The sequence below is a fragment of the Drosophila persimilis genome, unplaced genomic scaffold, assembly GCF_003286085.1.
Source record: "Drosophila persimilis strain 14011-0111.01,24,50 unplaced genomic scaffold, DperRS2 tig00000000-arrow-pilon, whole genome shotgun sequence".
In the NCBI taxonomy this organism is placed as follows: domain Eukaryota; kingdom Metazoa; phylum Arthropoda; class Insecta; order Diptera; family Drosophilidae; genus Drosophila; species Drosophila persimilis.
The window spans coordinates 3,838,092-3,900,260 of NW_020825288.1; the positions used below are offsets into that span (position 1 = coordinate 3,838,092).

The 62,169-nt window shown below is 45.7% G+C and overlaps 4 protein-coding genes across 4 annotated transcripts; 3 read left to right on the forward strand and 1 right to left on the reverse strand.

Annotated features, from left to right (window-relative positions):
• The first annotated feature begins 21,693 nt into the window (after nt 1-21,693).
• LOC6595264 lies at nt 21,694-22,929 on the forward strand. Its single transcript, XM_026995276.1, has 3 exons — nt 21,694-21,742; nt 21,808-22,200; nt 22,265-22,929. Exons 1-3 carry the CDS (start codon nt 21,700-21,702, stop codon nt 22,867-22,869), a joined length of 1,041 nt encoding a protein of 346 aa, XP_026851077.1. The 5' UTR covers nt 21,694-21,699; the 3' UTR covers nt 22,870-22,929.
• Nucleotides 22,930-25,657: 2,728 nt separating this feature from the next.
• LOC6595262 lies at nt 25,658-28,684 on the forward strand. Its single transcript, XM_002020042.2, has 3 exons — nt 25,658-25,666; nt 27,403-27,795; nt 27,863-28,684. Exons 2-3 carry the CDS (start codon nt 27,441-27,443, stop codon nt 28,516-28,518), a joined length of 1,011 nt encoding a protein of 336 aa, XP_002020078.2. The 5' UTR covers nt 25,658-25,666; nt 27,403-27,440; the 3' UTR covers nt 28,519-28,684.
• Nucleotides 25,724-26,807, forward strand: LOC6595263. Its single transcript, XM_026995329.1, has 2 exons — nt 25,724-26,123; nt 26,191-26,807. Exons 1-2 carry the CDS (start codon nt 25,724-25,726, stop codon nt 26,805-26,807), a joined length of 1,017 nt encoding a protein of 338 aa, XP_026851130.1.
• A 3,625-nt stretch (nt 28,685-32,309) lies between the features above and the next one.
• On the reverse strand, nt 32,310-34,670 carry LOC113567331. Its single transcript, XM_026994785.1, has 3 exons — nt 34,212-34,670; nt 33,862-34,156; nt 32,310-33,812 (listed from the first exon to the last, which is right to left on the reverse strand). The coding sequence occupies exons 1-3, from the start codon at nt 34,409-34,411 to the stop codon at nt 32,550-32,552; spliced, it is 1,758 nt and encodes a 585-aa protein (XP_026850586.1). The 5' UTR covers nt 34,412-34,670; the 3' UTR covers nt 32,310-32,549.
• Between the last annotated feature and the right edge of the window lie 27,499 nt (nt 34,671-62,169).

Here is a 62,169-nt window from a genome sequence, read left to right on the forward strand (position 1 = left end):
TTTACATGCCGGCTCGTAAAGCGGGGAGCAAGTTTAATTGGAAAATCAAATTAAATTTCGAGTCTTAAGCACATTACGTATACGCCACGTTGGTCGCACATAAAACTTGGCTCTCTCCGCGCACCGCTCTCTGCGAAAGTTAGGGAATTTTTAACAGCTCCAGCTCCAGCTCCATCTACAGCTACTTCTGTTTGCTATCGGCTGTTGCTCCTCTAAAAGCTTTGCCCCATTTGCAACAACAAGAAGTACAATAATGGCAAACCCAGGAGATAAAAAGATAATATCCATTTGTCTGTTTGTCTGTTTGTCTGTTGGTTGGTTGTTTGCAATGCCAAAAGCAACACAAACACAAACAACAACAACGGCAGCAAGGAGAGCCAAACAGTAACAACATTTAAGCGGATTTCGTCCTGGCTGGCTGTCAACTTTTGGTCAGCATCGACCGCTCCGCTCCGCTCCGTCCATTTTAATTGATTTGCATGGAACCGTTCTGAAGGCATCTGGTTCGGCTGGCTGCGGGCGTGGGACGACTGTGGGCTGTGTGGCACTGTGGCCTCTGTGGTGCGGCTCTGTGGCATTGGTTTTTAGTTTGAAGCTAGCTTCCCGTCCCATCCCCCAATCTGAATTTGCGATGGCTGTGCATTTTCGCTGATTTGCTGAATGTGCAAACCTCAAAATGAGAGCGAGCCGAAAAGTTGAGCTGATGGCATTGTTCTAATCAATCGCGTAACTGGTGCATAACGAGCTCGACATCTAATTGGAATGGATTGGCCGGAAGGCACGGTAATGCACCGTATGAGGATTAGATGGGATCCTCCCCAAAAGCCTTTCAACATTTTAACTTCTCTGCTGGCATTAAACCACACGGCACCACCCATCCTCGTGCAAATTGGCAAACAGATTTGTCATCTGCGGAATTTTTTGAAATCGCTTTATTATAATGTCATCATGGTTGAGAGTGTCAGCCATTAAAACCGAACATCATCGCTTCTGTTTAGAATGCTTTTATTTATTTATTTGCTATGCTATGGAGGGCGAAAAAATTCACATCGTTAAAAATTTGCGCAACACCACGCAATCGCTGGCTACGAGCACGGTGACGAAACGACATATTGGCTAAAGTATTTCATCAAATTGAATTCAATCACGTGCCAATGATCAATCGATACTGTCAACGCAGAATACAATGCGGCTGCCAGTGAAACCATGAATGAAACATGGACTAACACTCGGCTCCTTTTACTCCTGTTACTGCTGCTAGTCCTCTCCTACGCCCAAGTGAACTCGAGTCGACTTGGGCTTACTCTCTTGGTTTGTTCTGGTTTGTTGGCATCAGGCTGATTGAATGACTTTTGACATTAGTGCACAATGTCGTTAATCAAAATGGTTTCGGGTCTGGCCCAGATTCAGGTCCAAGCGAGCCATGCCTGGCTGGCATGTGCCTAATGTCAATGTGTGTGTTTGTGTGTGTTTTTGGGGCGGGGTTAGGCGACATACGCCGGCTCCCACTTGGAAGCTGGCACACAGTGTACTTTGCACCCACACCGATTCAACGGAATAGCTGTGGCCCACACCAGACAGCTCTGGCAATATGACAGGGTACAGGAATGGAATCCCATTTAAGCGACCTTGAAGTGATTTTTGGCCAAGTCAAAAGGTTTGCCGTTTGCCGCTTGCCGCTTGGCCGTTTTGCAGAGCAGTTCATTGAAATTTGTCTGTGCGTGTTCCCAAGTTAATTTAAGCGCAATAAAAATCTGTTTTATGGGTTCCAAAACGGTTGTGCCTATGTGTGTGCTCATTAAGCTTCTTCCGCTAGCAAACAGCTGGCCATGTGTGAGCGTATGGTGTGTGTGTGCGTGTGCGTGTGTGGGGAGGAAGGGCGCACACTTATGTAAATGTAGCCAGGCACGAACCAAGGGGTTTTCCTGTTGCCCTGCTGCTGTTTGTACCCCGTAATTATGGAGTATGGTATGTTATGGCTGCATTTAGCCTGATGTATGGAGTATACGCATACCAGTTTAGGTCCTATAGAGGACCCATTGAAGTAACTTTTGATTAAAATCAACAGCCTATTGATAGGAAGAAAAATCCACAATTTAGAAAAATACTCTCATCTTCTCGACACTCTCGTCAGTGAAGACGTTGCCTATTTCAGATGATTCAATGGTCTTTTTTGAATACTGGGTATCTCATTGTCGTGTCACTCAATGTTGCGGTTGCTTCTCTCTTGTTATTTCCTGCTCTTGATGTTGCTGTTGCTGTTGCTGCGTGCCTCGTTTACCCCACTGACTGTTTGTCTATTTGTCTGGCCGACTGTCTGCACGTTCTGGGCTCTGGGTTTTGCGTGGTGCATGCATTTCGTAGTAAATGTGTAAACAGGACTCCAACGATGGCAAAAGCACTCAACAGACACTCCCAAGCGGCCATATGCCTGCCCGCCCCAGCTCCTGCCTTTGCCTTTGCCTTTGCCTTCACTTCACTTCACCTCCTCTAGGCTCTTACGTTGTGTTGTGCCTCCTTAGTCAAACGCATAATTATGTCACGTAAGTTTAGAGCAGTTAACTCTGATGTTGCAATTTAGTAGCAATTCTCGCTCAAGTTTGCAAGGAGAGTCGACTCGGAGCAGCGGAGCAACAGCAACAACCCCACAAGTGGCCTTTAGTGTTTTATGGTTGACAGCCTGTCAGACTGTCAGATTGTCAGCCTCTAAGTCCTCGCCCGTCCCGGCCCAGAGTACTAGGGGTGGTGTACGAGTTAGAGTATGTTAATATGACAGAACTTTGTTTGACGGTCAACGGTAAGAGTGCACATACGCCCCATTGGACAAGCTCTGCTCTTTGTTAATTGAGCTGAAAATCACTTAACCCACTTGAAAATACACAGCAACCGACCAAACGAGAAAGGAAATCTGCAGGTAAACACAGTTGATACTCTTTTAGATCCATAGTTCCCCCCTATGTGGAGTCATAAATGGTACTAATAGTCCGTTTAGTTTCTCAAGAATATCTTAGGAACAGAGGAAGATGGCTGTCCGTCGGACACTTATTTTGGTTACCTTTTCCTCGCCTCCTTTCTGTGTCTCCATTCTTTTTATTGCACCCTCTGAAAGGGTATAAGCCAGGAAGCAACAAAGTAGCAAAGCATGCCAGACATAAGTGCAAAATGGGGGAGCGGACACTATCAGGGAAAAATGTGGGGGAACAAAGTGGCGAAGCAGACCCTAACCCAGGTGTGGGCTTTGGCAGGTACGTGTAACACCCATTATTGTGGTCATTATGCACCATATGGGATGAGCTATGTTTGCGATTGAGTGAGTCCCCGAATGCACTCCTTCGGTTAGCAAGGTGTGCACAATGAGATTCCTTGAATAAGTACGAGTGGACAAGGCATCAAGTCCAGAAAGGGACTCGAAACTGGAATACAAATGGATAAATGCTATATTTACGTGATTGCATTCAGAATTTATATAGAATTTATAAGATGCATTTGTCCACAAAGAACAGCAGGAATTCCGCCGAATGGAGTGTCTCCGTGTTTCGCGCGCTCTTTTGTACGCCATCTTTTTAGCTGGTCGTAATAAAACATGCTCAACTATTTGCATTTACGAGTGTTCGTATTCCGACTGTAGATGGAAGTCCTTTTGTCCTTTTGAATAATTTATGAAAAAGTAAAGCAGAAATACTCGTAGTTGCACAACGTCTCTACCGACTTGCCGCCATTGTCTTGTCCCGAGCTGGCTAATAGCTCAAATATTCAGCTACGACAGACACGACACCATCTCGGATCTCTCAAAGCATTGTGTGAGCCTGATAAATTGAAAGTTTTCCCCTCCTCGTCCCCGTCCCAGCGGCAACTAATTTCATCTACAAGTGGAACGGCAGTAGGTTCCAATGCTTATCGCAGAGAAGTCCTCCAAATTCTTCAAGTCCTCCTCCATTGTGTCTTTGATCTATTCAGAACAACAGTCAAAAACAGTTTAAGGGAACACAGAAAAAAGGAAGCGGAAATTGTGATAGAGAGATGGAGAACTGGAGCAGTGGAGCACTGGATAGAGGAGGCAGCCACAGACTGGGGAACATTTTTGCAAACTGCCTTCGGGCCAATGACTTCTATGCTAAAGTTTGGCTATTGTTTGCCAGATTATACAAGCTCTGTACTACACCCCTTAGTTCTGGTTGCATGTAAGATAAAGGCCACATATGAACCACACCACACACAGCCCTCGGGCCGGGAACAGGAACGGAACAGGAACAAGACCCAACAAGGGGACCACACTTGCCCAGAGTGCCAATTAAATGCAAAGCGTTCGGCATTTTCCTAATAATTTCGTCAATGAATTATGACAACAAATTGGTACGTATGGTTGCAAGAAAAACGACTCGTGGCACATGGCCCATAAATCCTGGGCTCCAAATTATATGGCACGTGTAAATAGGAGGGCTGAAGAGAAATTTATGAGAGCCACTCAACCAGAGTTTCAAAGGGTTTTCGGCACAAAAGTCAAACAGAAGCAGTTGCTCTACCGGGCACGCCTTCTGGGTCGGAAATCCGCAAATGTACAAGTTAAATATTGAAAAGTATTCGTTGATTGTACGCCATAAACGAAACACTTTACGGTACGAATACTGGCATCGAGGGATGGCAGCAAAGTGAAATCAGAAGTCGATTGGTATACGGAAACAACAAGCTCAAAAGTGGATTACCAAATCGTAGCAATGCCCAAGAGGTGCCGATGCTAAAAGGATATGGGGGGGCACACGTGTGTAGCTGCCACAAGAACAAGGATCCCAGAAACACTGGACATGCGGAAGGCAGACAGCGGACAAATGGTGAACGTAACTGAACGGAATTCCTGCCTTCTAATCGAATTTAAATATTCAAATACTGACCGAAAAAGTTGAAGCCAGTTCCTTGGGAATCTTGAATAGAATGGCACAAGAATTTTTGTAATTCAGCTTGCTTTGAGCCGAGCTACGGTATGGGATATGCATATGAAAAATATACAAACTGATTGCATTTCATTTGCATCAGCTCCAGCTCCAGTTGCAGCTGCAGCTGCCAGAGTATATTCATTTGCATTTCGCAATTCGCATTTCGCATTGTTTGCTACCCAAGAAAGCAGCTCCAGAAGCAGCTCTCTCCTCCGACTGTAAGTAAGTTCTGTCAAATGTGAAATATAAATTTTAGTGCGTGCCAGCCAGCTGCGCCTCAACTAATTTGTCAGAAATTGTTTGACATTTGTGGGGTTCCGATTACGAGTATGTGGAGGGAGCCCCATGTTTGTCTAATGAGAATGGGGAGCAACAACTGGCAAGGACAGACAAAGACAGAAGCGCATTCAACTGCGAGATGAGCCAAAAGTTGGTCATATTTGTAAATGTTTTACATGAAAGAGATTTCGCATCGATTAAGTCAACCAGAATGCATTTTTGCAACGTAAAAATCATTTATTCTGTGGGGGTTTCGCAACACAAATGCAACAGCAAAAGCCTTTTTAATTCTATCAAATTGAAATACTGGCATTTTAATTGCCGGCAAAAAATATGGTTCGTTTGTGTGTGAAGAACTTTTTATCTCCTTTTATTGAGTTCGGGCTCCCCCAACCAAACCGAATCGATAATGGAAATGTTGGGAAGCCTTTGGCCCTCGAAAAAATGGTCGCACTCTCCCTTTGAAAAGCATTCGGTTCGGTCCGGGCCGTGTAACTGCTGCAAATCAGTGTCAATGGCTTGCCGCAATAGACACGTCAGTGGAATTCGCATCGCAGATGACAGGAGCGGGACAGGTCCTGGCAGGCTGTCTGTCACTTATGTCGCTGTCCTTGTCGTTGCCATGGCAATGCGAGGTTTTTAATATCGCATTCGCAAATGTGACAGATTCACGGAGATCCGAGAGATGCTTATTAAGGGTATTATGGTGGAAAAGGAAGCCAATCCGCAGACCCAGCCCCAGCCCGGTTCTTGCCTGTTGACAGATCTGAAACAACAGAGAGTTTAACAGTTTTCAAACTGTAGTTTGGCATCAGATAACAGATAAGAAGCCGGAAAACTGGCAGCGTTCCAGGGTGTAATTATCGATATCTGCTTTAAGGGCCACTTAAATATTTCAAGTAAAGAAATCACTTTGCCCATCAAAACGAATTGAATTCAGCTGCAAATTGCCGCTGGCAGTAAACTGTAAAGCGAGGGCCCTAACCGAAACGCAGATAATCTGATGGAGGAGCTCTTCTATTGACTGGCTGGCTTTTGTTTCCTTCGATAGCAATTATCCTGGCCTGGCCTGGCCTGGCCTGGTCTGGTCTGGTCTGGCCCATTTGCAGGCAGGACACGTGTACCGATTAAACGATTGCCGTCGAGCATAAAGTATGCTAAAGTTGTTATCCACCTCAACATCGATAGCATTGGTAGTGGTGCAGATGGGTAGGATACATTGTCTCCTTCTGTTTCGGGCGGCGCTCCTCTCGTTGAGTATTTTATGGCCCCGCGGCGTATGCGCAATATTGCTCACTATATCAGCTGAAAAATATTTAGTGCATTTTACAACCGACAGCAGCAGCAACAGCAGCAGCAACAAATGGAAGGCAATATATATAAAAGAGAGTGGACTGAATCGTGTGTAAAAAAAAGAGCTCTCTGGAAAGTGTGGGTGCGAATTGGAAACAAGGAACAAACAACTCTCGACAGAGCTCTGGCTTTAATGCAGTTTACGGGGAACATGGCAGAAGTTTCATTAACTTTGGACGCGTCCATTACTGGAAAATTACCAACTGGCATACAAACCGAACACGAACACGGCCATCGCATCGCATCGCAGTCGAAGTGCGACGAGCCACAGGACAAGAACAAAAAGCCCTGTCTAACCAATCAACTGTGGCTAACTTTTGGCCACAGAACTCGAATTACAACACACACTCGCAATGCGACACGTAAGAGCCAAGAATAAGAAAACATAGGAGCCGTAGCAGGAATCAGAGAAAGAGAACAAGAACGAGAACGAGGATGAAGCAAAAGAGTGAGAATAGAGAGAAAGAATAGTCGTCTGGCAGACACAAATGAGAAATCAAATAAATACTCAATCGAGCGTAAAGCATTCAAAGTGACAGCGTGCCAAAGAGCAGCAGCAACAAATGGGCCATGCCAAACCATTTCGAAGCCGTCGGTTCGTCGGTTTGTAGGTGGCGTTGCCAATGGGTTAAGTGGGGGGTACGGGGCCGGGAGCACAGACTGGGGGTTAAGTATACGACATGTAGTGCGGCTCACCTTTTCGACGTGTGCATTTCGCACAAAATGTTAAGCGCATCAATTTAAGAACCACTCTCCCGCTCTCTCTCTCTCTCGTCCTCGATTCCATGCAATTGTTTCCCATTTCCGTTTACGACATAATACAAAGCATTTCAAGTGTTTATAGGAAGTCGAAACTTTCTTCAGTGCAGAACGTGATTGGGTTTTGAAATGTTTTGAAACAGTCTTCAGCATTCCGCAGAGATTTACGAGCACCCGCTAGAAATTAAGCCACTGAACACATGGCCACTGTGCTCTTGGGAGGAAGCTTAACTAGCCAGAGGCAACGGCAGCCATAAGGGCCACAAGGACACGCAGCGCAGGACTCTCTTTGCCAGGGGGATGCTTTAACTAATTTCCAATAAACAGCTCGAAAGTTTTTTGTGACGCGCGTGCAGAACAGCGGACAAAATTGCTCAACATTCGCCTCAATATACACACATATACAACATTCCCAAGAATTCTATATATGTATGTATCTGTGTGTGCACTTGGATGTGTGCGTGTATGTGCTGCTCAGTGGCGCGTGTGTTTGCGTGCTTGAAATTCATTTAGAGGATTTATATGAAAGCATTGTCTTGCATATTTAATATAATTTACAATACAAAATGGCATCTGCCGCCTTTCGCTCATCCACTCCCCGACTCCCCCAGATCCCCGGATCCCTGGATCCCAACCCCGACAACAAGAGGAGCACAATCTGGAGGCATGGCATACAATTTATTATACTAAATGTCAATTTGGCATATCGACAATCGACTTTGCCTCGACAAACACCAAACAGCAAACAGAAAACAGCTTTGCTCTCCGCCTTGGCATATCGTGTATGCAAATGATCCCTGGCACGACCTATTCCACACGATACTCCACAGGGTAACAAAGGTCCATTACGAACACCAATTTGTTACTCATCTGTAGATTGAATCTGTGGAGTTTTTGAAGGAAAATATATATTGGAATTGTTTGAGTTGGAGATAGTTGTGCATGTGCGGAGGATTAAAGAGTAATTGAATATGGTTAGATATCTGTGATTTAAGATTGATCTTTTTAATGCAATCAATAGGATAGGAGAGGTATGTGAATAATGATGGTTTGATGAAGGAAAGTTCTGATTTAAAGTATACATGGCCAGTGTTTCCATTTGTGGATTTACTTCGTTCAAGAAAGCTTGTATCTGTCTTTAAACTGTGGAATCTTGATCAAATAATTGTCTGCTCTTTAATCCCCTATTATTTACATCAGCTAATCTTCAATTCAAAGCAAAATATAAATTTCGATGCTTAAGATGCTTAAGGGAATCCAGGAGGTTTACTTTGAAATGAAAACCCTTTACTGGGTATCAGCCTTGTCGATGTCTTTCCTATTTGCACTCTAAATTATATGCATATGCGATGTATGTATTGTGTGGTATATAAGTGGCAGCGGCTTATCCGCTTGTTTACAGCACACAATTCTCTCTTCTCTTCTTTTTTTTGCCAGCATGTTTATATTCCAAACAAGACGACGAACCGAAGTCAGGGATGAATTTCATTTCGCACTTGTTGAACTCCGGGCTTATGACATCGTCCTGTCGCGGGGCACCGTACGGGTATCACGCGTCTGGCTGGGTCAATTAGGGGATTTGCCTTTATAAATTATTCAAGTGAAATTGAAATGCCACTTACAGCAAACCGAACTACCTACAGCTGTACAACAAATTAATTTCGTCGCCCTGACATCTATTTATGGCCTGGCTAATGATACGTCACGCATACGCCACCGCTGCCGGAGCGCAGCCCAAGACATATTACTAATCCGTGCAGACGTAGCAGAGAGTGTGATTCGGCTGTTAATTAAACGAAGCAAACGGGGTCACAATTAGCAGTCCCAGCAGTCTGGGACGGTGTATGTCGCCGGTCACTCTGCCACTAGACTGATGCATTCATTACGGGCTTTCAGTCTATTGGCGCCGTCATTTCGACTGTCCCGAAACTTTGCGGGGAAAATCATTAATTTATAAGTACCAGACAGCAACTCACTAAATTCCCTAGCAAAACCAATGACAAAGTTAAAACTTTCGCAATTTGCCGAATGCATTTCGGCGCTGCGGCTCCCACTCCGGCTCCTGCTCCGGCTCCAGCGTTTTCGAACAATTGATCTCGATTCGCATCTTAATTCATTACTTAATAGAGTCAACGTCAGGATGGGCTGGGCTGTCGGTCCGTTCGTCCGTCTGTGGACAGACTGTCTGTCTGTTGAGGGAGCAAAACTTTGCATTGGTTTTGGTCTCTCGTTGATTACATTTGAGATGCATGGGCAATAGCACAACCGGCGGGAATGCGAACGGGGAATGGGAATAGCAACGGGAACCAGAACGTGGATAACTTTGCAGTGTGTCATTTGCATGCGGTTCTGTTGTATGCAAATTGCGAGTAATTGGTGTGAAACGTCTGCCATGAACGTGACCCCTTCTGTGCAGACACAGATACCGCCAGGAGCCGTACCGTATCCCCCTCCCCAACCGCCCGGAATCGTGAGAGATAGAGATTGAGAGATATGCTGAAGGTGGAGCAGTACAGTGCAGTATGCATTCATTATTTATAAGCAAAATATCACAAAACTTAACGAGGAAGGAAAACAATTGGGGGCAGCGCGTAGTGGCAACATTTTGTCACGTGTCAGGAATAAAAACAGTCCATCTCTGGGGGCGAAACTGGCAACTGGGGACCAAACAGTTGTACGAGTGGTTGCAGCTGACAAGATGGATGGATATCAACAGCTGAAGCAGCACCAGTACCAGCACCAGCTACATGGGGAATCTGCGCTTGGCCCAGAGGCCATGCCCAACTAATAAACTACATAGTTTACGCATTAAGTCCTGGCATAATTTCCTAGAAACGTTCAAGAACAAACCACCAAACTGGGGGCAACTGAACTGTCGTTGGCCTAGGGTTTCTTCGTGGCATCGACAGGACGACCCACGAACGAGAGCATAACTTCGGCCAGCACCAAAGAGAAGAGCACGAAGAGAAGAGAGAGCGAGCTTTTATGTGTACTAAAAGCGGTTAAGAGAGCCACCCCTAAGAGAACCACGGCCAGGATTCCACTTACGATATTCGCACGGCTTGGCATGGCATGGAATGGCAGGATGCGCCCTTCCCCCAGAGTGCGAGTGCCTCCTTATGCATGCATGCATGTAGAATGTAAAACCGAAATTGTTATTTGTGCAGTCCGCTTGTTTAGTGCACTTCATGTTCTACAGCAATGGAACTACAATTGCAACTACAATGACAGCACGGCTAAACACGACTGCGAATTGCTGAACAAGCCTCCTCGCAATTTCCATTTAACCATTCAAGTTTCGCATTAACCAACCGCTTGAGCTAATTGTGCAGACAGCCGGCCCCAAACAATTTGGCTCCCCGTTTTCCTCGTACTTTTTTACGTTTCGACTACGTTCAACTAATTAGCCCGGAAAACAGCGAAGGGGCGTTACCACCGGGCATATAAATTACGCCATCAACTCAATAACTTTTACACCTATCGAGACGAGAGACTCGCAATGTATGGCAATGCAAATTTGAGGTGTGCTGCTGCCAATTTTAAAATGATTTATGCACAAGCACCCACCCACACACTCATGGCACCACACACACACACATACACTGCGTATACGTATTAATATTTTGGGGCATATCTCCAAAGCAAGACCAGACCCGAGACCCGAGAACCGAGAGCAGAGGCTCCTCTTCTCTGTTAATTAATGGTGCGGTCAACAAAGGTTTTTGTGGTTTCCAGCTGCTTGGAGGCAGATATATCTCTCCCTCTCTCTCTCTCTATCTCCTGCTCTGAGTGTCCGTATCTTGAAATTAATGTTGCAAACATTATTGTTTCTGTTGCCTGCTGTAGGAGGAAGCATATACATTTCTGGGGCAAGTGCATATCATTTAATAAGAATTTGAATGCGAATGCAGAGCCCAGAGTGCAGGAAATTGAATTCCAGACTCATTTCATGATGAATTTATGTCTTGCGGTTGAATTAAATAAGACATTATTAAGAAGAGGTGCTTTATGGAAGCATCCGAGATAGGCAGCTTTTGGTAAACCAAATATAGAAAGCCAGGAACTTGAGGGCAAGGCAGGCTCTTCTATTTTCATTAGCATTCCAAGGTGCCAAGTGGCGTCAGGGCCTGCTTATGCCCCAAGTCCCGCCCACGTCGGCCGCCAGGCAATTAACAAGAACAACTACGACACCACTGTGACAGGGGCGGCCAGAAACATGACAAAACAACAAGAAACCAGCTTATTTGCTTAGCAATGGTCAGTGGAATTAGCACAGAGGGCCCCAGCGACTAATTAAAATGTATTGCTTTGCTGTTTCGAGCACAATCCTGCGGGGTAAATTAAGTCAGAGCTCTCTTTAAAAGAGACTTACTTGATGGGTGTGACTGTGGGTGTGAGGTTGGGTGTGGGGTGGCGTGTCAGCATCATTATTCAAGAGCGAGACATTGGAAAAAGTCCGCTGCGAGCGCTAACGATCTGCCATAGCCCTGAAACACTGAAACCGAGCGGAGCTAAGCTGAGACCATGCACCATTAACGATAACATCATCAAAGAAAATCCTTTACGACCATGTGTCACGTCAATACACCCACGCACACAGACACATACACATACATACATACACATACAGAGACAGAGACAGAGACAGAGAGAGAAAGAATGGCAATAGAAGCCTACGCTTCCTGTCACAGGCCCAAACGCACAGCACAGAACAGCCTAGGAGCAAATTGGCAGGAGCGACAGCAATTGCCACAAAAGGGACTCCCGAGCATCCGAGTAGCCTCTGCCAGTGTCCCAGCATCCGAGCATCCTTCAACGCTGGAGTCGCACGTCGCCAAAGCTCAACTGCACACACATCAAAAATACTAAACCATCGAAGAGAAGAGAAAAAAAAGAAACAGATCCGAGCAGAACGGAACAGAGGAGAACACGCTCCTCTGTGGCAACAAAAAACGACGACATATCAACATTAGTCAATGTCGTGTAACGGAGTACCCGTGTCTATCGCACCCCCCTATCGCAGCCCCAATCTCCCTACAGTCCTCTGCCCGATGCTTTCCGTTTTGAATAATTGAGCTACGCTCTGTTTGTGGATTGTCTAAAGTATGAAAAATATGCGTCTCTTATGGAGATATGTAAGCGCTGGCCGAGAGTCAGAGGCCTAATGAAGTGTTCAGCTCAGGCGAAAGGATCTATGAGCAGTGTCCTTCGATGGCTGCATGGCGAGAAGGTAATAATTAAAACTCGTCGAGAAGTTGCTCTCAATTTACAGACACCTTTTGTGCCATTTTTCTCACATAAAAGCTTCAATCGTTATGTGACTTCCTGCATCCCTCCGGTGGTGGTGCAACATGCATTTGCACGAGCTTGTCATTTATCAGTGGCCACAGCTCTTGAATTTCAATGCAATTTATGCAATTTGGCGCACTTTGCATAAAAGCAAATGCCTCACACTCTGTAGTCTCTACTCAAACCATCCTCGAAACTTTTGCAAAGCGTATACGTACTTATGTGTGCAGCAGCAGCAAATGTTTGCTTAGTCGTAGAAAATTCTCAGCAGCGCAAGGGGCTGCGGCAGCGGCACGCACGAACCGCATCCTCGATTGCCAGGCAATGGATTGAGAGGAGCTGCTATTGGGAATGGCAACATCTGAATCGGCATCTGCCCCTGCCGCACCAACTGGCACTTTGTGGCGCTTTGCGGGATGCCGTGGCCATGGCGCATACGAAATGCCTGCAAGACAATACGCCAAAGCCATCTAACCGCCAAAAAGAAAGGCAACTTGTGCCCCAAGAAACAATTTTCACTTGTGGTTCGTCAGGTTCGGATCGGGGGTTTTTCCTCGCCTGTCAGTCACAGGCGTGGCTTGCCTTTGACTGATTCCCGGGTAAAGGAAAGGCACCCTGCAGTTATTAAAAAATATGTGCCCCATGCGGCGTATACGCAATGTAACAGCGAGACAACCAAATGTGACATGTATGTAACAGGTGATTTGACCCCAAAAAGAGAGGCAGGGCACACAGCCACAAAAGCCAACAATAACCCACAGAACAGAACACACAGAACCGATAAGGATAACTTTATCTCAAGATCTTTTGACATGAGCAAACAAATAAAGGACGAAGCCACGCAGCAGCAGGGAAAATCGAGGAAAAAACGTGGAAAAACACAAAGTGCTGTCATTCATTGTGCTCAGCTATTTCCCACCCCTCTCCCCCGTCCCCCACCATGCCCACCACCCGTTTCGTATCGTTTTTCTCCCTGATTTCCGTCCGTTATTTCTTTCTTTTACGCATTGCAAGAAAGCAAACGGAAAGCGGAAAACAGAGAAGAGAGAGCAGTGAGCAGTGGCATATATGAGTCGAGTATCTGTGTATCTGTGTGTTGTATCGGTGGCTGATGTGTGCGTGTGGGTTTGTGCGTGTGACATTTTATCTCTGTCACTAAATTGACACTTTAGTTAATGGATTTTGTATGTGTGAGTGCGCTATTTGTGGCGCTTACTTTTTATCTTTGCTTTGCTTGCCACTGTTGCTCGTTGCTCCTTGCCTCAGACACAGCAAACAACACAACAGCAGGACACGCACTTGCCCGGCAGAGTCGAGCACCAGTGTAAGTACTTTGAATAATAAGAATGCTCACTTTGATGGATGCGCAACAAATCTCTTTAGATTTATCAGCGAAACGCTGACGATGACAACGCCGTGAATGGGAATGTGTCCTATACCTTCCACCTCTCTCCAGACAGACAGTCCTAATCCCCGACAACAGCCGAGGGATTAGCCGCTTGTTTGTTTTATTCGAAATACGAGTACCCATATACACACGATTTGTTACGAGTTACATGCCAGACATACAAAAATACTCGTACACATTAGCTCAATAATTTTCCTGATTTCGGTTAAATATAATGAAACGACGGGCTTCACAGACCGCCCATGTGCGACCATGTGCCAAGAGGCTGTACCTTGGCGAGCGCCTTGGAGCTGTAAACCAACCAACTGCAGTGAAAAAATTGCGACGCAATGGACTGGAGACACCGCCGGAGACACCTGTTGACTCTTCCTCTGAGTACGCTATTGTGGTGCACTGGACTCGCGCTCAACGCAACAAATTTCCATCTATCACACTGGAGACGCCCTGGTAGAGAGTTCGAATATACATATATCATAGGCGAATATAAAATTATGTAAAAATAAACCAGATGAAATTCTCCACTTCCTATAATGCCATCCCCCTTGCTTTTTCCGCTGTCACTCAATAATGAAAAGCTCAACAAATTTGGAGACGTCACAGCTATTCATCGGATTTGACGAAGGCACAGCGTAGGTGGAAGGCCAAAAGGTCCTTGATTCGGATTACTACTCGTAGTTGTGGCTCATTGCTTACAGACCAGACTTTTGAATGGAATGGATGGGATGGGATGGGATGGAATTGTGTGGAAAGGATGCCGTTGCTAGCATCAACCAGCATCTAGCTCCGAGTGGGTTCTGGCGAAGACTTAAAAAATAAAATATTTAATGCTGTCAGCTTTGCTGTTGGCCGCGTGTGATAAATACACATGTATACACTCGTCTCGTGGCATATACTCGCTTCTGTTAAGTTTTAAATCGGCTTTTGGCCCGAATCGACCAGAGGCATCAATTTGACGGCGATAATTTATATGTGATTTGGTCGCATTGCGGCGGCTTGTCAGGGATCTGTCCGCTTTGTTCCGCTGGGGATTCAGTCCCGTTCTGTTCCGTTAAGTTCTGTTGACAAAATAAGCAAAATAATAAATTGCAAAAGTTGTGGCACGCTTCTCTGCTGGGATTTGCTTAATCGAATATGCACACAGCTCTGATCTGACTATAAATAAGCCCGGTCCAGCCCAGTCCAGCCCAGCCCTGACCTTACCAATCAGCCTGCCAACGGACCGCACCCATCATCGCGTTCATCGCATCATCGCAAGGGTGGCCCTTGACACATTAATTGGCCAAGAATACGGCAGTGTTGAAGCGCTTTATAACAACCTGAATTCCCAGCACTCGCCTCGCAGTATTCTCGGTATTATAAATATAAATTCCGTGGGGGACGGGACGCAGGTGCTGGAGTGCTGGGGTGCTCCCATGCTGGCAAAGCCGAAGTGGTAAACTTTTCTCTTCTCTGAATGTGGCCGGCACATGCACGCTGCAACTTTCTGCCGTGCCGCGAACTTGTGTCCAAGCGAACTTTTCCCGCTGGGTGGACGAAGGAGGGACGAGGAACGAGGAAGGAAGGGTCAGCCAGAGTCTGGATCCCGTGGATGTCCGTGCCGTGTCCGGGTGCTCATTATGCCCCCAATGTTCGCCAAGTGGCCCTGCATTGGGGAATGGAAACTAAATGAATGGGCCGAGCCGCTTGAAATGCCTGAAAGCCCAAAGGATTAAATGCTCTCGGTGCACACACAAAGGCGGCAGGGCAGGTCGCCACCGCATTATAAAAACAACTCATTTATCATAAGCGTGCTGCAGTGGGTGGCAGCACGGGGAGTTGGGTAGGGTAGGGTCGGAGTGCGGCTTACGACAAAAGTAACTGACAACTGCAGATGAAATGTTGAAAGCGCGAACTGAATACACAGCGCAACAATTAATTGTCTCCGCATTCAGGCTCCCCATCGCCAAGATGCCACAAGGAGACGCCACGGAAGGGGTGCGACAGGTCGGAGGAGGTCACGGGTGCGGGTCCGGGCCCGGGTGCGGGTGCGGCACAACACGCAATAATCGCCCAGCATTTGTCCTTAATTAATGGTTGAGCACAAAGTAATAAACGATATTTAAACAGAAATTGCTTTGTTTTCCCTTTTGTTCTGCTTTTGCAATTGAAAGCAGACGGAATTCATATTTTACGCGACTGTCGTAAAACTCTACAACTACTTTCCCATTTCCCCCAATAGTAATAATAATAAAAACAACAACAAAAAAATACTATTTTAATTAACTGAAAAGCTTTAGCATTTTCGGAGCATGCAAGAAAGGCATTGGCCAATAATTACTTTCCTTTAATTAAAATATTTTTGCGAGTAAAGAAGCCTGGAAAAAGAACAATGAAGAGCAACAACACATTAGATCCAGAGATGATAAATTATTTTAATGATGACAGACGAGGCAGGCGCGTGTCCAGACAAAAGCCAAGCAAAGCCGGGCCAAGGCTGGGTCACAGGCATAACCCTATGTCCTGCAAAGACATATGTATGGAGAGAACAGACAGCAGAAAGGAGCTACTCAATTGTAAAATACCACCAAAATACCGCACATCAATCAGTGTCGTCGCAATTTGAGCTCGAAAGCCGCCAACGAGTAGCCAACTCGTACAAATTGAATAAACATTTGCCGACTTTCCACAGACATTTACTGGCCACAGCATGACCATTCACTTGCCTTTTCACCACCGGCCACAATCTAATTAATTTGCTTGCAAAATAATTTATTAATTAGCTTGTCAGTGTCAGGGATTTTCGGGCAATGCTTATCATTAAACAAAAGAAAGGCATCGGTGAGCGGCAGGATAACGTCCAAATAGGCCATTAATCTGGATCAACTGCGGACAGGTGTGCGCGTAAATCCCGCATAGGAAACCAACGAATAAAGTGATATTGTTTGCAGCGTAAAAATGGATGCGAAAAATACAGCGAGAGGCAGATTGAACGAACAATTATTTATTAATTTAACAGACACGCAATGCACATGAAGTTGTCTCGATGTGATTCCTGACATCCGCTGTGATTGCAAGCAATTCGAATTGGATTCCGCATTGCACTGCAGCCTCTGCCGATGCAGCTGCAGCTGCAGTTGAAACCGAATGCCATCCAAGGATGCGTGTATGACCATTAAGAATTTATGATGTGCACGTCAGCAGCGGCAATGGTATCCCGAGCCAGGTTGAGCCGGAGCCAGAGCCGGAGCCGGAGCCCCAGGCAGGCACAGGGCACACACCGTTGCACTGATTTCCCACGTGAACCCTGCCATGGACATGGGGCACAGGCACAGGGAGAATCACTGCCTCCTTTTAAAACAGGAAATCTGTGCCGGCTTTAATTCGACAGATGGCTGGCTCAAGACTTTTTAAGACAATTAATCAATTGGCAGATGGGACGCATCCAAGCGGATAGTCCTCAATCCTCGTACCATTTTCCATTTTATATTTTCCCGCCAATCATTGCCACTGATTATTTCTAGAGGAAAAGCCAGATGCATCACCAGAAGTCACGTGGTGAGCGCCACTCGAATCTTATGGAGGCTGCTTGGGCGGCGAGCGGTTTGGGTTTTGGCTTACTTTATATATCGCCTGAGGGCAGGGCAGGGTTTTAGCAAATTGCAGGAACCGAACCTAAACCTAAACCGAAACCGAAACTGAAATGAAAGCTAAAACTAAAACGTCGCAGTCGCATTTGCACTCAGCTGCATTCGAGTCTGGGTCAGCCATTCGTGAGTGTGTTGGTTGGACTGCTGTAAGTTTTGTGGAAAGTGAAAATGAAAGCCCTTTTACCGGCCCCCACCCCACCGGCCACTCGGTGTATCTGTGTCTGTGTGTGCAGCGGAAGTGGGTAAATAGTGCAAAGAGGAAATGTACAAATAAATATTTGCAAATGAAAATGAACAAGGAAATGGAAGCGCCATGTGGCAGCGACAAGCGCTAAAACGCTTTATATATGTATGTATCTAGTATGTGTCCGAAACGATAATAAATGTGGCAACAATTTCCACTGGCCTTGAGCCCAAAATGACTTGCAACAAATACTCTGCCTCTGCCTCTAGTTTTTGTGTAGCTATTTTTTAGGTACATAGATCGATCAAATTTTCAAGTCTCAAAGAGTTTGCTTCCATTTGATTGACCTCAAAACCAGATTCTAATATGAAATGCATAAATTTAAAGCCAGATATTATCGCTAGTAAATCAGATTAGTTTGAATGCTCCCCCCTCTGCCATTCCTCCCCAGGAAAAAATGAGAGCAAAAAATGCTAACCAACTGAATTATTTTCAAATCATTCTAGGCAAAAACCAATTTGCATTTCAATTGGTGCTCAAAAATCGAGAGGTGGGAGTCGAGTGGAGGATGATAAAAACGTTGTGGCTGTGGCATGCCACAAAGCGGCAATCAGTAACAGTTATAGCGGAAAATGGCCATAATATGTATAGGGCTGATATGAATATCTAACCCAAAACAGGCAGAAAATTGCAAAAGTGCCTAGAAAGAATTTTCGGTGGGTCACGGGGGCATGGGGCATGGGGCATGAGGCATGAGGCAAAGGCGGCTGCACACATGACTGAAATTAAAATAGCAACAGCAAGAACAGATACAGCAACAGGAGGGGGGCGGAAGAGGGGCGGGAGAGGGGCGGGTAAGGGCAACCAGCAACCACACAAAAGCAATTTCGATCAGGCACAAAGATAAGAAGCGGATTCAAAGCAGAGAGCCAACGCAGCACATCAGTTACAAAAATGTAGGCTACAACACCACCCACAGCCACCCTCCTCCACAAGCACCCTAGAACTACCCGAAACCACCTTCTCTGCCTGTGCCTCTGCTCCCCACACCTCAACAAAGGCCCGTAAAGGCAAAGCAGATAAAGAAGAGCCGAAAAAACAGGCAAGAAAAAAAGCGACCAGAAAGAGGGCTCACAAGGATGCGCTGGAGGATTCACTTGGCAAGTGGCAAGGATCCTTTCTTCACCCTCACTCCTCCCAGCCCCCTCGTGGTTTAGGCCTCATTTTGCGGCTGCTGTAGGTGCGCTAAAATTATGCAAATCATCGTAATACTTTCACAGAGAAAGCAAAGCGGAAGGAAATTGTGTAAAAGCGGCAAGCGACAGGCGGCGGCAGGCGGCTGGCGGATGAGCTGCTGAGAAGAAGCGTGCCTGAACAGCAGCCGTGGCCGTGTCTGTCCCGCCTGCTGGTGGTGGTAGCCTTTTTGGCAGTCTACAAAGCAAATAATTGCCCCAAAAATTGGGGCCATGCAAACTGTAATGTAATGGAGCCGTTTCGCTTTGAACGTCGTCGCATGTGTAGTCCTAATGATGATATTCCCCATCCCAACCAAAAAAAAAAGAAAAAGAAGTGAATCAAATAAAGACAGAGAGAGAGAAGGAGAGTGAGAGCTGAGAGCGGAAAGCGAACGGAGTGGAAAACAGTAAAATGAAGTAAAATACATGGAAAATGTTTACTCAAGCGGCCAGAGTCAATATAAGAGGTAGAGGCTCCTCTTAAAGACTCTCGCTGTTAAGGAGTTTAAGGCTGCCACGCAGTGAAGCATAAAGTGCACTTCCCTCCCCACTTCCCCTCTACCAGTTTCCGTTTCCTGCTCGACCATCCTCTGCGTGGTTGTGGAAAAATTTAATAAACGTCAAGCTGCGGAAGAGAGAGCTGGCGTGGAGTGGCTTGCAGCATTGCACCTGCCGTTGACCGCAATTGGGGTCCGAAATTCATGCTCATATCGTCTACATGAGGAGCCAAAGAGCCGAGCAGTCGAGCAGCCGAGGAGCCGAACAATGGCCAAACAAATGCTGAAAATATGCAATATAACGTATACGACCCATGACACATTCGGGACATAAAAGCAAGGCATGGCGAGCAGAACACACTTCCAAATGCCACCGCAGGCAGACATCTCTGATCCCTGATATCTGCAAACTTCATAAGTCTCCACCGAGATTGCCGGCCATATTTCAGAGTGCCCCACTTAAGACCCATCTCTGATTTATGGTCTCAAAGTTGCCCAACTTTCCATCGCTCATATGTCGCCCGGTGGCCTTATAATTGCAGCTCGAAACGGGGAACCATTTAGTACAAGTCCTAGGCCCAGGTCGTGGGCCAAGTTCCGGGGCATGGAAAACTTTTCCCATTTCGCTGATCATTTCGCGCAACATTAACATGCTTATTAATAGTTGCAACAACCCAGAGACAGACACATCAAAACACGCTTGAACACGTCTCATGTTCCTAATGGCTTTGGCCGCTGTCTAAGCCGCGTGAAATTGTCAAAGTGTTGGCCACATTTCATCCTTGCTCAACCGGAGATGGCGGGTGCGGGGCGGAGCTTAGCAATTTTATTGCTCCCCAAGCCGGGAAGGGCTCGGGCTGGTACCTTTTTTGAATAGCGCGACACATTAACTTAATAATTTAGTGAGTGTCGAGTGGGCTGTTATAAATATTTATAAGCAACGGCAAAGGCAATGGCAGTGGCGATGGCAGTGGGTGTGGGATGTATTGCGGCTTGAGTGCGCCGTATCTGGCAGTCCTAGGTCTGCAGCTAAGAGCTACTCCAGCTACAGTTTGCGCAACTATTCCGGATCCCGAGTTCTGAAGCTCAATTGCGCGTAAAAGTCAAATGTCTCTGGCTCTCCTTTCGCCGTCCACACTCGCACACAGATTCCGATATCGAGAGCAGGAGCAGGATACCGGCTTCCCGACTCGCTCACATGCAAAGTTTGCACGTTTCGCCTTTAGCCTTGAGACTTGAGCCCTAAGTCGGTGTTATATATGCGCATGTATTAGTTGTGCCGCCATTTTGTATGCCATATAAACGGGCAAACGCTTACAGTCGTTAAGGGATTTAGCAGGCAAATATAAATTTATGAAATATTCGACGAGACCACAATGGAACAACAGTGGAGCCCAGAAATATATACTTTACGTGGCACACTTTTTATTGCACCTTTCCCTTTGCCCCCACAGAAAGCCAAAAAGTCACCTCAACCGTCTGTAATCTGTAATCGACTAGGGGCAGGAAGCACAGCACACAACACGACCATCAGCAGCCGCAACATGGCCAAAATCAATGCTAAAACCAACCCAAAGCCCGAACTAATGTTATTTGAGGAGCAAACAATGATAATGAAATCATGGGGCAGAGGGCAAATGCCAAATGCCAAATGAAGAGTGATTCGGTTTGGTCGGGCTGTGGCATCGGGCCAATAACTAATTTCATTTGCTCTGCAAATGCGGATACGTATACGAGTACACGGCAACAGATGCACAAAAGTTGACATTATTCCACAGGGGGAGCTACAGCCACTACTACAGCATGTTTTGGGGGCTTTTCCTCGCCCGAAATTGAATGTAATTAAACCCAAAATTGAGTTGTTAAGCAAGCTGCACTCGGGCAGAACATGAATGAAAGTTCATTAGAGTCCATTTTTTGTGTACTCTTTATGTAAGCCTGCAATCATTTAAAGGCTAGTGGGTCGCACACGCCAGTCAGAACACCTATACGGGAAACCATTCAAAAGCTACAACAAAAGAGCCCCATTTAGTGGGGAAACAGCTGTACAAACGCTGGGTATAGCCACAGCCTTGGCCCGAGATCGCTATAAATAGGCCCGAAGACTAAGGACTGCAGCGACGCTGAGAGTTTTGGATATGCTGAAACGTCTTCTACCATTGCTGGCCCTCTGCGCCTTGGGTAAGCGCACAAATATTTACAACCCAACCTGAGTTAAACACTGAGAGGGTTTCTGCCCCACACAGCTCAGAGCCAGTGCCCCTTCACCAGGCCCATCGTCGAGGGAACGAATCGCATTGTCATGGTTCGTCTTCGCAATCGCCAGCTGATGCTGAAGCGGACGGCCAGCTCCGCTGTGGGAGAATCGCTCCAGCTGTGGTGCAGCCCGAGGGATGTTCGGCCGGTGACTTGCCAGCGGGGCCAGAGGCCATCATTTGTGCCCCCATTACCAATGACATGCCAGAGGCCGCCAGTGACAGTGACAATCCCGGTGACAGATCGCCGCTGCAGAGCCTCCATGTTCCGTGTGGGCTATAACATTGGCAGGGGTCAGTTCCTGGAGCTCTACCGAAGCTGCTTCGACAGGAGGGCCGTGCGAACCCTCTGGGTGGAGCATCAGGTTTATGCCAAGCCTTTCTGTGAGTAGAGAAACAAGAGAACAACCAGACTCTGATCTAACGTTGCTCAAAACGAATCCTGCAGATGCCACACGCCCTTGTGTGCGATTCAGCTCCGATGGGGTCATCTCGGGGGCGGACGAGGCCAGCTACACGGTGCGCAACATTCATGCCACCTTCCGGCGCCTCTTCGGCAACAACCAGAACTTCATACCCAACAATCGGGACGTGATCATCAACCGCGGCCACCTAGCCGCCTCCGCGGACTTCCTCTTCGGCGATCAGATGTGCGCCACCTTCAAGTACGTGAACGTGGTGCCACAGTTCCTGACCATCAACGATCGCAACTGGGAGGCCATCGAGCGCTGGGTGCGCAGCTCGGTGCGGGGCAATCAGTTCGTGAATGTGCGGACAGGTGCCAACGGCATCCTCACGCTGCCCGCTGCCAGCGGTCAGAGGCAGGTCTTCCTGAGCGGCAACCGCAATCCGGTGCCTCTCTGGATGTACAAGATCGTCCGCGACTCCAATAATCGGCCCATAGTGGCTTTCCTCACCTACAACAACATCTACGCCCGACAGCGACCCGCAGCACCCGCCTTCTGTCAGGTCGTCAATTGTCCCCTGCAATTGGGAGGCACTGCCGCAGATGGCTTCACCTTCTGTTGCAACCCAGCCACTTTTAATCCCTAACTGATGGACAATCCCAAATACTTACTTAAAGAACCAACCATATGAAAAATATAGCGATAGAGCAACAAAAGGAGTTTTGGCTATTGCCTGAAATCTTTTTCAGAGGTATTTCTTTTTGTATGATAGACCAAAGATAAACCAACTAGATTGAGATACAAATTTGGAATGAAACGAGCGGGAATGTACTTTTATACACGTTACCCAGTAAGAAAGGAGGAAAGACCGTATATTTTCCGGACTCGATTCTACATTTTGTTGACCATCGCTTCCTGTGCACTTCATTTGATTATCCTCTTCGCTTAAATTCGAATTAAATATATGTTCTTACGACTGAATGCCGCAAATCAATTTTCATAAATCGTAAAAGTTCGCGTGGCAGTTCAAAAAGCAACTAAACGCTTTGGATTCATTCATGCCTCATTCAAAATTGACTCTTGCTGCCAGTTTTAATGGTCATTCGGTGGCTTCTCATAAATTGCCGACAACCAACCCCCCATTTCGCTTTTGGGCCATTTAAATTCAAGCTGCGATTGTGGGGGCGGTGGAGGCTGTGGGGGGCTGTGGGGTCTGTGGGGGAGTGTGCCACTTTTCAATGCGTGCGAGTGCAATAAAGCCCAAGCCCGTGGCGATTTTGCCTTTTGGCCGTGTTGTGGGCTGCGCCTAAAAGTAGACATTAAATAAATTATTCAGAGGGGCATGGCTGTGCTGCTTTTAAATACACACGCCTGCGAAATTGTTTTGTGCGTGTGGAACTGATGGAATACCCAAGGAAGTGAAGTCGAAGCGGAGCAAGGGGTTGGGTGTCTGGGGGGCCACTGGGAGCTCATAAAAGTGCAGCATAAATTTAGCAGCCCGGACATGAGCTGGGCTCTCATAAAATCTAACAGTTGTAATTGTGCTGTAAACACGCAACTCAATGGCATTGTAAATGGGGCCCAGCACTTGCAGCCCATCAGCCATCACCCATACTTACACCCATTCACCGCCCTATCTATGAGTCTATCCCATCGGGAACCCCGTCTCCGACATCACCATCAACCGTCTGCAGTGCGGCACAATTTAATTTATGTTTCGGTTTGTGGTCGGCTTGTTGATTTCGCCGCTTTTGCCCCTTTTATTTTTATTGACCATTACATTCCCTAAACACAGAACCACACCACACCGCACCACACCATACGATTCGAGTCGCAAATTTTATATGGCATAATTTGGTTCGCTTCTGTGAGCATACATTAAAAGTGCCCAAATAGCGCCAAATTGCTCGTAAGTTGCGGAAATTGCGTTACGCCTCCATCAGGACAGGACCATTCTACGAGCGGAAGGCAGACAAAAGCCTAGAATACTTTGCCGCGCATTAAACATTTCACAAAATGCACATTAAAATCCATGGCCACTTAGATCCAACGACAAATACTACAATGGCCAGACAATGGCAGACATTAGAAGACAATCATTCAGTCACTGTCTGGCTCTGTTACTGTCACTGGCCCTGGCGATTCCGATGATTCTGGTTCTGATTCTGGCATAATTGTGCCATTATGTGATCTAGAAACAGGACTCGAACAGGTACATCAGAGTGAATTCGGGTTGGGTCAACCACAGCTCAAGGAGTGCCTTCCATTGAGAATTTACATGCCCATTAAGTGCAGCAGTACATCGTAAATATATGTACTCGAATAAATGTAAAGGCTGATATACAGTTGCGGTTAAGATAATAGTGAAGCTTTCGAAATGAAGAGCGCAGCAATGTGATAAAATTGAAGGACATTGCCGGTACACGAGATTTTCTAAGGTTTCATATATCTTTGAAGTATGTTCTAAAGATTATCGAATACTAAAAAGCCTATCCTTATATCCTCCCACTCTCTCTGGGGAGCGATGCGAGCGCCACGAATAGAATTGAATAGAATTTATGCCTGTAATACGAAATTTTAGAATGTTCTGTAATATTTGCTCTCCGTAGATCGTAGCTAAAATTGTGAATACCAAGGAATACCAAATTAGATCGATCCAACTTGTATATTCGATAATCTTGATCGCATGTTTCCTAATAAGTTGTTTGGATAATTTGTAAAGTAACCTTTTATGATGCCCGCAATTGTATCTGCTTTCCTTAGATTTTGCCATACGTGCACCACTCGGATTGGGGCTTGCAACGCACTCAACTGTGCCACAAAAAATATGCTTTCCAATGTGCATTTGCATGTGAGAGCACAGAATGCAGCGAAATAGTTTTGGCTAAATATTCGGGAAAATAAAATTTCATTTGGCTGCCGGAAAGCGGCTGTAAGAAAGCGAAACCGAAACCCTAAAAGAAGTGCACACACTTTCATGTTGACCCAGAGAGAGAGAGAGAGAGAGGAGAGGAGAGGAGAGGAGAGGAAAGGAAATGTTGCCAATGTCAGAGCCGGAAAATGGAAGTACAAATTACTGTGCATATCCGAGTGTGAAATATTTTTAGGGCCAGGCTAGGGCTAGCCGCACATCAAGTGCGGAGCACAATGAAAAATAATAAAACGCCTCTTCAGCACTTTAGGCCCGGCCTCCATGTATCCATGTATGCGGTCAGAATGTGTTGCCAAAAATAGTCTGTTCTGTTGTTTCTTCTGTTGCTTCTGGGACTGAATGTAGACACGTGCCCGCGAGCGGGGCCCGGTAACAATAAAGTAGGAACCGCCCGATAGCTCCGAGAGTCGTATAAATGCCAGTGGCAGAGCCTAGCAATCAACAATCACCATGGAAGCCCAACCGGTTCTACGATATCTGCTGGTTTGCATCGCCGTTGCACTGGGATTGGGTGAGTACCATTAAGAACTCTTAAGGGCTGTGCGATTTGACACATTGTTTCCTCGACATGATAGTCCTTCAGGCGAAGGCCGACTGCCCGTTGTCGCGGGCCATGATTGAGGGCACCAATCGGATATTTGCCAACCGCGATCGCAGGGGAAATTACGCGTTGAAACGTGTCCAGAGAGTGCAAACTGGCGAGGTGCTCCACATGATCTGCCAGCCGAACGACATCGTACAGACCACCTGCCAACAGAACACCAACTTCACCCGACCGCTGCCGTTGCGTTGCAATAACCCCATGCCCGCCACTGCAACAATCGTCACCGATGCATCCTGTCGGGGTACAATGTACTCCATTGGGTACACGATCAACAACCGACGACTGGAGCTGTATCGCGCCTGCTACGATCGCACCAATGTAAGGGCCCTCTTCACGACCCACACGGTGTACGGCAAAACCTTCTGTGAGTACTCAATGATCTCTCCCAGCTCCTTCGACTTAACAGGCTAGGCTGTTCTCCCACCCCACAGTTCCAGCGCGCCCCTGCACCGATTTCAGCCGAGATAACGCCCTGAGTGCGGCGGATGCCAGGACCTTCACTGTCCGCAGTATTTACGATGCCTTCAGGCGTGTCTTCGGCAACAACCAGAGATACATTCCCAACAACCGGGATGTGGTCATCAATCGCGGACATCTGACTCCCTCGGCAGATTATCTGTACGGGGACCAGATGTGCGCCACCTTCAAGTACGTGAATGTGGTGCCCCAGTTCAAGACCATCAACGACCGCAACTGGGAGACCATCGAGCGCTGGGTGCGCAATCGCATCCGCGGAGGTGGTTCGCTGAGGATCAAGACGGGTGCTGTTGGCACTCTCATCCTGCCGAATACTGCCCGGCCCCCCGTCCCTCATCGCGCGATCCTGGGAGCTGGCACAAAGAACCCCGTGCCTGAGTGGATGTACAAGGTGGTGCGAACCTCAACCAACCGGCCTCTGGCCGTCTTCCTCACGTACAACAACATATATGCTCCACGCCGTCCCAGTGCCCCACGATTTTGCACTAGCGTCCCCTGCCCCATGGCCCTGGTCAACAATGCAGCCGCTGGCTTTACCTACTGCTGCAATGCCACCATTTTCAACATCTGATGATCAACGAAAGTTCATTGAATGAAAGCTGTCAAATTTACTCGAAAATATCCCAAATATAATATATTCCATTGAAGAAACCAAAATGATCTGTCCAGTAGTATTCAAACATTTGAATAATCTTTTATTACTCCAAAATAAAATAGGTTTTGGGTCGTCATAAATGTATAAGGTCTAATTTTATTATAAACAGTTTGAGTCATAGGTGTTTGTGTCGTATACGTAATAGTTAGTACCACAGCCATGTTTGGGGATTTCCAGGGTGTTCTATTATATTTTATTTACTTAATTAATTTGTTTCATAATTGTAGGTCATAACATTTGTCTAATTAGAGATTTATTAAAACTAGCTTTAAGCCGATTGCTACTGAGATACTGAGAAGACTGATAAGAACATGTATTGATAGAACACATTCGTCCGATCCGATCGTATAAATGTCAGAGGCAGAGCCTAGCATTCAACAATCATAATGAAAGCCTCACGGGTTCTACAATATCTGCTGGTTTGCATCGCCGTTGCACTGGGATTGGGTGAGTACCATTAAGAACTCTTAAGGACTGTTCGATTTGACACATTGTTTCCTCGACATGATAGTCCTTGAGGCGAACGCCGACTGCCCATTGACGCGGCCCATGATTGAGGGCACCAATCGGATATTTGCCAACCGTGATCTTAGCGGAAATTACGTGCCGAAGCTGATCCAGAGAGTGCAAACTGGCGAGGTGCTCCACATGATCTGCCAGCCGGACGACATCGTACAGACCACCTGCCAGCCGGACAACAACTTCAACCCACCGCTGCCGATGAGTTGCATGAACCCCATGCCCGCCACTGCCATAAACGTCACCGATGAATCCTGTCCGGCCACAATGTACTCCATTGGCTACACGATCAACAACCGACGACTGGAGCTGTATCGCGCCTGCTACGATCGCACCAATGTAAGGGCCCTCTACACGACCCACACGGTGTACGGCAAACCCTTTTGTGAGTACTCAATGATCTCTCCCAGCTCCATTGACTTAACAGGCTAGGCTGTTCTCCCATCCCACAGATCCAACGCGTCCCCACGTCGAGTTTAGCCTAGATAACGTCCTGAGTCCGGCGGATGCCAGTACCTTCATGCCCAGCAGTATTTACGGTGCCTTCAGGCGTATCTTCGGCGAAAACCAGACATACGTTCCCTTTAGCCGGGATGTGGTCATCAATCGCGGACATTTGACTCCCTCGGCAGATTATCTGTACAAGGACCAGATGGGCGCCACCTTCAAGTACGTGAATGTGGTGCCCCAGTTCAAGACCATCAACGACGGGAACTGGGAGGCCATCGAGCGCTGGGTGCGCGGTATTATCCGCTGCGGTGGTTCGCTGAGGATCAAGACGGGTGCAGTTGGCACTCTCATCCTGCCGGATACTGCCCGGCCCCCCGTCCCTCATTGCGCGATTCTGGGAGGTGAGACAAAGAACCCCGTGCCTGAGTGGATGTACAAGGTGGTGAGAACTTCAACCAACGAGCTGGTGGCCATCTTTCTCACGTACAACAACATATACGCGACTGAACGTCCAAGTGCTCTAAAATTTTGCGAACCTGTGCCCTGCCCCATATTCTTGCCCAACACGGCTGTCGCTGGCTTCACATACTGCTGCAACGGTACAAATAACTTTGAATCAGATTTAATGTACGCTACCATGTACGCGCTCCTTACATAATTGCACACACATACATATGTAACCTTATTACTTATATATTGCTTACATGTATTGCATTCTCAGTCAATTCAATTCACAGTCAAAATATTCGCCAGTCCGTCGATCGGCATTGCTCGGAGTTCACGGCCAATGTAACCTTCTAAATTAAAAATTTGAACAAGATCAAGATGTTCGCTTTTTTTGGTACGACAGGACACAGGATATATGTACATATAGTCACAATGAGACGATGGTGTATCTGTATCTCGAGCCGCCAAATTATTTCCCCCTGCCAATGTGAATGCCTGTCGGTGCCTGCAACTGTCTAGTAGCTGAGACCTGCAAGTAGGGCCACCAAAGATTTCCTCCTACTGTATCTAGATGCCTTGCCCCCTGGAACTGACTGCTGCTACCCGTTCGCTTGGCCGCTAGACCGTCTGCTGTTATCCGTCCTGCTCCTCCTACTAATAAATGTTGGGACGAATAGACGAGTGGTTTCAAGTGCGACCTTTTATTTGATTTTTTTGCTGCACCTTAGATTTAATTTTAGATAGGTTTTTATGAGTGCTGATGACAAAATGCAAGCCACATAAAGTTCATTGGATGCAGCTTGAAAAGAATGAAAAGACAAGCCCTTTGTTATTATACGTGCCCCGGCAAAGTAAACACCACAGCCGGAAAACCACTTGGCGATGCCTGATAATAACCGCAGATAAGAAAGGGTGGGAGGAGGCAGCCCACCTACTCGGCCCGGGGCAAGGACTATCTTGAACTGCATGTGCACGGCTATCAGCGATGACCTGAGAAATGGAAGAAGGGGTGCGGTGAAAGTTGCAATTTCTGAGCTGGCGCCACACGCACGTTGTCATCTGTTGGATTCTTGAAACCAAAAGGTATACGCAGTAGAATATAAGATGCAATATGGAAAAGGCCACATACGAAACGCCTAAATAAATATAAGTCTACTAAATCATCTCTCAAGCCATGTGGCCCCCATAAAGGTTTCGTTCATCAGAATATCCCATATACTATACTTTACGAGTCTGCTCTTCCTTCAGGCATAGTCATCGTATTGTTGCTCCCCAGTTCAGCTTGGGTAGGCGCTCTATAGAAAAACATCAGAAAGATAACGCATGAGGCATCAGAGTGATAAAGAAAATCCCTAGAGTGTAGACAATCTCTCGAACGATCATCAGTTGTCACTCTATGCTTAAGCTGTGAAGATGATCTACGAGCGGGACCCATTCTCATGCTATCTCTACATCGCACACTCTTCGTCGTGCAGTGTGCGTTTGCTGGCGGAGAGGAGCGGAGAGGAGTGAGAAGCGAAAGACAGAGACATAAGAGTAGAGGAAAGAGCAAGAATGCCTGTCGTGGTTATTCTCTTTCTCTCTATATTTTTCCCACAAGGCGAGCAAAATTCAAAGAGGTCGTGTAGAGATCTCCCATTTCCCGCATGAACCAATAAATCAGACAGAAAAATTGAGAGAGCATGTGGCCGTCATAGGCTCTGATACAAACTCTCGCGCTTGCGCATAAAATATACTGCATATTGTATAAGAAATGTAACATTAATTATTATTAATACGTATCCCCAATGTTATTACTGTAGTTTTATAATAGAACTTTATGCAAAAAAAAACGTGTGTCAGTGCCAGTGCCCTGCTTGAACCTTCGGTTCACCGAACCCACGTAAAGAAAATAATATGCAAATAAATGCACTGATTTCAGAAATTTCATGAAATGTAGGTTATCATTAGGTTCGTTCTTAAACTCAAGAAATTAAGTATGATGCTGATTGCGTGCTGAGCAGACTAATCGGGCTTGTGCCACACACGATGGTTTGAGTTATCATCTCCAGCGTAAGGCTCCTTAGGTTAGGTTCTAAGGTTCCTTAAAATGCAAGAGTATGTTCGATTCGCGAAGCCTTTTCCTACATGTACTGCAAATGCCTTCAAACCAGCAACCACAGATGGTTGTGCTCAATTTAGTCAAAGTTGAAGCGAATTTTACCATTTACATGGCCCACACAAGCAACTTGGCCTGTCCCTCTGCCACCTTCCCTTGATTTTGATACCACACCTCGGTACAACCAACCGCGGAAACGAGAACTGGGTACGCCGACAGCTATCTGATGGACACTTCGCTGCTCTAAGAGTCTGCACAGGTGCATTGGGGGTGCTCGAATACTCATCGCGCTGGCATTCCAATGTTTCTGTTGGACAACAACCAGAATCCCATTCCCAAGTGGATATCCAAAATTGTAAGCCACAGGCGCCCGCTTCGTTTTCCTCACCTACAACAACGCACATGCAACCTCACGGCCGACTGGAAAAGCCGTGTCAAACATTTGCAGAGAATTACCATGCCGAAACTTAGGACTTAATTTTATTACTAGAAATAGTACTACTCCCACGATTAACGGTCGTTTGCTGAAGCCTGGCAGCGTGAAAGCTTTTGTTGCGAAAATCAAGTGAAGTTTGTAACTGTGTTTGGAACATGGCTAAAAAGCTGCGAAAGCCGCCGGAGGAAAATAAAGCGTTTAATTCTTAGAATAAAGCATCTCCGACCACCACATAGGAATATTCGATACAAAAAAAGAAGCTACTGTGAGGAAATCTATGTTGTTTCTTAAGGTAATCTATATGTTTTTACATAACCCAAAAAGATTTGACCAATATATAGCTGCCATAGTATAATACCGATAGTATGATCCCAAGGCTCTGTGAATGTAGAGGAACTGTGGCAACCTTGGGGTAGGACGAATTAAATGACGCACGGTAGACGGTATTCCCCAGAACATTGTTGTGCTCTGATCTGGCACTACAGGGAGCTAGTTAATCAGTTAATTACAATAGATGATTATTGAAGTACCCAGAGAAGGCATCTATAGGATCTGCTGATAACACAAAGTTTGTTTCCCAGTCAGAGCTCAAGTGATTATCAGTTGCATGGCGGAAGATGAACTGGCAACGGAGTCTTGTCCTCACTTCTAGTCTATCTCTCTGGTCTATACTATGGACACCAAATGCGTTCTGGGTTGTCAACTGCAGTAACTGTAAAATCACTGAAGGCTATATGTCCGATGGCTAGCCAACACAAGATTCGATGTTCTGAAAGTCTGCACCGGTGCAATGGCTGTCCGATACCAGGAATGGAAACATGCAATCAGTTTACCTATGGGCCCCGACATAAATTCCGTTATCAAGGTGATGTGCACAATCTTTAGCCATCGCTGAGGCATCTGCTTCGTTTTCCTCACCTACAACACCGGATGGGCCTGTGTGCCAAGAACTCTTCAACGAAGGATGCACATTCTGCTGCGATCCATGGTATATTGTCTGAACTAATCATCCGAATTTCAAAGGAATTTGTTAAAATAAAACAGATTTGTTTGCCATTTGTTTAATGGCAACGTAATTGTGATACAATTCAGATACAATACTCCAAATTAGGCTTTGTCTATATTTATCCGTTCCCCTTGGTAAAAATGTTTTATATTTCTTCAGTACGTCGTCAGCATTCATACAGAAGACATTATACAGCTCAACAAAAACTGTAAACTTAAACAAGCATTTTTGCATCTTTTTTTTTGGCAGATATAGTAGATTTTTTAAAAAGGCCTTTCAATATAATTCTCGTATATGGTACAAAAAAAACTGTGAGTTGTTTATAAAACAAACATTTATCCGAAGACGGCATGTAACTCAATTATATAGTCATTCGATTTGGATGACAAAACTTAAGCTTAGGTAAAAAAAAAATAGTTTATAAAAAAAAGCTCAAGCTAGGTTCCTTGGTAATGCTTTCAATTCAATGCTAATGCATTAATTAATCACTTATTAAATTTGCGACTTGCGTTGATCATGTTATATATCAAAATAGTCGATGTATATGTATGTATGTACATATGTATATACATATGTCACCTTCCTGTAGTTCTAGTAGTCATAAAAATATGAGATAATATCTGATTTTCAATTAGTTAATTATTTTGTTAACGACAGGAAACAACACTTGTAGAACAATAATGTGCCTAGAAGGTATGTGGGCTACTCTTTGAGATTGCTCAGGCAAATGCAGTACAATTTGTCGGTTTTGTCGTCGATGCAGGTGGCATCGTTCTCATAGGAATCGAGGCGACTTATAGACGTAACATTGACCTCCAAAGCTTCTGTAACATTATTGAAGACGACTGTGGCCCGGAAATCGGCACTGTTCTGTTTTACCTTGAACATAGTGCGATATACGGCAGTCTCGGAGACCGACATATCATCGTGGAAGTTCTGATCGAGGGGGATCAGAATTTCGGTTTCGTGTACATAAGACAGTGATAAATTGGCACAAATTGCACTGAGATTCCTGCCGCTGAGGTATTCGTTGATGCGGTCAATGACCCTAGGAGCGATGCGTAGGGGCCAGTCGCCGGAAAGCCTCTTGTAGGGCAGACAGGTGCAATAGTGCTCCGGTATGCCAGCATCTTCGCATGACCGATGCTCGTCCATGGGATAGAAGACCGAGTGACATTTGGGGCAATCGTGGGACTTGGGCAGCTCCGGTTTCCGGCCATCGGTATCTCTATCTCCGCCTATCTCTATGATGTGCTTCAGAGTGTTGTGCAGATCATAGTTGGAGGTCAACCGATGCTGATTCAGTTCCAGGGCCTGGGCATATTCGGGGTAATGGGCGCGGAACCAGGGCGGCAGGTAGATGAACATTGAGGGAAGTCGCGACTCCAGAAAGCCACTTTCCAAGTACATTAAATCCCCCCAGCGTGTACCGTGATCGGAGAGAAATATCACAATGCTCTGCTCGAACACGCCATCAGCCTCGAAGTCCAGCATGTACTGCAGGACGTAGTCCTCCATTTTCGATGGCATTCGGTAGCTGTCATGGCTGAAACTGTTCGACCAGAACAGGCCCCAAATGGGTCGCTCATCCACGTACCGCCTGGCGAACTCCTTGCACAGATCGTAGGCATAACTGCTCGTTTCCCGGCGACCAATGCAATATCTCATCGAGCACTCGGCACACTTCCATGTGTCCAAATCCGACTCGACTGCCTTCTGGAGAGGCCTGACGTAGTAGTCCGTTGGCTGCTCCTTGAAGCCAGGCTTAAAATAGTTGAAGGTGTTCATCCCAGACTCGTCCTCGGCAAACGCCGTCAGGTAGCTGGCGTTCCTGAAATATTTCCAGATGAAGGGGATCTGGTCCAGACAGCCTTGGGTTTCCCAGTCACAGACATTTTCCCTGGCCGACTCGGGACTATAGCCGGCCAGAAGAGCCATCAGATTGGGAAACGTGTTGTCGCCTATCTGGAGGGCCAATTAGTTGCTGTCACGGCCATGGTCCTTAGTCACTCACCTTGTTGTATCCCTGAAGCTCGTACCATCCACTGCGCGTGAGAAAGTTGTATACTTTGGGCATGGTGCGCCTCAGATTGATTCTCGATAGACTGTCGATGCCGAACATGATGACGGACGGCTTCCGCTTCGATGGCTCTAGGAAGAGTCCTGGCGGCGGGGCCTTGTACTGGACGAGCGTGTAGGCATCGCTCTGCAGGATGTGCGACGTATTGTCTATCCGATGGCAGCCCAATATCAAGCCCTGAACATGCACCGGCACCACATAGTCCTGGGAGAAGTACTTGCGATCCACGCTAAAGACAAGAATTAGGTTCCGAGGCAAACCAAATATCCCTTCACGTATAGTACCTGTCGTAGCCGTCAGACGAACTACCTTTTATCTCCTGGTAATAGCAATTGTACTCAATCTCGCTCGATTTGAGCAGCAGGGAGGCAAGAGTCTCATTGATGTGCAGCACATAGCGCCGTCTGATCACATCGTAGATCGGGGTCACCAGGGCGGTGTCGTTAGAGCAGGGCTCGTACACCATAGGCTTGTAAATGGCCATTGCGTCCGCCCCAAAGGGGTCCACATACGGAATCTTGCATTTTGAGCTCTCCACAAAGTACAACGGCAATGCAGTTACATCGCTCACATCGGTCCCATCGGTCCCATCGCTTTGAAAGCCATTTGAATCATTCGTGTCCTCGGAGTCGTCTAGGATTGTTGTCACTGGTTGAAGTGCTCTAAATTTCGGTGACGGACCATCGCTCTTTTGCTGTGGCAAAAACAGTAGACAAATCGCAAAGAAACAACAGAATACGATCCATTTATATATTGGACGGAACCCGGAGCCCATGTTGCGCAGAGCAAGAAACTCGAAAGCCGACTGACTATTGTACCAACACCACACCTTTAAAACATTTACTGATAGACTTGCCGAGCTAGTACATAGGTATCGCTGTTGTCAACTCATTGACTGTTGAACTCCTTCCCACCTGTTTAATATCTTGGGGCTCCCGATTTTTTGAATCTATCAGAAGTAAATTGACATATTACCAATTGACAAACGAGATTACATACCAATCAATATCTTATCAGCCCCAGCCCAACCACAACCCCCGCATGCTGACATCGCGAAGTGTAAAGGTTATCAATCGGAACCCACTGCGTATGCTTTTCTGCCGAAGAGCATCATTATCCGTGAACCTTGCAGAGTTATTTCCAAAGAACTTGTCCCATAATCGCTGACAGTGAATGATTGATTAACTGGAAATTATTATCTCATTCATATGCCCTTCGTTATACCTTAGCCAAGGGTTATTTGAGTATTGAATAGATTCTCCGTAGAACTAGGGCATCAAATGACAAATATTTATCGCATATTTTCCTTACAACTTCAGTTGTCTTCCACCAGAAACGATAGCAGCATATCGCAATTTTATTTTGCGCGCCGTGTTTCTATTTGATCGAAATGATTACGGTCAATACCTTCTACATTCTTCAACTTGATCCCACCCTCCGACAAAGAAACAGTTTTGGATAGATATTTATCCTGCCCAACACGACTTAATAGACGAAGAAGGCCAACTAAGCATCACAGAGCTGTTTAATAGTGTCAAAGTCGACTTTGCTTATATAATGGGTTCGGAAATTCGGGTAATCGACTTGACTCGACTAAGATAACACTTTAGTGTGATTTTTTAAAGTTTTACATTGCTTTTGGGTGTAGGTTTTGCTTTGGTTGTTATTTACTTGAACAGGGATCTCAATTACACTCTAAATCAACGTATCCATTTTAGCGAGAATTTAAATTTGATAAGTTGCTTACAAATGTAAATTTTCAAAAGTTCGCGCCAAAATCGTGGACTGCGTTGGTATTTCTCAGTATTTTTAAAATACTATGAACGGTCACACTCGCCGTACGTTCCTTGGGATGGGAGATTTTGTCATTTAATTATCGATAAGTAGATAGGTTAGCTATCTACCCGCCAAATTCAAATCGATTGTACATATTTTCGGTATATTTCGGTATATAATGGTATATTTTACCGATTTAATCAATCTATTCAATTTCATGTTCAACGTTCTATAGAAATCCAATAAAAGCAAGTATTTAGAATAAGCCAGTTAAGTAGAAAATTGATTCATTAAACGGATAAAATGATGTGAGCTAGGCAAAATGTTCCATATAGCTTGTTATATTCCACGGAAGATCAAAAACGAGGAATATGTAAAATATACGGTATATTTTTGAAATGAGACGGTATATTTCGGTGCCGTTCTGAGGGTCACACTGGTCTTGACCAAAATTTTTTTTCGCCGCAGTTCGCTTTTGCAACAATGAGTCCCATTCCATACACAAACATGTTGCTAATTCCATACACAAATGTTGCAGCAACATTTACTTGAAACCCGTATTTTAATCAAAATAAAATACATTAAGGTAATTAAAAGAAGCAATCTTGTAGAAAATGCATTTATCTATGGGATAAAGCTAAGTGGGCATCTATAGCTTGAAATGTAGGCAATCGCCGAAGTTTCGCTCTTGCAACAATGAGTCTCATTCCATACACAAACATGTTGCTAATTCCATGCACACATACCCTGGGGGAAATGGATGTTATAGAATTGTGAATACGTTTGTCTTCCAAGGCTCAGTAGGTATCAGGATCGCTATAAATATATACAAGATACTAATAATGTACTTGAATATGTCTAACGAATATCAATTTGAGAAAATGTGTTAATAAATTACGTTTGATCTTCATATGAAATTAGCAAAATAGGGTGTACCAAGGCTATACACGCATCACGTCTTCAAATACCAGCAACATTGCGACTCTTTTTTTGTTGAACTTTTTCGTTTAAACCTTTTTTTACAATAAATACAATAAAAGCAAGGATTAAAAACTAACCATTCTTGAAGAAAATGTATTCATCAATGGCTTAAAATTATGTGGGCAGGGCTAAATGTTTCATATAGCTAGTAATATTCGACGGAAGATCAAAAACGGGGAATATGTGTAATAGAACTTGAGTTGGTCAGTATATTTACGGTATATTTTTTTAGTGAGCCGGTATTTTGGGGTATATTTCTGAGGGTGGGGCGGGATATTTCAAAGATAACTCCGCGGTCACACTGGAATCACTCATCAACAACGGTCTGCGTCTCGCAAAAAATTTAAAATAAATAAAAATGTAGTAGAACTGTGCCTCAAATGTCGTGGTCGTGATCCGTGTGCAATTGTCGTGCTCGAAATTGAATGTGCGCGAATTCAGCCGTGCAACAGAATCGAGGCGGCGCCACCGCGACGCCAAGCCAAGCCGAGGCAAATCAAAGAAAGAAAAATATCCTTTGCCCACGCAGGATGGCTGTGTGAAGCAAATGGGAGAATAAGTCGTCAAAGCAGTGGTAGCAGCTGAAAAAGGAGAATAATAAGGGGCAGTGGCAGGAGGGAGAAGCCAAGCCGCAACTGCTGCAAGAGGATTACAATAACAACAACAACAACAACAGCTACATGAAAGTGCTTTCGATATAAGAAATCCAACAGCAGCATCACAAGTGTAATATGTGGATGATGTTGCAACGTTGCGGCGAGTGCAACGCAGAGTAAAAGCAAAGCAAAAGCAGAACAAACAAAACGAGAGAAAGAGAGGTAGTGTGTGCTGTGTTTTCTCGCTCGCTCGCTTGTCAGTGTGTGCGTGTGCGAGAGTGTTTTGTCATTGTGTGTGTGTTTGTGTGCGAGTGTGTGTGAGGGCGCCCCCTTACAAAAAAATTATCGTTTAATTTCTTTCGCTTTTGCCACAAGCGGGTGACTTTTGTGCAACTCTGCCACAAAAGGGGATGTCCTCTTAAGCGGTGGCTACAACAACAACAACCAAAGGAGCTGCACCAGCCACCACCCACCACGCTTCTTATCAGCCCACTGATAACCCGAGGTCGCCGACGCTGCCGCCATGAACTGATTGCCACAAAGAGGTAAGTGCAGACAGTTAGTAAGACACCTAACAAAACGATGGTTTGACCTCCCTCGCTGCAAGACGTGTAGGAAACGAATGCCAAATTTGCCAAAAAAAAATAAATTAAAACACGTTTGCCAACGCCAGCCAGTGGCAGCGGCAGAGGCAGCGGCGGCTGCATTCAGCGATCTCCAATTAAAGTTGCAGCTGAAAGAAAAACCGGCATGCCGGCTGCTGCCTCCGCATCTGCTGCTGCTGCAGCGCCTGCTGCTCAAAAGTTAAACGAGCCAAAGAACAAGCAACAACAAACGGCATAAATACGAGTAGGGGAAGCCGCTTGGAGGCTCTGGGATTCGAGGCTACAGATACCCTGGAAGATCTCGCGTTTGTGCGGCATTCAAGATATCTCTGAAACTTTTATGCTAAATCAATCACTCTGTTTTCCATTTGCTGTAAAATATTGCAGAAGTTAAAAAATATTTGTTTTAGTCTCGTGGCAGCTGTATGATCTAGCAAAGAATGAAATAGTGATATATTTTCGATCAATTTGGTCTAAGATTTGTATGCATTTTCCAAAACATCGTTCAGGCCAAAGTCCGCAGAGTTAGACTTTTGCAATGAATATTTCCGAAACATGATGAAAATAAAAATTTAAAAATCCACTAACTTTGGCTACTTTTTCATTATTTTATTCATTCATAAGCCTGCCCTGCTTCGATGCCCGCCTTCATCCTTTTTCAATGCCAAACACCTCCTGAAACGAATATTGCCCTCCGTACAGGGTATAGGAAACTACGCACAAATTGCAAAGGCAATTCATGAATATGCATGAGTGTATGTGTGTGCATAAACGTGTGGGTGGCTGTGTGTGTGTGTGTGTGTGTGTGTGTTGGCCGCACTTTAAATATTTCAGCCAACTACACACAAAGTTCTCCTCTGGATGGCGGCCGTTTTTTTCTGCGCCGCCAACTTTTGAAATGAAAAATAATCATAATAAAGGGCCGCTGCTGCCGCCGCTGCTGTGGAGAGCAAGAGATGAAGAAGGCTCCTCCAACAATGCCCCACGGTCCGTCCCCCACACCCACTTTTTTTTGCAGGGAAATCCTGAATGTATGAATGAGTTAATCAGAGAGAGGGAGTGGGAGGGAGGCAGGGAGGGAGAGGAATAGCGCCAAAAGGCAACAGTCGGCAGACGAGACGCAGCGTCTGCCACAATGCTGGTTGCTATCAACAACAACAAACAGCGAAAACAATACCCACTAAAGTTTCACTAGCATTCACTAGCAATGAATCGGAAGATGGAAAAGCCAGAAGAGAGCTCTTTGATGATGACTTTATACCCCCCATTTATACCCTTTTCCGAACCAAGGGAGGCACTCGTTTAGAAGGGCGGATAAAGTTTATGCAATACTTTGAATATTTGCATAAAATTCGGGATCCATGTAAAGCTGAAAAAGGCTATATACCCTTTGTTCCAGCAGGGGCCTGGAGGATGTTCAAATCGGTATAGGATAGTGCTTATTTCAAAGAATGATGGATAATGATGAATGTAAGAAATATCTGCCTGAAATTTCAGTCAAAGAAAACTACTTATTGCTTCCTATGGAAATATCTATCTGATCTACAGATACCAACCTCATGAATGCACCATACTACCCCGCACTGGGTGGAGGGTATCCCCAATGTTATGACAAAGATTCTGACGATGATTCTCTTCTGCCATACATTGCGATGGCATTCTGTGTGTTTTTAACGGGTTCGCTTGTTACATTTTTCGACATTTTTCGCCATTCACGTAATTGTTAGACCCAGAGCCAGACCCAGAGCCAGAGCCGGAGCCGGAGCCGGAGTCAGAGCCAGACACACTACTACTCAACCGGAGGCTCTACTCAACCGTTTGTGTCTGTCTGTCTGTCTGTCCATCAGCAGGTTTCCAGTGCCCCCTCCGCTACCGTCTGACTGTCTGACTCCCAGCTCCATTTCCATTCAGGGTCTCTCCCTCTCCCCCCCTCTCTCTCTCCCTGTGTGTGTGTCTGCCTCTCCATACATTTTTTTTCAAGCTCAAGAGCACTGCCGACAGCTGATGTTGGACCCCTGTTCCTAATTCTCGCTGCTTTGGTCTTTTCATAAATTTGCATTTGCGGTCCAGGCCAGACCGAGGCGGTGGATTTTTTCATAATTTGTTGCACAGCACAGGCCACGGTTCGTTGCACTTTTCTCAAGCATTTGGGCACAAGTTTTCGGTTGAATTTTCGTGTTGTACTTTCCAGAATTTACACAACAGTAAAACGAGTAATCGCATGGCAATTAAAATTTCATTTACCCAAACCCAAACCCCATCGAAAGATATCGCACACAAACCGCAGCATTAAAATTTAACCACACAGCAGGTTCTGCGTCCTGGTACTGCGCTGCCACTTTGGGGCAAGGCACTTACCGCCGAACCTGCCACCGAAACCCCAAAAATTAATTGAATTGAGACACAAAATTTACAAGGGGCTGATGAAAAAAAAATTAGGGAGAAGGGAAAAAAAGGGAATAATTTTGTGTAATTTTGTGTGGTGGCCGTCACATCAAATACATTTCATAATTTTATTAACAGCAGCAGGGGTTTTTTGTGAAGGTCCTTTGAGGCATTTAATGTCCTACAGGGCCAGGGATAGGGACACATGGTTACAGGGCTGCGTCATCCTTGGAGCGGAAGGGAGGAGTGTGAAAAGCTGAAATGGCGCTTAGGGCCAGGCCATAAAACGATTGTCGCACTGTCGCACAACCTTGCAGCGGAGTTGATTCGAACTTCACTTGAATTTTCGAGTGTGCCCCGGAGTGTGGGTGCCCCGGAGTGTGGGTGTGCTAATGACACCGCACTTAACCCATGTCTCACAGAAATGGGCGTGTCGAAACGCGGCCTAAACAGGTAGGCAGCACATTTTTATGAGCACTTGACGAGGCGCTGCTTATCACCCAAAACACCTACTCAACACTGGCCCCAGGAGTCGCCGTCTCCCTTGCTCTCGCTGTGATATCTCCAGCTGCATCTCACTCGCTCCCACACTGCTTTCTCGCTGTGCCTCTACTGCTTGCTCTCCTGTTTCGCGGTTTCCCTGTTTATGCGGAGTTAATTTTGCAAAATCAGTCCATGAAAATCGATCAGGAAAGAACTTAATTCCTTAGAGAAATTAGAAGGCAACTCCTAGATTTTATATTTATATATTTATATAAATTATTTTAGCCGAGAGCCGAACAGCAGGGATTTCTGGCAAAGCCTAGTTCTGATTTCGTGAATTCCACGCATCGTATACGCCCCGCATAAACACTGGATCACTGTGCAGCTCCTCTTTCTCTTGCTCTGTCTCTGTCTCTCTTCCATCTTTCTCTCTCGCAGCTTAACACTTGAGTTGGCAATTTTCACACGGCTTTAATGTCTAGTTTTATGGCTGATATGCCAGTTAGATAGAGCCTAAGCCGGGCTTAAACTCTGACCAGACTTGGCCCGTTGCCGCCCCCTACCGACCGACAGAGCTCGCTTTTACATCTGTTTTTCTTCGTTTTTCCCAAGGCCTGGCCAAAATGAAAGCATTGCCAAAGAAAATAGTGGAGAGGATGGAAAAACTTGCAGGCAAAGTTTTCCATTTGAGGAGGCGGAAGGGGGGACTCAAGATGGTACATATTTTTTTTACAGATCTCCAAGTTGCATGTTGTCAAAATTGCTTTGACGTTTTATTAGTTTCGAGCGGAGTGGAGCCCCCGGGCAGTCCCGCACTCCAAAGCCATCATCATCGTCGTCGTCATCATCTCCATCTCCATGGCGAAAACAGAGAGTACAAATCGACAGAAAATTTACATAAGAAACGACGTCTGAAGGATGCTCCACAATGAGAGAGTGCTGGGCACAGCTCACTCCACTCTAGACGGCGCTAAAAATAACAAAAAAAAGCGGCCCAAACCCCAAATGAATGCTGACCAAAAGCGAAATGAATATGGGAATATTCAACGAATATGCAACGAACGGGATAGACATATTCGAAAATAGTTTGTGGCTTGTGAAAGAGCCGGTGACCGCATTAAATATTTCCCGCTTTTTTTTGGAACGTTTCCAAGCAATCCAGGAACTGGAGCCTCCACCCCCCAGGGACTCCTAAAGAGATTTTAGATCTTTTACATATTTTATTGCCCTTTTTTCCTATGATGAAAAAATAAGTATAGATTCCAATTTATAGAGTATCTGTGGCACGACTCTCCGTAATGTTCGGGTAGGTTCAGGCTGTGCTTCAACGTTATTTTTCTAGCCACAAATGAGATTTGTGAGGGGCTATTTTCGTGGCAATTGCAACCAACGGTAAATAAACCAAGAAAAGTGCACAAAAATACCATTTGGTGGAGTTTTCGTACCCTACTGTCCAGGTAGAGGGGATTCGCCGAATGATGCGAAAGAGGTTTGGTCTACACAATTTCCCATAAACGAGCGGCTGGCACGAAAAGAGACCATCGTGGTGGATGGGTTTCGGCATCTTTTATTTGGAAATCTTCGAAGAACAAGGAAAATACCTGCTTTAAAGTTCGATAACTTACTTTTTTGTGTTTTTGATACCACATATTCCAATACTTCCTGAAATTATAGATGATATACGATTTATGTGTGGAATATTTAGTCTCAATGAAAAGTGCTGCCCATAAAATCCCAGAAGCATTGCATACCCAGGGTATCTGTAATACGACTCTCACTAATTGGTGGTGCCTCTCCTTTCTATGCGGCAAATGGAGCACACGGCGTGGTGGGGCGGTGTGGGGCGGGGCAACTCCCCAAAATGAGATTTGTGTGCAGCGCTGGCTATTTTTGTGGCCATTGCAAGCAGCGACAAAACTAAAGGAAAAAAAACAAGCCGAAAAAAAACCTCCATGACAAATAGTTCAAAGGCCCTGCTGTTCGCAGAGAAAGAGGGAGAAAGAGAGACAGGGAGGGAGAGGGAGAGAAAGCCGCAGCAGCCGTCAAGTGTGTTCGTTGTTTTTGTTATTTTTAGCAGAACGGCTGGACGCACCCCAGGGGAAAAGAGAGCCCCAGTCCCAGGCACAGTCCCAGTCCGAGCCCTGCCACATGTCAGTGGAAATAATTAATTCATTGCAATGGCCAAAAAGAGGTATTTTTTTGAGGTTCGACCTGGAAATGGGTCAACCCAAGCAACCGGCCGGCAGTTTCCTGCCTTTTGTCTTTTGACGATCATGATTATGACGACGCCCTCATGGGGCACACCCCACAAATGCCACCACACACACTCAACCCAGTCGATTTGCCCTTTTGGCCTCTGCCCCAGAATCTAGATAAATTTGATTATTGCGTTTTGGTGGCGTGTAAATTGTTGCAACTTGCAATCAACCAATTTCCATCGGATTTTATCGATTATTGTGGGCCTCTTAGGCCTCAATGAAGTCACGCCAAAGAAGTTCATTAAGGAAAATCGATTGCGAAACGAGGCCCTGTCTTTGGGGCTCCTTTGGCTATTCCCATTTGATGGGTTCTGTTTTTACAAGTGGCGTACAAGAGGCGGTAGATATTTCAGAGAAAGAAGAAGTCCAGTATCTAAGTGTTATTCTGGATACTCTCTGTGGTAGCAGATTCTTTATAGCCACTAACTTAAGACGTCTAAGCAGAACATCAGCCATAATAGCCATAATAATAGCCACTAATGTTGTGTGCTTTTCCGTTTCAACCATTTGGATCTCTTAGCCTCCTAAAGTCGTATGAAAGTGTCATGTTCTGATGATATTTTAAGACCACAAAAATTATGTTTGGCTTCAGTCCGCCTAAGAAATATTAGGAAAATAGTGTAGTACACACGATTTTACACATAACACATCGGTCAATAAGTCCCCGGTCTGAGAGTAGAGTAGAGAGCGCCTATAACTCAAAAGTACAAAAGTGTGTCATTCGGATCATTATTGTGTGAGTTATTGAACGATTGTGGCTGATCCTCAAAATACGCATCACTTTCGGCGAGGACCACCTTATTCGATCGAAATTTCTTCCCGAAATAGTTGCTGGGGGCCAAATCTGGCGAATACGGTGGGTGCGGGAGCAGCTCGAAGCCCAACGCGTTCCTCAAGAAGGAGTAGTCTATACGTTTCTGTTTGACCATAGAGGCATGTCCCTCGGTCAGGATCAGAAAGACTTAGGAGAGTCCTTAGGGGTCCTTAGGAGGGACTTAGGGTCCAAAGGTACCTCAAAATTCTATAGAATGTAAATTTTAAGGCTCTTTTTCGATCTAGTGCTGTAATATTGAAATGTAATCTACCTATCCATCGAAAATCAGTCGAATCTTATAGGCATTACAATTAGAATAAGTTCTCTCTAGGAATAAGAACTTTCTTTGGTGAAAATGTCCCTTAAAATGCTTTTGATCAGAAGTTTTTGTTCCAAATCTAAAGTAGTGGGTATCCTATAGTCGTAACATACCCTTTGGTGTTCTGGCTGTCTGTAATTTAACTGATTATGAGATTGTTGACTTGTGGTCTCCGCCGCGCCTTCTCTTCCTGTTCTCCTCTCTGAGCTGTTGGTGGGGATGGGTTGGAGGGGGGTGGCATGGCACTCAAAGTCGTGGTGGGAACGAGGGGGAAAGTGTACACACACACACCCATACATTTGTTTTTACAAGTATAAGCACACTTTTTACGCAGCTCCTCTTGCTATTGTATTTTATTTACATTCCGCTTTGGCGCTCCTCTCCGCTCTCCCTTCTCCATTCTCCTTTCGCCTTTTGCCGTTCTCCCGTCATGGTCAATGGCCGATGGGGCATGAGGCATGAGGCATGCGAGAGAAGGCAGCCACAACGACGACGGAGAGCTCTGGTGCCGGTGCCGGTGCCCCATGTTATGATATAATCTGCGGTTGCACCCCAAACAACGAGAATGATATTTCCTTCAGAGGCTTTCCATGTGAGCATTTCATCAACTTTGCTGCCACTGCCGCTGCATAATCTCTGCTCATTCTCTCTCCTTCTCTGTCCCACTCTCTTTATGTATCTTCAATGTAGCTTTCGTCAGCTGCCAACAGCAGCGTTCTAGCGTCTAAATTAAAAACGAAAGAGGGACAGAGAGAGAGAGAAAAAAGCACACACAAGAATAGAGAGAGACGAATCTTGTTTGGGTCGAAGCTTTTAATACTCTCTCGGAGCCGACGATCATTTGCACGACTTTTGCTGTCTGTACTTCGTCTCCGACCGCGGCCTCGCTGTCGACTCAACTTCGTTTTTTCGTCACTGCTTTGGAAGAAGCCCGTCGCTGCCCAGAAGACAATAACAAAATACACACAAGTCTTTCCCAGGAAACCAAAAACAAAGTACGTTGCTTGGGCAGGGATTTGTGGATGGAAACGAAGGAAAATATATACAAATTGGATTTGTTATACTATCCCGCAGCCTATTTCTCACCTAAACGCTATAGAACATTGCCATGGGAGTCTGTTATTATTTTAGAAAAATATATACATATACCTGCGATTTGAAGAGTTGCTGATTGAATAATCTGATATTGATCGTTTTTGACTGTTTTTCCGATTTGTATGCAAAAGGAAACTTCTGGTTTCTGGTGCTACTAGCGATCGTTCACAGGAAACCCACATGATATAGGGCCACAATCTTGCCTGAACCTGCCTGAAATATGTGAAACTTAGAGGCCTACCACTTTCCATATAGAAAGACCAACGAATAGAGCGAATACTCAGGGAATAGTTATACTGTATAGACTCTAGAGTGGCAAACACCTCCCCCTAAATCGTGATACCCTCTGCAAGGGCACTGACAAGTGTAAGAGAAAGAAAGTGTAGTGTGGCTGCCAGCGGCAAGTGCCGTTCAGTTTAACTAACGGCCTGTCTGTCCGCCTGTCTGTCTGCCTGTCTCTCAAATGGGTGCGGTGTTAGTTTTTCACGTTCTTCAGTTAGTTTTCCATTTGCCCGAAGATGAATGCAAACAGCAACAGAAGAAGCAGCAGCAGGGGTGGGGGGCTTTGGCAGGGGCTACTAAGCATAGGGAGGAGGCGGGAGGCGGGAGGCAGGAGACCTTGCAGCAGGTCCTTTTTACGGGAGCATCGGCATCCCCAGCCATAATTTGCATAACACTCGCACTTGCACTTAGTGGATGACCCAAATTTGACAGCCGCCCCCATGGGAAGGGGCATGGCATGAGGCCGCTGCTGGTGGAAGGAAGGAGGAGGCTGTGGGGCACAAACGTGTGTTGTAATTAACGCGGGAGGAGGAGAGCTGGGGGCCACAAAGGTCAGGGATTTGCTGTCTGACGGCAAAGGCGTGAGGTGAAAGCGAATTTGTTTGTAATGCCTCTCCCCAATGCCATGGAACGATGACAGAGGCACAGACGGTGGCACAGAGGAAAGCATGTGGCCGTTAAGCTCTTGCTAAATATTTCATAAATTACGCAATTAGGCTAATTTGTTTGCGGGGGCCAGTGTGGCATGCCACATGGTATGGTCTAGGACCAGCCATAGAGAATCGCAGCCTTGGAAAATTATGTGATTCATTCGGGCAGGGCTTTTATTTACTGCAAATTAAACATCCGAAGTGTGCAACTAAATATTCTCTAGTCGGGAGTCAACTGCCTGAGTCATGGAGCACCTTGCGATAAGGAAACATCTACGAATCGTGGCTGAGTCCACAGCTGTAGGTCATGACTGGAAGATAAAGACAGCCCAAAGTCCAAAGTGCTTGCTGAACGATTGTGGGCACTGTTCCCCTAGAAAACATTCATCAAATGATGTTGAAATTACCCATAAGCGAAAGGAAACACGGTCGTTTCGTACGGCATGGGCGATTCCGTATTTCGGTCGATAAATAATCTAAATTTTATTTCAAATTAGATGATAGAAGATGATAATTGATAGTAAACACTCCTTTATTAATAATAATTCTCATTTAAAATTCAAAAACAAACCCCACAATTCTAAAGACCACAAGAAGAACGCAGTCTCACCCTCCGGCTGATTCATTCCTTCGTGAATACTTGAGGCTTTGTTCCCTTTTGCTTCCACGTCTCCAAGGAACCATTGACCATCATTAACAAGTCGTTGATAAGGCACTTGAACGTCACCTGCTGCCTGTCCCTGCTGCTCGGCAGTGCCCCCCATCGTACGATGGATTTCCCCATGCAATAATCTCTTGTGCAACACACATTTATCATCGATGGCAGGGCCCTCGAATGGCATGCGATCCACAGACAATTTACGCAATGGAAAGTGCCACCATGTGTGGGTGCCACTGCCGCCCAGCCGCCCCTTCCGTCCAGTGGCGTAGGGGGGTTGGGGCGAAGGGGGACCATTTATCTAAGTTTTGCTGCCATCTCTTGGATTTTCATTTATACGGAGTGCTGCTGGTGCTCTCAATTTCCGTCTGCTGGGCGTGGCCCCTCGCCGGATCCCTGATTAATGAATGAACGAATGAATGGCGATGTCAAGTGACAGCAAATGCTCTTTAATTTACGGCTTCACTGACTCTTCGACGTAGCTTTTGCAGAGAAAGTAGAAAATAAATGGAAAGCAAGTGGAAGTGGAAGTGGAAGTGCAAGTCCTTATGTAAACCCTGACGCTGACGCTGACTCATGTGGCAAGACTCATGTGAAAAGCGACTGTTTATTGCATTTTAAAAATGCAGAATGACAGCCAGCACCGCACTCTATGCCGCATTTTCCTCTCCTCCGTCGTTTCCGGTCATTTCTCGGGCCTCCTGCTCTAGGCTGCCACTTTGGGTTTTCCCAAACAATTGTAATGGGCTTTTCCTGTTGGCCAGTGGCAGGAGCAGGCCTGACCCAAATATGTCTGCCATTTGAACGTATAATTGCTTTGTTTTCTGTTTTCTGTTCTCTGGACTCTGCTTTCTGCTTTCTGTTCCCCAAATGAAGTTGTCCAACATTTTGTACGGAACTAAAGCCCGACTTCGTTCCAATTAAAATACGAAATTAATCCCCGAAAGGGAGGACTTTCGAGGCGATTTCCTGCCTCTCTTCACTTTTTTTTGTTTAAACAAAAATCGAACAAATACGAGGCGCACATTTCGCACACGCTGCTAATTATTCAATAAACAAAAACTCAAATTGTTTAAACATTTAAGTACTCTGTGGGGCTGCCACTCTTTTCTATTTGCTTTTTAAGGGGTGACGGGGGGAGGCGCAAGGCCTGTAATCTATATATAACCCATGCCTCGTGGAGTGCCATTATGGCCATATAAATACCGCTTTAATTTATGAGATTTCTTCGATTTGCGACCAACTGTTAATTAGCGTGGCACAAGGTCCCTGCCACAGCCCAAAATGGAGGCATGGACAAGCCCCACAAATGAGGCATGGATGGCCAAACGAAGCGTGACAGCAATCTAGCCAAAAGTGGCATGCCACGCCCACAATCGTAGCCCAACCAGGCGCCAGTCAATTGGTTGGCTTTGTCGGAAGCGGGGGGGGATTTGTGGGGGACTTTTGGCTAATTGTTTGAGGCAACACACAGAGCAGACCCGACACTTGGCTTGGCTTCAGCTTTGCGGATGATCATGGAAGAAGTTTGAGGGCCCCTCCGGAAGTTGGGAACAACTTCTGATGACTCGTATAATCTTGTTGCTACACATTTCACTTGTTGATTCATTTACTTTTATTTATCTGCTGATGAATCCACTATTCATTTAATCAGAACTCTTTATCGCGATCCTGCTGCTGGTTCGTCATATCCGTGGTGAAAATTATGTATACGAATATTAGACGTTGCTGCAGCACCCACACAACCGGGGCCCCGCTCTTGCCACAGAATTAAATGCAACGGACCGCAAATTGGCAAATTGCTGCAGTGCGCCCATCATCGCATCGATGCCATTCAATTTGATGGAGGGGCTGGGAGGCGGTGCAGCCTTCTGTGGCAGTGTCTATGGTCATGATGGGACGGGAGGGGACGGGAGGGGACGGCACCCAGCGTTAATGTTGTTTGCCAACGCATTAACATGCAACCAAGGCCCAAGGCACAGCCGTCACATTACGCATACGCCGCCACGTGTCCACCTAACGGTTTGCTGTGTGTGTGTGTGTGCCGATACCCTGCTTTAGAGGGCAAGGAAGGAAGAGGCATCCTCAACATATGAAAGGGTAGATGATGGATGCCACAGTTCATTGGATTTAAGAGGGGAAATTCTTATTTCAAGCAATACAATATGGAGCCAAAAAATCGTATTTCACACGCCTTTTTTTTAAATTTGTTTTTTAAATCATCATATTTTTTTTTTATTTTGTATGTTTATTTTATTTTCAATAATACATATAAAACAGTCATCAGTCAGGAAAAATTAATAATATCCTCTCCAAATTCTTCGACCTTAATAACACGCATTTTTTGTATTTTTTTTTTAAATCCTCATAATTTTTCTTGACTGTTGACTGTTGTATAAGTTGCTCCAAAAGTAATAGCAAATAACAAATTGTATTGTTATTATTACTTTATAAAAAAAAAACTCTCACATGAAAAAAAAAAAAATAAAAAAAAAATAATCATTGTGTTATTTTGTATAATATTTTAACATTTCCAATATTTTAAACAAATTTAAAATATTTTTGAATTTTATGCACCCAAAATTAATATTAATTTTTTTTATTTTATTTAATAACTAATATTAAATATTACATTTTTCAAATAATTTGTGAATAACTAATAATAAATGGCGCATCATTAAGTGGTATCGAGTAAGAATATGTCCTTTCGCTTATGGGAAATTTGCCAAAGCGCATCAAAAATATTCGCATCCTCCCCAGTGGACCCTAGGGTATAGCCATATTCGTTAACGGAACCATCCTTCCCTTTCCTGGTTTTGTAGTGTGCATTCTGCCAATTAGTATCTAGTCGGTCGACCAGTACCCTGCCCCCCTCCCCGTCCCCTGGTGGCCCCTGGAGTGGCAACAAAGTGACGGCGTAAATAATTGAGTGGCCAAAGTGCCGGGTCCACAGACGAGTATCTGCCATGGAAACGAGCACGAGTATATGCTTTGTGATGCAAAATGGAAATGCCAAACGCCGAATGGAAATGGAAATGGGAAATCTTATCGAATTGACATAGTTAAGTCAACGACTGGCCGCCAGACAGTGGTCGCCGGGAGGCGTTTGGTTGTAATTATGAACAATTTTTAGCACTAAACAAGCGGCCATTGGCTTCCATGTGGCATGCGTCCCGCTGGGGGGACCAGCGAGCGGCCAATAAACTTGTTTCTCGTTTAGCCAACATTTTGATTGCAGCTATCGCCCACTGGCCCCAAGAAAAAGCCGCCTGATGATTGCTGGGGGGGCCATTGATTCCGAATACCAGTCTATGACGCAGCCACGGAAGGGGCCATGCTATGCGTATGCGTAATCCGCCCTGTACTTCCTTTGTTTGCACTGATATCACGGCCGTAAAGATAAGGTTCGGCGGCAGTTCGTTGGCTGTCGGCGGGTGCATTCGTCCATAGATTACGGGCCATAGATCTGCCCCCACAAAGTGCACTCCGCCTCGGAGAAGTCAACTGCTCTTAATTGTCACTTAATTGACTTTATTTTTAGTTGGTTTTTCGACTTGCAGAAGGCGGTGGCGGGGGGGGGGAGGTCAATTAAATGAAAAACTTTTCCATCTGACACACACAAAGGCGAAAAAAAGGAAAATCCAGCCGTGGACTCCACTCGGGACGACCTGGCGATGCGGTGCGCCGACTTTCTGGCGCTCTGCCTGCCTCTGCGGTCACAAGCCGCAAAAAGCATTTAACCCACATTTGGCTTTGGGCAGAAGAGACCAGAGACAGAGCCTCAGAGAGCCGCAGAGAGCTGGCTTTTGCATTATGCAAAGTGCTCTGGCCGGCACAAGTTTTTCCCGTAAGCCGCCAACTGACTTTGGCTCTGTCGCCGCCTCCATCTCCGTCTCTGGGTTTAGTTTGAGGCCAAGATGGGGTGTGTAGGCACATGTCGCGTGTGTGGAGGATAGGACGGCGATGGCGATGGCGATGGCGATGACGCTGACAGCTGCAAGTGGCCCTGGTTAAGCAGCATTTTAATTTCCCTGCCGCACACTCGCATTAATTAGCCAAAGTCCAAGCCAGAGCCAAAGCCAAAGCCATAGCCATGTAAAACGCAGAACAGATCCAGGCAGAAACGGCAGCTGGAGAGGCGAGAGGCGGTTCAATGTGTATCAAGTGACCAATTTGTGGGCCCTGGAGTGGTGCGGGGGGTGGAGGGTGTTCCCGCGGCTGTCATTTCTTTGAAATATATGGGATGCATACGGAAATTGAAACCCTACAAAAAGAGCAGACAACTCTTGGGCCGAACAGTGGTTCAATATTGCTTGAAACGGGGGGAAATGAAGGTGAGGTAGGGGTCTTGAAGATTGAGAGGAAACTCTAGGATATATACAGCCAGAGAAAAGGGCATTTCATATTTAATATTTAGTGCCAAGATTTCAAAATGAATATCAAGCGATTTGCAACGAGAATAGGAATTGGAAGAAGAAAGTGCTCAAATTTAAAGGAAATATATTTTATATTTTAAAGAAATATATATATAGAATATATTTCAAATTTAAATAAACAAATACTTCTTATATAAACAAAATATATTTCAAATTAAAATTATTTGGTTCAATTGTCTGTCCAGGTTTCTAGGGTAGAGGTCCTCTTAGATCATCCTGTTGGGCATGTCGACTGGTTGTATTTTGGTAAATTTAAATGAAATATTTCTATATATATTATATACATTTTTTAACTGTTTTATATTTTTATTAAAAATACTTTTTCATACATTTATGGACGCTCCGAAAGAGGGAAGGAAGTAAGGGGGAAAATTTATGTAGAAGAAAGAGTGAAAAGGCAGAGATTCTACCTTGAGCTCAAGGACCGCTTCAAAATATGGCTGTGGTGGACCCAAGGGCTTTTCGAGATTGACTGCGACTTCAACGAATATTTAATCCAAATACTATGAGTGTGTTTCCCTCTACTACCCCACTTTCTCTGAGTGTACAGATGATATTCTTCCCCCGAAAATACACTCCCTTTTCCCGCAATGTTGTGGGCCACTGTGCCGTGACCGCTTGTGGTGGTCCCTTCTGCCTCGTTGGTGAAATGTATATCAAGAACAGCAGAGACACTCGCCACGGACATGCCCCGGACATGCCCCAACTATCATTCAACGGGGCTGCCACACCACTGACACAATTTCAATTTGCAACAATCTAAAGTTTGAGCGCGCGAAAAATGCAAATGCAACACGTGCCCCGGTCCCTACCCACCACCCACTCCCCCCCCTATAAAATTGACATTAAATTAAATGTATGCGACAATAAATTAAATAAAATATGCAATATGCAGAGCGAGGGAGAGAGGGGGAGAGCGAGTGAGTGTCGCCCCTGCCACCTTCTTTTTTCTCCCTCTCTCTCATTCCCGTTGTTGTGGTTGTTGTTGTTGCTGTGCGTGGGGCATCGCTGACATCATATGCCATCATCTGTTGTGGCACTGCCGCAGCTGGCTCTGGGGTTGAGCGGTTTTTTGGGCGTGGCTCGGGCTCCCCCGCTCGCTGCATTTGCATGCTAATGGAGGAACGCTGTCTTTAATTTATGCCCCGTTTTTGTTGTTATTCTTATCGCTGTGCCACACAGTGTTTCGCAAGGTCAAGCGGTGCGCCAACTTCCGGACAAGTTGAATAGCCGTAAAGTAACACAAATCATGAATAACAATTGTACGTTCGAATATCTCTGACGAAATGCAGGATTTATTAAGTGAAAAATTAACAGGGGAAAAGACTGAACGGATTCCTATGCAGATATCTCCTTGGAAGACTGAAGAACAGGTCCATTCGCTTATGGGAACATTGTGTAGCGAATCCACGCAAGGCGACGAGGGTGCCCTAGTGGAACTCTTTCAAAAAAAATCTAAAGCTGAGGCCCTATGACTCAATCTCTTTCTCGAGAGAAAGTGAGCCATCGCTCTTGTTTTTGTGAGATTTTTGGCCATAAAAAACACGTGTGTGCCTTTTCCATGGCCTCGCCCTGAAGTTCTCTGTGAAGGTCTCATGAGTGGAGGAGTGGACACCCTTTCTCCTGCCCCTTGTTGGTGCCGCTTTGATGTAGAACAGCTGTTCCGCCCGTGTATTTGTCCTGCTCGAAGATAAGTGGGGAATATCTATGATTGGGGAGGTGTTTGTGGCCTGATTTTCGCAAAAGGCGCCACAGGAGGCTCCTCGGCAGCAGCTCATGGCTGCCTCCCATGGCGGATGGCATATCCTTTGGTAAACCGGCTCCAGTGGCTGATCATGGACAGACCCGGTATCATTCAAGAGGTTTCCGGAATCCCCGGCATTCCATGCCCTCGACGTCAAAGGCGTGCTGCAGCTGCGGCCGGAACTCGTCCATCCGGGCATCGTATTGCAGCGGCAACAGTGATTCCAGGGTCTCCGGGGAGGATATACTCTGTGGCTGTTTGGAAAGAAGGCATTACTCGTGACGGGGAAACGCTGAATTTGTCCATTTTCCGGCGTGCCGCAAAGCGCAAAAGCTGCAACTGGCTGTCGTGGTAGCCTGTGCCTTGCCACTGAAGCTCCTTGCAGTAGTCGCTGGATTTTGAAGGCCCGCATAGCCCAAAGATGGTCCCGCATGAAGACCGTTTGCCCATCATTCATCCATCATTCGTTCTCTTCAAAAAGCTGCTCAAATTTCGCCATTAGCTTCTCCACAAGACGCTCCCTCGTCTCACTCCTTCCTCTGGAAACCCAGCTATGACCAGGTGGGGGCACTCGTTTCGTTGTGGAAACACAGGCAGAGCCATGGAAATCCTCACAGAGATTGACACTGAGCAGTATCCGTGGCTGCTTCGGCTTCTCGAGAGCTAATCTGCAAGAGATTCAAGAGCTGCAGGGGCGAAACGGATACGCAGAACAGGAGGGGCATGATGGATGCTCAAGAGACACTTCCGACGGCTCTGAGGCTGTCGGGAGTCGCCTCTTATCAGGCACACTCCATTATCCAGAGGAATCATATTTAATTCTCAATTAAATTCAATCGATTTTCGACTAGAGAAGGCCCTCCCCCGTGCTGCTGCTGCCACCGAAGGTTCTCCACAGCGGAATGTGGGGCATGCTTGTGGCATGTGTTGCTCATTTGGGCGTGTTGTTGTCGATTTCGATTAGCAGCCTCTTATACGAGTTTGTACACCTGCTGCTGCTGCTCCGGAATTAGCATCCATCCATCACGACGGCAGCTCCACTTAGGCCATAACTTTCGATGGCATCTGCCTCTTGAAGCTGGTTAACACATCGTTGCCACAAATTGGTGGCCCAATCCCAGGCCCCAGCACATGGCTGTGAGCCCCGAAATTGGGTCTCCATGTATGGATTTTTGGAACCACTTTTTCCAGGCAAAAATTTAATTAACTGCCAAAAACTGATTCAATTATACCTTCATTCAATATGCGATTATATTGAATAATTGGCTGGCTAAATCTCTGTATCTCTGGCCTTCGATTTGCCCTAATTACACTTCAAACACACAGTTGCCACAGTGTGGCATCAACAGAAAACCAACAATATTTAACACTAAATTTAACTCTTCCTCCCCCTCCCTCTCTGCCCCGATTGGGATAGTTTTTGTTTGCTTTTGTGGCAGTATTTTCCTTGAAACTTGTGTGCTTTCTTCTCGGCCAACAAATGCAAGTGACAGGCAATTTAAACTGCAGTTAAAGCTGGCAACAAAAGGGGAGAATTTTCCATTTTCCAGAGGAGTTTAGAAGCGCTTTGTGTGGCTGGATAAATATTTTAATGAAAATTGTGCAGGAAAATATTTTATTTGATCAAAAAAGGGGACCAATTTATTGGTAAATGTTTTTAACAAACTTTAAAGAGCAGTAGATGAAAGATGAAGGCCTTCCCAAGTGCATTAATGGAAAGAGAGCTAAAACCTTGCCATATCTTCGCCGAAATAGGGACCGATATTGAACGGTAAAACCTCCTCTTTGAAGCAGCTTTTATTTGTATTTTTTAGGCACATTCAAGCCAATCTATTGTTCCCATTTAAAGCTCCACATTACTCCCGTTTTTCAGTTCTTTTATGACCTCGAATGTCTTTTTTCCCCCAGTGTAAATCGCTGGGATTCCCGTCCCTGTTGGCCATTTGGCTGTCACTCTGCCTTTGAGTCTGGTTGCCTGGTTGCCGGTTACTTAACTTCAACTCAAGCCAACAATCCACGTGGCTGCTCGCTTGATGTCAACTTGAATTCCGCTGATGTGCGGTGCACTTGACCGTGCCTCGTGCCCCGTGTCCCGTGTCCGGAGTGGCAGCGGAAATGCAGCAATTAAGCGGCAATAAGCTGGACCCAATGTGCACGCACAAGCCACGCCCAGTTTTCTTTTGTGTTTGTGTGTGTGTGTGTGGCAGGGGCACGTGTCAGCAGGGCTAAATCAAAGCAGACTTTGGTGGCGTCTCCGACAGAGACGAGGCAGGCTGCCCCTCCTTCCCTCAGTCTGTCTGTGTGTGTGCAATCACAACGAACATTAATTAAACCTGGAGCTTAGGAGACTCCAGACAACGACCACGTGCTCCTGCATTCACTCGTAATTGACCTGACCCTTGGCCTTTGTGTGCCTCTGGGAAAAATTAATTCCATTCGGAAAAGCTACTTGGAAATGCCCTTTCAGCCATCGAGGCAGACAGACAGACGGACGGACAGACAAACAGAGACAAACATTTCGACAGTTTTCAGTTCAATTAAGAAGATTGCCAGAGAAATGGACTCGTAATGAAAGGACAGTGAATGCCACAAGGATTTCCCTGTCTGGAGACGGAATTTTAAAGCATTCATCGGTAGAGAGACTGAGGGCCAGAGGAGAAGCAGAAAGCCCAAGGATCTGCTGTTCGGAGAACAGTTTTCCATAGTTGGGGATTTGGAGATGGCTTCACAGCGAAAACGAGGCCCATCTGAAGGGGGGGCATCGTTTACCACTTATCCATTGCCACGCCCACTCATTCATCAATAAACGAATGAAAGGACAAGGTTGTAAAACGTCAGGCAGCTGTCAGGACAGACTGTACCCCCCCATCCCCCCCACAGGGTTTATTAATTTGATTAAACACACATGGAACATGGCACATAACCCAAATATCTGCCTCTTTGTGCTCCATTTTGGGGCCAGGACACGCTTCTGCTTCGTTTGGGCCAGGTCCTCTGTCGCTTATGGCGCTTCTGTGGTGTGGGGTTGGGCCAAACACGCAGTTATTGAAAGACAAACAGAGAGAGAAACATGAAGAGGGAGAGAGAGAGGGACACAGGGGGACATGGAGACACACAGAAACATGAAGAGACACAGGCAGAGACAGAGAGAGACCAGAGCAAAGGAAAGGAAACCCTGGGCTGACAGTCGAGAAGGAAACGGAAATGCCAAAAGGCAAGTGCGTGTGCCTGCATATGCCACAAGAGGCGGCACATGCGGCACACGAAGCGGCTAGTGGGGTAGGGGGGAACGGGGGAACGGGGGAGGCAAGTGACAAGTGTGTGGAGCAGATGTAAAGGTGATATCGGGGTCATTGTAGTGTTTGTCAAAAAAAAAAAACGATGTCAATATGGAACAACACCAAAGACAAGGGGCAACATGGAGGGGGGCAACATGGCAGTTGACATAGTTAGACAACCGAAAGGGAGTCGCCTCTCAAGGAGGGGAGTGGGGGGGGGGGCTGTGCTTTACAACCGAGATACAATGCAGCTGCATGATAAAAAAACAAAGAGAGGGAGACAGAGAGAGGGGGAGACAGAGAACGGAGCCACAAATTGGAATATCAGCAACGCAATTCAATAAACAGAGAGAATATGGAATAATCCAATTCCGTATCAAATATTCAATTTCCATGTTTATTGAATTGCTTTTGCGAGATTTCAATTTATGGCAAGGCTCTCGGGGGGGTGGCTGCCAGAGGAGACTATCAATAATAAATATATAAAATAAATAAGAACAAACCGGAGAAGACTACCGTAAACGGAACTGCAAAAATGTACAAAATATTATCTTTCCTGAAATGCAAATTGGAACGAGAGATAACCAGTAGGAGGAACATTTTATTGTGGGGCAGAAGTGTCTGAATCGACACCAAGTCGAGTCCAGAAGTCCAGGCAGAAAATCCCACCGACCGAGAGGCGTTGCTGCATGACGCGGGAACTTGAATGAATATTTATGGCTATCTGACCTTTTTGTGGGATTTTAAAGGGGGATTTAAAAGTATAAAATAATCAAAAGAAAACATTTAAAACATCATTTAAAATCTGTTGAATGCAACCCCATAGTTTCTTGGATCTTCTAGAACTTCTCTTTGCTTTATGAAGCAGATTTAGTGGCTGTTTCGAGGAGGTACTGTTTTGCAACCCACTTGGGCCCTTAAGGTACAAATTTAAATCCTTTTAAGAGCCCTTTGACTGCAGTATTTGATGTGATTCACCTCCCGACTTTGCCGACAGAATGATACGATGATTGGTTTATACGATGATGATTACATTTAGTTATATTTAAGAATAATTTTAAGTGACTTCAAAGTCTTGATTTTCTGGGAATAAAATAAATTATTCAGGCTGTTGTTCAGACGATGTTTTGCCGTAAACAGTGGCTCTTCTTCACTTTATAGCTCACCCCTCTAGAACCCAAATCCTCATTGAAGCCCACTTTTCTTGGGGGCTTTTCCTCTGCCACTAAGCAGGAAAAATCATAGTTTTTCTAGAGCTTATCCCCAAAACAAATCGACGTTTGGCAGTTGCCCTGCTTGGGAGTTAATAAATGTATCATAACTCTGGAAATGGCACGAAATTGCAGGATATAAAAGGGGAATGGAATGGGCACGACATGTGCAGAGTGTTCTTGCGCCACTTCAGATGTTCTCTTGGCCCCGAAATTGTGTGTCGTCTGTTGAGTGCTGAAAAATGCATGGAAAGTGCAGCAGCAACCCCCCCAGGAAGTTTGAGGGAAGCCTGCCAAAGGAGGCAAAGGAGGGCAAGGATACGGCACTCCGTACGCCGTGAGGCAGTCATGCAATATTATACGAAAATCCTTTGCCAAGAATGATGATGATGACGATGATGATGATGAGGGCGGTGTCAGGCTTAATCTTGGCATTTATATACGTGATCCTTTTTTGCCTGCTCCGCCTCGTTCTCTGGCGGAATTTTCATATTTTCCTGTGCATGAAATGCATTTATGTAGCCATGAAAAATGTAGGTTTAATTAAGCGTTCACCCTGGGGCCACCCCATCGTGCCAGCATCCCGACAGCATCCTGTTCTCATTTTGCTCTGCCTGGCATACGGCATTGTCCTGGATGTCCTGCTGGATGCCCGCATTGAATCCGCATCCGGTGCCCGAGAATTCACAGCATCGCTAAACACAATGCCAGGTTTTTTTGGCAGCAGCAGCCCACGGGACGGGCAGCACTTGGGAGAGGCCGCCATTGTATTACAGAATTAAGCGCATCTGAAAGCCGAACTCGATGAGCATTTGCCTGGATCTGTGCTTTGTGGGAATACCCTTTGAAGGATGGGGCTACATGGAGTTCGGGAATCGCTTAAGGATTGAGTGGCGCCATAGGGATGCCTCCTTTTTACTCACTCTAAAATACTGAAGCTGTTCCCTGAAAAATACCGAAAAATCTGTACAGTCTCAGGCATTTACTGGTGAATGGCAATGGGCAAGGTGAATGGCAAAAGTTACCGATGGAATTTTCGCTGTTTTCGTAGGGTTGATTATAGTTTTTCATTGCAAAGTTTTCCAAGAAATCAATTGCCTCCCATTGAGGGCTCTATTTTATAGGATTTTCCATCATTGAAATGGATTTTATCGCTTAAAAACCCATCGAAAAGTAAAATAAAACATAGAGTCCCTTCTTGAGGATTTATTTTTTAATCTTCTGAGCTATTTTCAAGGGTATTTCCCCTTCGTTGTTGCTGATTTTGTGGGTTTTTTATAAGTTTTTTTTCTACCCATTTTTTGTACTCGTTTGTCATCGCCTGCAGCCAGGAGGGAGGGGGGCTGGAGCGCTTGAAAATCGATACGGAAGCGTTCCTCAGTGCTTCTTTTGGGTGTTGCCCCTGAGCTGATTTCGGCTCCTGTTTTTTGCACGTACAACGAATTTGGCTGGATTTGTACCTTGGCTTTGGTTCGGGACTCTACTGCTGTGTTGCCCCTCGGCAAACAGTTTGCTGCAATATTTGATCTGTTGTTTACTCTCCCGATTGTCGCCTCCTCTGACGAGTCCTACACACCAGGCCATGCAGTATCTCTAGATGGTATGAGAGCGGAACGGAACCCTATCCCAATATGCATATATTTATCCGTGTCTGCGCACTATTTGTAATGCATGGAATATATTTTGTTTACGAAAAGTTATGGCGTGAATAATTGAACGAGTCAACAAGTCGGATAACTTATTACTTAAACATGAGCCGGGGCACTGGCCCCGCCCCGTCCCGCCCATGCCTCCATGGAGACCATCATCATCGTAATCAACGGCGCAAGCGAATTTTACAAAAAAAAATAAAATACTCAAATGCGAAACGAAACCAAAATATGTATGCAAATACAAATTAATGGAGTACTTCCTGTCTCCCATCCTTTCGGCAATAAAAAACAAACAAGAAAGAGTGCTGTCGAGTGGGGATTCGACGAGCAGGTTCCCTGTAAGGAGCGGGTCTTGTATCTCAAGAATAACAATTATAATAACAGTTATTCTATAAAAATCAAGAATAACAATTATAATAACAGTTATTCTATAAAAATCAAGAATAACAATTATAATAACAGTTATTCTATGAAAATCAAGAATAACAATTATAATAACAGTTACTCAATAAAAATCAAGAATAACAATTATAATAATAGTTATTCAATAAAAATCAAGAATAACAATTATAATAATAGTTATTCAATAAAAATCAAAAATAATATTTATTCAATAAAAATCAAGAATAATAATTATTCAATATAAATCAATACGCAAAATGAGTATATCCTAAGATATCCAGAAAAGATATTAATAGCCTCCATAGAGTCGAAAACGGGTTTCTCCTGCGAGTACGAGTACGAGTGCGAGTGCGAGTACTCCCCGAGTACAGGGTATGTACATTAAAGCAGACCGAAAACGCAAGAGGCACTCACAAGCGGCAGATGTAAACGCCCTGTCTGTGGGTGCAACATTTCAATTACATCCGCCCCATGCCACATCCGAGGACCACTAACATCCTTTTACTTGCGGTGCGGTGCGGTCTCTCTTGGTCCTTCCTGCTGGCAGAAATCACAGCTCCAGCATCCAGCTCTCTCTCTCTCTCTCCCTCTCTATCCTGTCGAAAAATTTGCATGTTTTCTTTTACTGTGTGGGGGGGGGGAGGGCCTGGCATTTGGCAAAATATTCCCACGCCGCATATTGCTCAAGTTCATGCAGCTGCCAGTGGCAGACAGAAACAGACACAGATACGCAGATAGGCAGCCACAGATGTGTCTGTGTGTGTGTGTGCCCCCATGCGGATTTTTAATGCAATTTCCACATAAATAATACGAGGTACTTTGTGTGTAAATCGAGAGATTCCTTTATTAATTAAATCTTTGCTGGCAATTTGTTGAAATGTTGATCGATGCCCTGTCCCGATTCTGTCCATCTGCCATTCGATGCCTCGGGGCTGCGAATTTCTCTGGCCAATTACAATGCGTGATTAGCTGTCCGTGTTTAATTAGCGTAATTGCTGCAGGGGGGAGGCCGAGAGCCCGGGCCGTGGGCATCCAATTAAACTTTACAGAACTACAAGAAAATCGCTGCAAATTCATTGAGGAGAGCCACACCGGAGGGAGGGGGAAAACTGCTGTGGAAATGGCACTCGAACGACTGCCCCTCGATTGTAAGACACGCACTTCTTCCATTAAAACTTGCATAATTAGCAAGCACACTTTCTGTGCTGGAAAGTCTTTAAAACTCCCCAAATCAGAGCCAGTCTCCGTACCCTTCCGATTCCCATTTCCATTTCCATTACAATCGCAAATCAATTTGGCCTCATAAAGGAGAGCGAAACGTGCAAATTGCAGGATACTTGAATGCAAACCAGAACCAGAAACCAAACCAAAGCCACAACCAAAACCAAAACCCACTGTGTACGTGCTCCATTGTTGGAGCGACCAAAAAACGTTGTGGGTGGCGGTTGCTGCCTCCATGTGGCGTGCATCCCAGGATCCATCATCCATCCATTCAATAATTACGTTTAAGCGGCCACAGCGGAGGACGCGTCGCGGGTCAGGAAGTTGATGTGTCGCCTCCCAGACCACACCAGACCGGGGGCTGGGTTCCATTTGACTTTCTTCTGATGGAGGATGTCCGGGTGGCTGTCCGGGTGGCTGTCACACGCTCAATCAATGGATTTTACAGCTGACTGGGCCAACATTATGGTAATCTGCCACACAGTCCTGCCCTCCCGCCCCGCATCACCCTTCCGCTGCGGTCCGGCTGCAGCCGTCGTCAGGTTGCAGACGTAAATCATTCATTTCACTTGCGACGATTTTTTATGGCGCCCCCATCTCGTTGGAGTGCACAGAACGTGCTGAATTTGCTCCATTTCTATGGCGAAAGTTGGACAACAAGAGAGTGCCGTGCCGTGCCGTGCTGCGCCGTGCCGTGCCGGAGGAAGGGATGTATGTATCATTAGTTACATTGCCTTTGCTCGTTGCCACCTACAAAAGTCCCATTACATCACATCCTATGCGCCATCCAGCAGCCATCCCGCACCCATCCATTGCTTCCACAGACAAGACTCAACGGCTAAATTGAAGTTTAAAATAAAAACTTTGTGGCAGGAAAGACATTATTTACACAGAGGCAAGGCACTTACACTGAGCGAAACGAAGGGAAAGTCTAGGTTTTTCCTGGTTCCTGGTTTCATGGTTGAAATCCTAGAGGATATATCTCGAAATATGATGAAAATCGGGTGTAATGAGAATTTAAGGTAAGGAGAATTTCTAAAAGGAAACATTCGTACAATTGTCCCATAGGCGAATGGGCATATACGCTCCGAATGCCACAAACAGAGACCATTCGCCACGAGGGGTTCGTAGAATGGAAATTTGTAATGTTATGTGACAAAAAATAGCAAGCAAATGTGAGGAATACTCGTTTGGTACTGCTTGCAAACCGGATCAGCTGATGATTCTTGTTCTCCCCCGAGTGAATGGCAAAGGACAGTCACACGTTAACGTGAGCTAGAATCTCATGAGCACATGGAACTGAGGCATAAGAGGGAGATTTGATTGATAGATGGAAACTATTGGAACCTCCGCTCAAGTAAGATCTCCCTCCAGAGAGGTTTCTGCCGAAGTTGTG

Excerpts from the sequence above, each read along its gene's own strand:
- LOC6595262 (XM_002020042.2), top strand. The coding sequence starts at position 27,441 with ATGATTGAGGGCACCAATCGGATATTTGCCAACCGTGATCTTAGCGGA. Across the intron at positions 27,796-27,862 it reads GGTGTACGGCAAACCCTTTT|ATCCAACGCGTCCCCACGTC; the intron begins GTGAGTACTCAA and ends CCCATCCCACAG.
- LOC113567331 (XM_026994785.1), bottom strand. The coding sequence starts at position 34,411 with ATGGCCATTTACAAGCCTATGGTGTACGAGCCCTGCTCTAACGACACC. Across the intron at positions 34,157-34,211 it reads TCGTCTGACGGCTACGACAG|CGTGGATCGCAAGTACTTCT; the intron begins GTACTATACGTG and ends TCTTGTCTTTAG. Across the intron at positions 33,813-33,861 it reads AGCTTCAGGGATACAACAAG|ATAGGCGACAACACGTTTCC; the intron begins GTGAGTGACTAA and ends TTGGCCCTCCAG.
- LOC6595264 (XM_026995276.1), top strand. The coding sequence starts at position 21,700 with ATGCTGAAACGTCTTCTACCATTGCTGGCCCTCTGCGCCTTGG. Across the intron at positions 21,743-21,807 it reads GCTGGCCCTCTGCGCCTTGG|CTCAGAGCCAGTGCCCCTTC; the intron begins GTAAGCGCACAA and ends TGCCCCACACAG. Across the intron at positions 22,201-22,264 it reads GGTTTATGCCAAGCCTTTCT|ATGCCACACGCCCTTGTGTG; the intron begins GTGAGTAGAGAA and ends CGAATCCTGCAG.
- LOC6595263 (XM_026995329.1), top strand. The coding sequence starts at position 25,724 with ATGATAGTCCTTCAGGCGAAGGCCGACTGCCCGTTGTCGCGGGCCATG. Across the intron at positions 26,124-26,190 it reads GGTGTACGGCAAAACCTTCT|TTCCAGCGCGCCCCTGCACC; the intron begins GTGAGTACTCAA and ends CCCACCCCACAG.